The 72,089-nt window shown below is 45.3% G+C and overlaps 1 protein-coding gene across 1 annotated transcript; it reads left to right on the top strand.

Annotated features, from left to right (window-relative positions):
- Positions 1-19,551: 19,551 nt before the first annotated feature.
- Positions 19,552-42,977, top strand: LOC120850277. Its single transcript, XM_040222733.3, has 2 exons — positions 19,552-20,175; positions 42,834-42,977. The coding sequence occupies exons 1-2, from the start codon at positions 19,552-19,554 to the stop codon at positions 42,975-42,977; spliced, it is 768 nt and encodes a 255-aa protein (XP_040078667.3).
- The last annotated feature ends 29,112 nt before the right edge of the window (positions 42,978-72,089 follow it).

The raw sequence follows: 72,089 nt of genomic DNA, 5'->3' as shown, positions 1-72,089 counted from the left end.
GTACCCATTACGTGCTGGCGCTCGTATTTGCACCCCGCTTGCTTTCACTACGAATGTTCGAATTCCGGTTCGATTCTCTGCATTGATGATGTTGCTTGCGAAGAGTGAAAGAGTTCTTTCTTGACTAGGGCACGAACTTTTTATAAAAAATGCTGTATATGTTGCACTTATTTGCTAGCCCTCTGCCTGTAGTTTATGTGAAGGTTGTGGGAAAAAACGCGCATTCAGTAGTTACAATATATATATATATACAGGGTGAAAAAAGGAGACGCCAGGCTCCTTAAATCGACCGGAAAATTCGGTTTCTTAACCTATCGCGCCACGACTTTGTGCAGCGTTGCCCACAGATGGTGCATTTTTTTTTGTAAAATTTGCGAAGAGCAAACTTACCTGAGGAAAAAGTAAAGAAAGAAAAAGGCTTAGCTTCTATGGAAACGCAGCGACGCCACCGGTCTGCAAACAACACGGCGCCGTTTCGCACGGGAGACAAGAGATGGCACAAGCGGTCGCGACGCCAACTGCCGCCAAAGAACGAGCAGACGACGCCGAGAGCCGGCCCTTTTGCAGAGAAGGAACTGCAGTTCCTTGCTGTTACCGCGCCTGTCTTTTTTTGTTTCTGGGACTGTCGCCGCCTGCGGAACGCGCGCCACTTTTGAGTCGAAAAGATCGGCTGCTAAAAAGGCCTGCTCTCGGCGCCGTATGCTCGCTGGTTGGCGGCGTTTGTTGCGCCATCTCTTGTCTCCCGTGCGAAACGGCACCGTGTTGTCTGCAGACCGGTGGCGTCGCTGCGTTTCCATAGGAGGTAAGCCTTTTTCTTTCTTTACTTTTTCCTCATGTAAGCTCGCTCTTCGCAAATTTTACAAAAAAAAAAAAAAATTCAACATCTGGGGGCAACGCTGCACAAAGTCGTAACGCGATGGGTTAGGAAACCGAATTTTCCGGTCGATTTAAAGAGACTGGCGTCTCCTTGTTTCACCCTGTAATGTAGTGTCGAGTACCGTCCGACGGAATTCTTGCAGAACGTTGACGTGCCGTGCAATGGCACTCCACTCACGTCTTCAAGTGTCGTCCGAATGTCTCATGTAAAGCAAATTGTCAAAACGACTTTTGCGAAGTTGTAGCGTAGCTCAATGGAACTTGTGGCGTAGCTCGTCTCATAGGGAGCGGACCCGGGTTCGATCAACAACACCTAGACAGAAGGCCTCCGCATGGTTTCCTCTTCTTCTATGAAACGTCATCACAGTCGGATCGCGCTCGGTCGGCTATTGGACCCGAGCCCGACCTTCGACGCGCTGATTGGCCACGAGCCGCAGCCGAACACTGACGCAGCACTCGTGCCCAATCTCTCGCCTCGATCGATCTGACTATGATGACGCGTGTGGAGGCATTCTGTCTAGGTGGTGTTGGTTCGATCCACAGTCTGGGCTTACTTTTTTAAATCTTTTTCTCGCACATTTCGGTTCGTCGAGGCATTTGGCGATATTTACGACATTTCTTTTTTACCATTAACGCTGGAAAAAAGACTGATGTTTTCGACGAAACTTAGCTTAAATGGGCCCTGCAACAACTTTCTGACTGGTTTTTAATTTGCACCGAACTTGAGCGCACTGAACGTAGTAACTTAAAGAAACTTTTCTTTTCTCCAATTTTGCTTTATTTTAGAAGTTATAGGCAATTTAGAATTACAAAAACTAGCAAAAAACCAACCTCCTACATGACGTCGTAGGTCCTGGCTTGAGTGGTCGCGAACTAGAGGAGGAGTGGTGAGTTCATCGAGCGCTCACGGCTGCCGCACTCCGTGTCGACGGCTCGAGAGGGCGCCACTAAAGCACGTGTTGGATAGGCTGTATGAAGCGGGCGGCCAGGGCGGCTGGCATTACATTTGCTGCGAGATTAAGGACTAATTTGGCATAACACTTTATTGGCCGAAAAACTACAGCAAACACGGTGTAAAGATCAGTTCAGAACGGGAGCCACTTCGCGCTGCCATACCGCCAATATGCCAAATCGCCAGCCAAGCACGCGCCGAAAGCCTTCGGAACGCTCGGAACCGGTCGGATCCTCGAGTCGGTATACGACCGCAGCGCCGCCACGTACATCCGGGACCTTTCTACGCTCGCTGTTCGTCGGAGCCTCATCCCACTAGCCTTTTCTAGTTTGCGCAGTTTTTTCCGCCGCTTGGTGGCGGGTTTGTCGACGGGTCTTTTCTTGTTTCCGTACTTTATAAACTGCATTTGTTTCTTTTCTGGTCAAAATTACCGAATAAAAACTACTTTTATACATAATTGAAACGGTTCACGACACTTATATTTTGTATTTAGACAAAAAAAAACGCTTTTATCGGCTCTGACCAGTAGTAAGCCCAGGACCAAAGACGTCACATATTGCGCGCTTTCGGCAACGCGGGTCGCCCTCGTAGGTGGAGGAGCTTTCCGCGTCTTCTGGTTAAAATATGACACACCGATATTCAGTTCCTCTCTCCGTGCCCGCTGGCTTGCCTGAACCCTAAGAGACGTGGAAACAGCAAAAAAGGTAGGCGCTTAAATATGATTGCAGGGCCCCTTTAACAAAATAGTATGGGCGTCCCTTTCCGGGGGTACATGGGGGAGTGGGGCGTGAATGGGACAGAAGGGCTGGACGCTGCGAAGCGTCATGTGCAACGGGGCCAAGTAGGTTAATAGTTTTGTAATTAGCAGCCGCATACTGTCGCCGCGAGGCGGCATGAATGTATGCGGGGGGTTGGTTAACGAGCTCTCCAGGGATACACGTGCTGTTCGACTTTCTTTCGGACGGCACTAGTAGGCGCGGGTGAAGTGTCGTCAGACGGCACTGTAGACAGCCAAAAAACAACAGAAAACGAGGTGTTTTTGACAACTTTCTTGAAGAGATCCTGAACTGATTTTTCAACTACTTCCTCGTCAGCTTTCCTCCTCAGTACATAAGCAAAGTGAGAAACCATGTGATCGTATTTCACTGAAACCCAAAGTTCCGCCAGCAGTCTGAGAGCCGGCATGGACAAAGCCCTACATAAAATTCACACTTCACATTTTCGCAAGCGCCGACAACCATGAAGGGAGCGACGAGACAAGCGATGGCGACCCTTTTTGCTATCGCTCAGCCGCACGACAAGGCACACTGCATGAAAGCGACAGGAGCAAGCGACCAATGCGATGAGCAAAGTTTTCCAGTTATTCCAGAAACAAACAGCGTTACAAGCGATAGTGAGAAATCTCCGTCGCTGTTGCCGATGCTCGTCTCGTTGCTCACGACATTGCTTACAAGTGGTTCCGCCTTAAATGTCTGAAAGCGAGAGACACGTGCCACGAGTGAGTGCCGCGCTGCCGCTCATTTCCAAGTGCCTCTCATTTCAGGGCTACACTGCCATTTGCTTCCAAGTTCTGCACGGGCCTCCTGCTCAGGCGCTTTGATGAAAATTACGACACTAGCACAAACTCATCAAGGCGTTTTTGGCGGGGCTAGCCATCCGGTGTGTTTGACGCACCATTCTTTTCGGTGCCTCCATAGTCCACAGTCACTTCACAGTCACAAGTTGGGACGCCATAACGACAGGGGCACCTGTGCCTGCTTGTCTTATTCACCAGAGGTTTGAAGACCAACCGCAGACTTTCGATAGCATGACACTTTCGGTTTCGTCACATCATTTTTGCTTTCTTTGGACAACTCTTAATAAATGGAAGGAACAGGATGGCAATTGCACCTGTGGGGAATACGTCCAGGCACTATACCTGTACTAAAACTTGCTTGAGCACCTGTTTATTTATGATTAGGTTTACCCTTGCAGCGTTACCTCCGAGGCGGGATTTCCGTACCAGAAGAAAATTTGACTGAACCATAGGTAAGGCCAAGTTCGACTCGCGCTGCTTATCTTGTTGTCCCCGTGAATCTACAAGGGTGAGGACCTGGTCAATATGAGTGTGACAGGCCAACGTTCCAGGCGTGACAAAGTATGGCGCCGTGGGAAGGAAGCCCATTATACCTGCCAAAGTGGATGCAATTGCAGGTGCGCGCCTCGCTGCATGTATACCTTCCCGGCTCTAAAATATGTAGCAATTGGCAGGTCCAGCATCGTGCACTAGATAGGTTTTATAGACCATATGCGAAATAGCTCTTGGGTATCATCATCATGCCGTTCGGAGCCGACATGTGGTAGGTTTTGCTATCTTGAATGTGCAAATGCCACTTTACCTCGTCTCGCCTCAGCATGAACTAACTGCGAAAGCTGTGCAAGCGCAAGCGGGTAGCCTTGACTGGAGGATGGAACCGCAGTATTTGTGCGTCCACAGGTTTCCAAAGTCAACGGCAGAAGCTTTCAAGGGTGTCCCAAGCATGCACCAGCAACTTCGAGAGGATGCATGGGCACTGCTATCTTGGAAGCACTTTTCAAGATTAAAGAAAATGAACACAGTTGGCAAAAACTTGAGTCTTAAGCCCGGCCCGTTCACACTCTTGCAACCAAGTACGACCGAGAGAGACGAGATCTGTTAAAACTTCGTAAAAGTTCTTAGGACGAGGGTACAGACTGGCATTATGGCGCCATTTATGCGGTGACCTTGGAACTGCATTTTACAAGAGCGAAGGTTTCGTGGGATTTTCGAGGTCAAACGTGCATAATACGTATAAGAAAGGCGTATTTATTACGTTGACAAAAGTTTTTCGAGCCAAGAAAGAAAGGATAATGCGAAAGAGAAATAGTAAATATGCCGGACCGCTAAGTTTACACTGCTACCCAATAGATGGCGCCAGTGTGTCCTCTCGTTGTAAAAGGTTTTAAGGAACCCAGTTTTAGAGGTCGCAAGAGTGTGAACGGGCCTTTCGAGAACCACGCAGTGAACGGAAAACTTAACAGTTAATGCGTTCTTGGCAATCAATACACTTTTCATCAGATTGTCGGCAGGCCTCTTTACGATGTATAATTCGTGGATTACTTTGGTATTTGTTGATTTTTCTGGAAACAGGTGCCAGCAGGTACGGGAATAGACAATGGTAATTATATTAGTGCATCTGTACAACTTTTTTTGTTATTTTATTGTAAAGCTTGCAATTTAGTTTTCAAAGAACTTCATGGTTCCCAAGGCGAAGTTCCAAACATTATATCGGCGCGCTCAAAATCAGTCCAAGGTCAGAACTAAAGCCAAGGCATCTAAAAAATAATGTGATCAGAAACAATGTCATTTATTATGTTGTCAAGCTAGGCCTCGCAAATTTTAGCCGAATCAGGTCCACTAATACTCACCCATGTAGGAGGGTGTCTTTAGTGCCCATGCTTGTTGTTCAATTAGACCTTGAACATGATTCATTGCTACGGAGGACTTGCATTACAAATGAGTTTTCTAGCTAGCGGTGGTGTTCCTGTTAACTAACCATTGTATTAGGTGGGTAGAAAATAAGAGTGAAGAAGTGAATTTTGGTCTTTAATGGCAAGTAGGTTCATATGGAATTATTTTTGCTTCAGTGGTGGCTCAAGTATGAACGACACTGAAGGAACTTTCCTTTCAGTCGGCGGAGACATGGATACCACAAGAGCCAACGAGGGAAAGAGAACAGGACATCTTGGTGTCAACGCCTTGCCGCATGCGTGGCTGTGCCCCGAACCGTGCGGTTTTTTGGCGAGGTAGACAATTGGGACATTTGAAAGTTTTGCGGATACAAATACATGACTCACTTCCATGCCTTGCTGTAAACAATCCAATGCAGCATTGAAATTTACGAGTTGCAGATAATCTCACAGGTAGGATAGATAACCTCCACATTCTCAGCGTTCTGTGGACTAAGGGGCTGCCCAAATATTACACAGCAGGATGGCGCCCAGCTACAGAGCACCAGCATATGTCGAACCATAGCCTCCTTTATACTGACAAAACCTGGCAGATTGCCACGAGAAGCGGTTGCCGAAATGCAGAAGCTGGAGTGGCAAACAACGGAGGAGAGTCTCGCCACAGAGGACGCGAAACACGAAAAAAGTATGTTTTGGGTGCTCGCCACTGCAAAAGCTGTGTGCTGACCTCCAGGTTCCCCGAGGAATGGCTCTTTAATGCTCTGTACTACCAAATCTTCACGTTCGAAATCTGTGACCAGGCACTCTGACTCCGTCGTCGAAATGGCAGGCTTTGTGAGTATAGAGGTGCTATGGTCATACTCTAATTCACTTTACTCCTTTAATTTTCAGGGGGAGAGCATCTTTTTGTTTGCATTCTTAAAAAAAGAAGGTTAGACTGTTGTGATTAAATTGCTGCAGACCACCCCTAACAAGCTCCGTTTGCTGTCGTCAAGGCCTACGCTATTCTTATCAATTCCGATCTTCGCAAAAGAAAACAAGATAGGGGAAGGGACAAGAGCGGAGGAAAGCCGTGCCGTTTGCGTGGTCGATGTAACTACTCATGTTAAAGATAAATCACAAGTAACTATGGTTGTTTAAGATAAATCAGTTTGAAAGGGTGTCTTTAATACGCCAATCTGTAAACATATTTTTTTTAAGCTGGAGACCAAGTGAGATAAGTATGATCCGCGGTCTTCTGAACTGGTTGTTTCAATATTTTATTAGGAGTACTTGGCCATGACTTAAAACAAACCGAAGACCATATTCGGGCTTATGTTCGAAGGCGGTTATTTCCTGCCAAACTTCAGAAGCATTTATATAAGCAAAGATGATAAACAAATTACTATTAGTTTTAGTGTCCCGCCATTCTCCATGCAAAAAATGTCTACATCGGAACAGCACACGAAAAGTTATAGGATACTTTGTAATGCAGAAGTGCATTATTTTGTTACTCAGATGGAAAATTGTGATGATTACTACCTTGTAGTAGGCCTTGTACATGAACCGTTCCCTCACACGCACACAGATGTTAAAGCAAGCTTTTAAACCTCTCGAAATTCCATCGTGGCTTGCTTTCGTTGCAACTAAAAAGGGAGCACAATAATACGGGGACGAAAAAGGAAGAAACAAGCGCTCACTACCAACCAGTTTATTCAGAAAAAAAAAGTCTTCCCTTCCTTCCTTGTCCCTGTCATAATGTACTCTTTTTTCATTGCAGCCACGAAGCAGCTTGCCCAGAAAAGAATTTTATAATGCTTTCTTTGACTGTACTAGACAGTCTCAGTACAACAGCCCCAGTCTTGCCTAGCACCTAGCTTATGCAGGGTGCTGCAGAACAGGTACAGCTAGACTTAATACCCTCCCCTCTTTCTTCAGTAGGGACCGTGCCCCTTGTGCTTCAAGTGCTCTCAGTGCACTTACTGATTTATTACTTACGTTCCCTTTGAGCCTTATATTGATATTCTTAAAAAAAAGTAGACAATAGCAGCAGCAGCCTCTCCCCGCCCCTCCACTCTCTATACCTCTCCATGGGTATATTTTAGGTTCCTCCTGATGGCTAAAATAATTTTGAATGGAATGGTCTGCACTTTTTTGGTGTCGATCTGTAACCTGATACGTTATCAGGTTGTCTACCAACCTGAAATTCTCAGGGAAATCGTCAAAAAGTAGGCTTCATCAGGGGAAATGACCACTAAACGGGCGAATGGCAATACGGAACAAAGCTTGACGGTTCCGCATGGGCACGACTTTGCTGAAGAGCGTTTCCGAATTATGATCCTTAGACCCAGAAGTGGTTAGGAAGTTTTTATCAAAATATTCAAGGGAAATTCTAGAAAACTCAAGCAATTTGAAATCAGTAATTTGGTATACACCCTGATGCGCTGGTTCCATCGTATGAAACACTTCACAATCAAGTGAGAATTGGGGAAAGTGAAATATAGAAAGGTAGTAACGGGCGTCTGCCTCACTTGCCTTCGCTCTGCTGCATGGACTTTCCATCTATGACACTGTGGGCACTTAACATGTCCTCGACAATTTTACTTTGCTCACCTACAACTTCGTCTGACTTCCAGAACTTATTTCTGATTTCGGTAAGAGCTGTGAAAGTTGTGACAGCACTCGGAGCACATTTCTAGAACGGGGAAAAAGAATTACCAATAACGGTTACTGTTTTAATGTTTTCCATATGTTTGGTGAATATTATAGCTATAATACAAAGGTTTGTGTGTTCCATTGTGTATCCAAACTTCTGTTAGATTTCTTTCTTCTTTTTGTGCATCTGTTGATCTGAGGATCCAAACCATAAAAGAAGAAACTGCATGAAGAAAACCAAAGCTTTGAAGAAACAGCAAGTAGGCAAACAAGGCTTTTAGGAAACTTGTCATTTTTTATTCTAATTTAATCCTCAACACCAAGCAGGCAAAACAAGCCTTCACAAAACTCGTCATTCTAATTCATTTTCGTTCTTGTCTAATAGTTATACCAGTTTTGCGTATTAGTATTATTTCTTACGGTGTTATTTGTTTTGTTATTGTGATAAAACACCTGTGATAAGCCGAAGCGGGCTTTTGAGCCAACATGCATCACATTATTTTCTAATAGAGTAGTTGTTTTAAATACTTGTGGTTTGTTTTGTACACACTAAACATTTTCACGCCCTTATTGGTGTAAATGGCATGGGTCACAACTCACCCCCTTATTGGTGTACACAAACGCCCTAGAAAAATGGTGTTATTTCTCACACCCTCAAAAACCGGTGTGATCCCTTACACCCTACACAGAAAGGAGTGATTCTGCTCTACACCTATTTATTAGGGTGTGATGGCAGCAGTACACCCTACCAAAAACGTGTACTGCAGCTAGAAGAGCATGGTGGGTAAACCCCGAGACTAGTGACAAAAAAATTGGGAAAACACAATACTGCCTCAAAATGTCTTGAGACGTGTTGTGTTGTCCCGATTGTTTGTCCTAGTCTTGGGTTTTTTTCACCATGATCCTTCACCAGCTCGCCTGCGCAGTAACTCTCACTTCATTCAGCTACAAGAAGTTATACTAAATGTGCAACACAGCACTTCATCAAAAAGTATTTACGGAGAAATGATTGCTAACAAATTGAAACATGTGGAACACTTTATTTTTTGAATCCAGAAAAAACGTGCATGGACCTCATCTTCTTCTTTCGCGAATTCGCGAGAAACCCATGTCAAACCTCAAATGCTGGCATTTGTGACCTAGTGTTAAGTTTTTGTGACAAAGCTACAAAATTCTTAGAGGCTTAAAATAAATGCACTCAAACTTTAAATAAGGCTTTCCTTCGCCTAAACCTACTTTAAAGCTTTCTAGCTCTGCTGACGTAGGCAAAAGTCGACAGGCTGGCAGAGACGGAACGACCGGGAGTTGATTGAGGCGTAAGCAGTAGTTCATGCTTGTAAACAGTAAAATGGTCTATTGAGACGGAAGCAGGACTACTACCAGAAGCATGCTTGCAGAGTACTTACAAACAAAACACCGATCTCATGTAATCCGTGATAGTTGCATAATCCGGTTCGGGCACCACAGAAAAATTCGCAAACACAACGTCCAGGATGAAGGCGGTTGCTCACATTCAACGGAACTCTCGCCGTCGCCGATGAGCAGCTCTCTGTCGTGATAGATGCACAATCCGACTAGGGCAGCACAAAACTACGCAAACACAATGTCGAGGATGAAGGCGGTCGATCACAATCAGCGGAAGTCTCACGAGCGCCGACGAGCAGTTAGTTCTTTGTCGAAACGCGTCCAACAAACACAGCACAATAATTCTATGGACTCCGACGAAATTCACAAATATTACCAAAAAATTAGTATGAACGTATTCCGGCCGTTCAAGACGAAAAACCACGGCTGCGACTGCAACGCACGAAAAACAGAAGAACACTGACGCCTGACGGAAGCTTTTTAGAAACCGGACCTACGTGGCCCCTACACTCACCGTAATTTGGAATACGGCAGAGACTTCGGCCCCAGTGAGCCCATCAGCGCGTCGGAGCGAGTCACGTGACATATTATAGTCCAAGCGTCCCTGTCCCACGGGGAACGGTCACGTGTTACACACCACCCCTCTGATTTGCTAGAAGCGGCCTTCGCACTCGCTCACAGCCACACGAAGACACAAAAGAAGGTGTGGAAGCTTATCAGAAGACGAGGTCAAAGAGGGGTGGACAAAGCAGCTAATCTCCCTCTGCGGCTTTGTATAAGCCACCTGGGCTGCCCAAGGAGGGTCGCAAAATGGGACACGTCAGGACTTGCTTCACGCAGTGGCGTGCGTGCTCTGATGCCGACAGCGAAATCACGAAATAAATAACACAAAACAAATTCGAACGCATGAAACAAGAGATGCAATTTCACCCGTACGAAAAAAGAAAAAAAAAAGGAAAAAAAAGCGTCGGGAGGCTAGATATTTTGGTGTCAACTAAGGATCGCGTACTATAGCCGGGGTGTCATAAATTCGGCACTTTCGATTGTCTTGCGGAATTGTTTCGTTAGAACTACACACAAAAATAAAATCTCAGTGAAGGTGCTATAAGTAGTGCGAGGGCCAGTCAGGTGAGTTTGTAATACATGAAATGAGGGCGCCACGGCCCATAAATTGTTCAGTGGTTCAGCGCAGGAGGTCTTTCTCTGATTAAAAGTAAGCAGATTCCGTTTTGCTTCATCTTGTTTTTCTTTTCTTTTTTAACGTCGGATTTTAGGCGGTTAAGAAATAGACATACCTCGCCGGCATAGGCCATTCATGCGGGAATCTTGACGCTCAACCAAAAACGGCATCGCCTACGGTATGTCAGGATGGCGTCGCCGCGACCCATCCTTTTTTTCACAGATATTGGCTGGACCAAAATGGTAACGGCGCAATTTTTCATATTTGATCCTATATCGGCGCAATGCTGTGTGCTGTTTGGGTTGTATATTGACACGTCTTCGTTCATCTTTTGCGAGTGGAGATGTTTTGTTTTTAAGTCGAAGTTGAACTGATGAAACTGACGCACACGCGACAAGTAATTTTCGGCTCCTCTCGGACGAAGAGTTCGATCGGAGTTGCAAAAACTATACTCCATCACTTCCTAACCATACGCGACTTCGTGTAGCGATTAATTATACTGGATGTTTATACCGCCGTACATCAGCAACAGTTTCAGCAAAGCAATAAGCATTAACGGATATGAAATCATGGGTGTATTAGACTGGCATCACCATAACGCCCCTTTCACACCGTGTTAATACAGGGCGTATAATTCGCCCATACACCCTTTTTACACGATTTCAGACGCCATCGCAATAAGCGAGGTCGTAAAAAGGGTGTGGAAGGGATGAAAAACATCAGCACACCCTTTTTACACCCACCGATATTCAAATATCGTGTAAATGAAGTGTAAGAAGGGTGTTTTTCCTAACTTACACCCTTTTTACACGATTATGGGTGTTATAATGTTTAGTGTGTAGTACCTGCGTGGTAGGACTCATGAAGTTGCATTTGCACAAATGGCAGTGATATGAGCTGAGACAAAGCAGCTATCTTTATTGTTAAATTTGAAGACTCCTGCAATTTATTGCCACCCACCTGTCCACTCAACGCAGGCATGAAGCAACAGAACATGCTCGTTCACACCAGCACTTTCCAATAGTCAAGACATGTAATAAAAAAGTTATACAACCTATTGTAAATAATAAGTAAAATCAAACTAATAGAAAGTTAAGCTGCCGATTAAAAAAAACTTTTACTTTTTTTGTTTTGTGCAAATTCCAATGTAACAAATCAATGCTATCCTGAAAGCTTCTGTTGTGTTTCATAATAAATTTTAGAGCAGCATTCAGTTCAGCATCGTCAAGACCATCATCGTTCATTTTTCCATGTTCCACCTGAGGAAATAGTAAGATATCAGTTCTGCATTTCGACGTTTACACTTGCAGACAATTGATGTTACCGCTTCTTTTAGGTGGAATCGGAGTTTCCATTTCAACTTTTATGCTTTCACACAGTTGATGTTACTACCCTTTTTTTAGGGAAATTCAAGTTGAACCTCGCAGGCGGCAAGAAGTTTCCTAACGATCACAATGCCTCTCTTTGTTCAATAAGCTGATACTGAACTAGGGCTGCTATGCTCCAGACAAAGTGAGAGTCAGCAATAACTATCTTTCGGAGTGTCGCTCATACACTCCCATGACTGTTTTGCGATAGGAGTCGGGGGACTCTTCATAAAAGTAGGGTCCTCACAACTTTTGTAACAGAGTCACGGGGATTACCAGGAAGAAGTCGTGTGACTTTTTTTCTCCGTTGGATTAAAGTCGTTAAAGAGTCGCAGTTGACTACGTCACCTGGAGTCGCCCATACACTACCATGACTCCAGTGTGATGAGAGTCGCAGGACTCTTTTTTAAATAAGAGTCAAGTGACTCTACAAACTGGAGTGGTGGAGGAGTCAAATCTGCGGCGCGCCAATACCCCCCAAAGAGAGTCATAGCGACACTTTTTTTAAGAGTGTACTGCAAAACAAACCCACAAGTATTTAAAACAATTACTTTATTAGAAACTAATGTGATACGTATTGGCTCAAAAGCCTGCTTCGGCTTATCACAGGTGTGTTATCGCTATAACTAAACAAATAACACCATAAAAAGATACTAATACACAAAACTGGTTTAATTATTAGACAAAAACGCAAATAAATTACGATGACAAGTTTTGTGAAGGCTTGCTTTGCCTGCTTGGAGTTGCAGGATTAAATTAGAATAAAAATAAATTACAATAAGTTTCCTAAAGCCTTGGTTTGCCTACTTGCTGTTGTTTTCAAAGCTTTGTTTTACTTTCTGCAGTTTCTTATTTTATGGTTCGGATCCTCAGATCAACAGATGCAAAAAAAAAAAAAAAAAAGAAACCTAACAGAAGTTTGGATACACAATGGGACACACAAACCTTTGTACTATAGCTGGAATATTCACCAAATACTTAAAAAAAAACATTAAAAGCAGTAGCAGTTGTTGGTAATTCTTTTTCCCTGTTCAAGGAATGTGCTCCGAGTGCTGTCAAATTTTCACAGCTCTCACCGAAATCTTTGTATTTTTTTTACCCATGAGGGTGCTCAAGCACAAAAAGTGTGACTCGTCGCTTCTCTCCCCCCCCCCCCCCCCCCATACTGACCTTTCTACGCTCAGTACATCGCTAACACCAGAGAGAGTCCTGCTGAAAAGTCCAGGACGTCGATTCATAGGTCCCCGAAGACAACGCATATGCTGCCAGATATCCATGGGTGCTTTAAAGTGAAAAGTAATATCAGGTTCCCGAAAGTCTTTTCTGGGTCCTGGGAAAAAAAAAACCAATGATAAGTAATAAGTTCTGGAAGTCAGACGAAGTTGTAGGTGAGCAAAGAAAAATTGTTGAGGACATGTTAAGTGCCATAGATGGAAAGTCCATGCAGCAGAGTGAAGGCAAGTGAGGCAGACGCCCGTTGCTGCCTTTCTATATTTTGCTTCCCCCAATTCTCACTTGATTGTGAAGTGTTTCGTACGGTGGAACCAGTGAATCAGGGTGTCTACTAAATTACTGATTTCAAATTTCCTGACTTTTTCTAGAATTTTTCTTGACTATTTAAACTTCTTGACCGCTTCTGGGTCAAAGGATCATAATTCGGAAACGTTATTCAGCGTAGTCGTGCCAATGCGCAACCGTCAATCTTTGTTCCGTATCGCCATTCCACGTTCAGTGGTCATTTTCCCTGATGAAGCCAACGTTTTGACGATTTCTCTGAGAATTTCAGGTTGAATTTCAGGTTACAGATCGACACCACAAAAATGCAGACGATTGCATTCAAAATTATTTTAGCCACCTGGAGGAACCTAAAATATTCCCCGGAGAGAGATAGAGGGTGGAGGGGCGGGGGAGGCTGCTGCTGCTATTGTCTATTTTTTCTTTTAAAATAATATCAATTTAAGGCTCAAAGGAACGTAAGTAATACATCAGGAAGTGCACTGAGAGCACTTAAAGCACAAGGGGCATGGTGCTTACTGAGGAAAGAGGGGAAGGTACTAAGTCTAGCTGTACCTGTTCTGCAGGACCCTGCATAAGGTAGGTGCTAGGCAAGACTGGGGCTTATCTACTGAGAGTGTCTAGTACAGTAAAAAAAAACATTATAAAATTCTTTGCTGGGCAAGCTGATTCGTGGCTGCAATGAAAAAAAAGAGTACATTAAGACACGGACAAGGAAGGAAAGGAAGACTTTTTTTCTGAATAAACTATTTGGTAGTGAGCACTTGTTTCTTCTTTTCTTGTCCTCGTCTTATTGGGCTCCATTTTTAGTTGTAACGAAAGCAAGCCACGATGGAATTTAAAGAGGGCTAAAAGCTTGCTATAATTCATGTACAAGGCCTACTACAGGGTAGTAATCATCACAATTTCCCAACCGAGTAACAAAATAACGCATCTCTGCATTACAAAGCATCATATAACTTTTCGTGTGCTGTTCCGATATACGCATCTTTTGCTCACAGAAATGGCGGGACACTAAAACTAATAGTAATTTGTTTATTATCTTTGCTTAGATAAATGTTACTGAAGTTTTGCGGGGAAGAACCGCCTTTGGATATAAGCCCGAATCTGGTCTTTGGTTTGGTTTAAGTCATGGCCAAGTACTCCTAATAAGATATTGAAATAACCAGCTGAGAAGACAGCTGATGATACTTATCTCACTTGGCCTCCAGCCTTAGAAAATGTTTGCAGATTTGCCATAGCAAAGACACCCTTTCAAGCAGATTTATTTTAAACAAGCATAGTTACATGTGATTTATCTTTAACATGAGTAATTACATCGACCACGCAAACGGCACGGCTTTCCTCCGCTCTTGTCCCTTCCCCTATCTTGTTTTCTTTTGCGAAGATCGGCGTTGATAAGAACAGCGTAGGCCTCGACGACAGCAAACGGAGCTTTTTAGTGGTTGTCCGCACCAATTTAATCATAACAGTCTAACCCTCTTTTGTTAAGAATGCAAACAGAAGGATGCTCTCCTCCTGCAAAAAAAGGAAGAAAATGGATTAAAGTATGACCATAGCACCTCTATACTCACAAAGCCTGCCAGTTCGACGAAGGAGTCGTAGCGTGCCTGGTCACAGGTTTGGAGCGTAAGGATTTGGCAGCACAGAGCATTAAAGAGCCATTCCTCGGGGAGCCTGGACGTCAACACACAGCTTTTGCAGTGGCGAGGACCAGAAACATACTTCTGTCGTGTTTCGCGTCCGCCGCGGAGAGACTCTTCTGCGTTGTATGCCACTCCACCTTTTCCATTTCGGCGGCCGCTTCTCGTGACAATCTGCCAGGTTTCGTCAGTATAAAGGAGGCTATGGTACGACATATGTTGGTTCTCTGTAGCGGGGCACCATCCTGCTGTTAGTCTTTGTGCAGCCTCTTAGTCCACAGAGCTCTGAGAATGTAGAGCTTATTTATCCTACCTGTTACCATTATCTGCGACTCGCAAATTTCAGTGCTGCATTGGATTGTTTACAGGAAGACATGGAAGTGAGTCATGTTTTTTTTTATCCGCAAAATTTTCAAACGGCATAATTGTTTACCTCGGCAAAATCTGCACGGTTCGGGGCACAGCTACGCCGGCGGCAAGGTGTTGACACCAAGATGCCCCGTTCCCTTTCCTTCGCTGGCTCTTAAGGTACCCTTGTCTCCGTCGACTGAAAGAAGAATCCCTTCAGTGTCGTGCATACTGAAGCTTCCATTGAAGCAAAAATGATTCAATATGATCCTACTTGCCATTAAAGAACGAAGTTCACTTCTTCACTCTCATTATCTACCCACCTAATGCAATGGTTTGTTAACAGGAACACCACCGTTAACTAGAAGACTCATTCGTAATGCAAGTCCTCAAGTAATAAATCATGGCCTACCTCGACAAAGTAATAAATGACATTGTTTCTGGTCGCATTTTTTTGAGATGCCTCGGCATTAGTTCTGACCTTGGACTTGTTTTGGGCCCACCAATATAATGTTTGCAACTTCGCCATGGGAACCACGAAGTTCTTTGAAAACTTAATTGCGAGCTTTAATATAAAATAAAAAAAGTTGTACTGATGCACGAATATAATTACCATTGTCTATGCCCGTACCTGCTGTTAAGTGCAGCTGTGTCTGAATCATTCATGTGCTTATCATTCGTGGAAGTGCGCAATACAAATTTGGTTATTTTATCAATAACCCACTCCTGTAGCGGCCAATAAGCCAGCAGTATGAATAAATAAATAAATAAATAAATAAATAACGCCACTCCTAAAATAGACTGGTAGGTGTCCTCCTTCTGAGAGATTGTTCAATAAGGCAGCCTATTATCATGTTTTTCATCAATGCATTTGGTTCTCTCGCCAGAAAGATGGCGTAAATTGCTCAGCTCCATCCGATCATCAACTACTTGGGTTATATCTTGCTAGGTGTGTCACATCGGTCAAATAAGAGATATACCCAATAAAATCGAATAAAGCAAATCTCTCGCAATATCAAGAGAAGCACAGTAAAAGCGTCAGTGATTATGAAACTTTTTTTAGCTTTATAAAGTAACAATGTTATTTCTTTGCGTTCCAGAAAAATATCCGTTGCACTTTATAGTTCTATCTCGTTCTGTAATCAAAAAGGTTGCTTTAAGTATATGTAGTAGAGACTGTACCCTACGACAATTCAGATGCATCTATCCAACTCTAACTTAATGCGCCTATGCTAGAAGAAATGTGATTAATTAAATATTCAGTGCTCGCCCTGCTTTTGTTATTTTCCCGCAGAACATAAACGACTACAAGAAAGACAGCCTTACATTTTTTACAATTACATTTATGTACACGGTTTTTTGGCGAGTTTATTACCTTGCCATTCTGCTACATTCTCGATTTTGTAAACATTTTTCGGGCGCATAATTCCCCGAGGCGGAAAACACGGAAGACATTACAGCCTTTTGGCGTTTGGTCAACAGCCTAAATATTAACATTCAGAAAGTCGAAATGTGGATTAGCGTCATAATGCTCTGCCAAAGACGTCATTGGGTGCTCCTTAAAAGAAAGTAATTAACGGTATGTGAGAAGGGGGTCTTTTATAGCTAAGCGCATGTGATTTTAGGTCAACATTTTAACTACAACCCTTTCCCGCTTTCACCGTGATCAGAACAAAGAAAATAAAAATACAACTCAAGCAGCTCCGTCTCAAAGTGGCACGTTTAAAGGAATACTTCAACAAAATTTTAAATATAGCCGTCGTGTTCTAAAATAGGTTGAATATGGTCCACAATATTCATAAATGACAATCGCACGTTTGTATTCGGAGCCTGGTGGCTGTATTTTTTTATTATAAACGGCCCACTCTGGCAAGCGCTCGGAGAACAGCCAGCGGAGACCACGTGACATCCAACGTAATCGTGACGTGGTTCGTCTCGGGACGAGCAAAGCTATGGCGAGGCTGACGTCGAGAGGATGGCCTAGTCGCTCTAGCCACCGAAGCTGCTGCTTTTGTAGTAATTTTGAGTGACGGGTTAATCTTGTATAATCTAGTGGGGGGACAATAGCTACTTCTGGGACACACAAAATGGATTCTCGCGGAGAGAGGAGTTCCTCCTTCCCCTCTTTCCTCGTCGTGGTCGGAGGCGAGACAGTTATCGTCACTACCTGTCAAGGTTCTTAGACAGGCATTACAAACGAGGCGTTAGCGACATCCACCAAGTGCTCTTTGCTAATCGTTTAATTCGTTTTAAAATTCCTTTTCGTGACCTTTTTACTAAAATATTGTTGTGTTCGATATGATACTGCTCCTTTGAACACATATAGACCAACAAATAAGAGCCAAAATTTTATTGTAGTATCCCTTTAAGGTTTGCCTTAATGGCAGACCTTAAAGCGAATGGCTGAATGCAACCAACTTTTGTCCAGAACTGCTGGATATGTAGGATTACAAGAACAAAAAGGAACCGCAGGTGTGAGTTGCGAGGGCGAGTGAAAATATAATTGTAGTTTTTAGTGACTACGGAATCACAAAATCGTCCGCACTAATTACGCACCGACAACACTTTGAGCGTACTAATCATTGAAATTGAGCGTAGTTAGTCTGGTAAGCGTGTGCTGTGAATGATAACTTTCGTCTTTCGATGGATCAAGTGGTCACACAACCCCCTGTAGTTCTATTAATGCGTGTATTTTGAAATTAAGCCGATGTTGAGGGAATGGTTCAATTACAAAGAAAAGAGGTGGAAAGAGTGTGGAGAAGATAAGAGGCGGAAATAAAAAGTGGAGTAAGAAAATGGCGGCGTTTCAAAAAATACGGTACAATTCCTGGCGTGCGACATGGTGTGATATGAAAAGAGGCTGATTTAGCATTTTAGCAGATTGCCGCCCTAGGCAGCCTTTAACAATGCCGCCAATCACCCCAACCTCCGCTCCCCATGGTGAGATACAATGGGGAGCGGAACGTGGCTCTAGGGGGGAGGGGGGGGGGTTGCTGTTGCTAAGTTTGGGGTGATCAAATTTTAAAATAGCTACATTTAGAGCACACATTTCCAAACTAGATAAATTCGGAGCTAGATAAAAAAATAGACCCAATTAATTTGGAAGCGGGAACATATTGGCCGCCCTCAAACTTCTGGCACCTCTGGCAGATGCCTAGTCTGCCAAGGTAAGCAAGCCTCTGGAAGAAGCGCGTGTCTTCGTTTTCAGACAAAGAAGAAAGGAGGATATATAAAGGGAAAAGCAGGGGGCGCAGTGAAAAATCTGTGCGTACGATTCCAATTAATAACTACAACAATTGTAGGTTACATAGTGCACAATGTCACACATTCAACACTGATTGCTCATTGACGCGCTACACGAATCACCGAGGTCCTTTTATTAACGCGATAACAAGGGTACGCGACGTTATAACTTCAGTATTTTTAAACTATATATCAATGGACAATGAAGAAGAAGAAGTCACAGGCCAGACATACCGTTCCATCAGTCTGTGCATTTTACACTGAAATTCATTATCCACGGCCATAATTTGTCAGTTGGATGGTGGCTTCGACGAAAGATTTTCATCTACGCCAGCCTCAAAACAGCCGGGCTCAACAGAACGTTGGTCAGCGCTTGAAGAATCCTTCAAGCTGGGCAGCTGCAACGGAGCTCTAGAAGGCCTCTCAGCAACTACGGCTGCTCCAGTACCATGGTGAGCGGCGGCTTTCTTCTGCAGTTGCACGAATCAGCTCGACCTAGCCCTGCGTGTCTGACAGCGTAATCGCTGGAACCCAGTACTGCCGGCCAGTCGTTCAATTGTAGCGCAGTTACTCACCATCCTGACCAGTTACCTGCCCAAGTGGCTCGCGTCGATACTTAGAGGAGTGCCTCGACCTCCCGACTACGTTTCACACACTTCAGCGAATTCCCTTATGCATATGGATTCCCCAACGATCCACATGATAGAGTGCACGACATGTAACAAGTCTATAAGCAACGATGGTAGGCACATGTCGTGTTCGGATTGCAAGTCCAATTACCATCTGGGACAATCTTGCTCCGGGATTGCTGATAAGACCTTCATCACCATGGGACAAACGAAACGAGAAAAATGGAAGTGCCGTGCGTGTCGTGGGAAGGATGGTCAGGTGGGAGCATCTGAGCCGAAGTTGTCAAGCTCCTCTGAAGGAATAGGACTGCTCTCTTCACAACTAACAGCTATGAGTGAGAAACTGGAAGGATTACTGTCATTGAAGGGCAGCGTCGATTCCCTTATGACACTGTCGGCCAAACTAAACGAACTTTTAGCCCTCAAGCCCATTGTCGAGAGTCTTAGGGAGACTGTGAACGGCCTACAACACTCAATGGATTTCTTTTCGGCCGACTATGACCGCCTCCTCAAGTTGGCGACCACCAACGAACAGAATGGCAAAGCCCTGCAAACGGAGCTTTCTCATTTAAAGTCAACCGTGGAGGCGCAGGCATCCGAGATCCAAGAGATGCGGGTCGCCCTAAACGACAACGAGCAGCACAGCCGTCTGCCAAACCTGGAAGTGCACGGACTTCCTGTCTCACCTCACGAAGATCTTATGTCGTTTGCTGAGACTCTATCAAAAAAACTGAAGATCTCAAACTTTCAGAAATCCGACATTCTTGCTCTTCACCGCTTGCCAGCCAAATATGCAAAAAACCCACCGATTCTGATCAAATTCGCGTCTGTCCACATGAAGGAATCCTGGATGGCAGCGCGGGGTACGCTTCGTTCGCTGGGTCAGGATAGTTCTCTTCCCAGACTGTACTTAAATGACAACCTGACCCACGCGAACAAGGAGCTGTTTTGGCGGGCAAGACAGAAGGGCAAGGAACAGGGCTATAAGTTCGTCTGGGTAACCAGAGCTAAAATCTACGCAAAGAAGGCGGTGGGTTCTCCACCTGTGAGAATTAACAGTTCGCTAGACCTTGAAAAGATTCTTTAGATGTATGGCAGATTTCGCTCAGGTTTCAAACTTTTCATCTCTTCGAAATTTTTTTGGAAATTGTGAGGAAACGTTCTTTTCTGTAGTACACGTTAATATTCGGAGCATACGTAAACATTGGGCAGAATTCGAAGTTACCTCAAGAGCAATTGCTTCTTCAGTAGATGTATTTGTCTTAACAGAAATTAACATCCCCTCTTTTGCAACAGATCAGTTCTCTTTACCGGGTTATCGTGGTACTTTTTACACTCGAGATATGGGTCATGGTGGTGGTATCGCAGTTTTCGTGAGTGATAAATGGTCATTTTCAAATATTTCGTTGACGTTCGCTCAGGCCGAGTTCATTGCCCTTTCTGTGGAGAATTCGATCAATTCCATATGTTTGCTCGCAATGTATAGACCACCGTCCACAAATATAGGGTCTTTTCTCGTAGAACTCGAAGAAAACATTAGTGATCTGAGTTCGTATGGTCAATTATGCATTATAGGAGACTTTAATATTGATATCTTGAATGGGTCTAAATCTAATGTATGCAATTACCTCAACACTTTGGCAACTCACGGTATTGAGTCCGTTATTAATTGTCCAACACGTGAAGAGTTCCTTTTAGGGAGACTTGTCTCCTCATGCATTGACCACATTAACCTAAGAACATCTTCGACTATCGTGAAATCAGCAGTTATTAAGGAAAAACTTGCCGACCACTACTTTGTGGCCTGCCGCTGGTCGATCGGCGTTCTTAAATCGCGCGAAACATCAGGCCGCATTAATGTTACAGGTATCGACACCACGGCTTTTGATAAATTGGTCTCAGCTTTTGACTGGAACCACTTTTTGAGGACCGTTAACTACACCGTCGTATATCCAAAGTTTGTGCTGGTTTTCAAACAGTTCTATGAAAGATGCCGGAGAGAAATATTCGTAAAGAAACGCAACCCTGATCTTGTATGGCTGAATGCGAATATTTTAGATGCGATAAGGGAAAAAAATGCACTATGGGCTCGCTGCCGTCGTTCACCCAATGATGCACACCTACGAATACTCTTTAAATCCTGCCGTAACAAAGTAAACGCGATGATTCGATCAGCTAAGCGCATTTCTTATCACAGAAAATTCTCCCAATCTCATTCGGATTCCCGTAAAACTTGGTCTTTGATAAATGAACTCCGTGGACACCAAAGACACTCCATTGATGATACGCTGGAACGACAATTTGGAGATAATTTGCAATCGATTGTAGAGGATTTTAACGTTTTTTTTGCTACTTTTTCTGGTCAGGCGAGAGATAGCCTAGATGCATTTGATAACCTAGTCTCTTCTTCAGCGTTCCTTCCGCCTTTTCATGAAGCTGATCTATATTCCATTTTGTCTAGTTTCAAGAACAACAAGTCCCCTGTGATAGACGGAATTCGCTTATCTGACCTCCGCAGAAATATTGACATTCTGAAAGACGTACTTTTATTTATGCTAAATGGTTTTATTGAAACCAAGATACTTCCCGATGAACTTAAAACATCTATAGTACGTCCTTTGTATAAAGGTGGTACCAGAAACAATATTGCAAACTATCGCCCGATTTCTCTCTTGCCCATCATCGCTCAGATCCTCGAAAAGCATGTGTTTAATATAATGACATCTTTTTTAGAAAAATTTAATATCTTATCTCCAACTCAATTTGGTTTTGTGCAAGGAAAAGGCACTCAGCCTCTTCTAGAAGATTTCGCAGATACCCTATACTCAGCATTCGATCACAATCTTGTTACCTCCGCACTATTCTTAGATGTGTCCAAAGCTTTCGACACAGTGAGCCATACGATACTGTTGAAGAAACTGTACAGCATAGGTTTTCGTGGTTCTTTTTTTTCCCTTCTTAAAAACTATCTTTCTCATCGCTCTCAACTGGTGTGTGCATCTGGATTTCAGAGTTCTCGAACTGAACTAAAAGCCGGAGTACCACAGGGGTCTATTCTATCACCTCTTTTGTTTAACATCTTTGTCAATGACATCGCCACCATGGCACCGGGATGTAAGCTATATCAATACGCGGACGACACTGTAATTATGACCCAACACATCAACTATGCCAATTCCATCAGCCAGTTACAATCTCAAGCAATAGCAATTATGGACTGGTTCAAAAAAAACCTTCTTGATATTAATGTTAAAAAGACAAAACTAGTATGCTTCTATAATCCACACAAAACAGTCACTCTCAACATTCCATTAGTTCTGCACTCTTCTTTCTGCCATCAATGCAACTGCATTCCAGTTGAGTATACAGATAGCGTGAAGTATCTAGGCATATATTTGGACAGTGGTCTGAAATGGAATGTTCATTTTACATACATCTGTAAAAAACTGAGAAGCATTAGTTGCCTATTATATAATACAAAACATTTTTTTCCTGTATCTGTTCGAAGAATGATTGCCCATTCGCTTGCATATAGCGTCCTTCGCTACTCGATCACCGTTTTCGGCCATTCTTCTGACTATTGGAAAACCAAGGTGGACTGCATCCTGAAAGCTATCCTGAAAAGTATCTCTTATAAACTTAAAATACCTGACAACGCTAATCTTTTCGAATATTTGCAACTACCTAACTTCCAAACCCTTTATGTTCATTCAGTGGTATTGCGGCACTTTTGGAATTGCTGATTTCAAAATCTTAAGCCCACCCACACGTGATCTTCGACATACTCACCCTTTTCACATACCTTTTTCCCGCACTCGTTATGGCGAAAGTACGCGTGCGTTTTATGTGCCATATATTTTTTCTCACTTACCACCTGAACTTCTAAACCAAACATCCCTGGGCAAAGTTAAAAAGATGCTTAGAGGTATTTCGTTTTAATAGCGAACTATTGGTTTCGTTTTAGTAGCGAACTATCGCAGACTCATTTTGCTAAGTAATGTGTGCCAATATTAAGCGCCTGCCTTTCTGGAACATTAATGAATATTCTGCTGTTTGTAGGACATTTTAACAGAAGACCTTCCGTGATTTTTTTTGTGTGCGTATTTTCCAGTTTTGTGGTATTTCATTTTGCTCTGACATTGCTATTGATTTCCGTTTTAGTCTGTACATAATCTCTTTTCGCGTAAAATCTTCAAGTTATAACTAGAGTGACTAACTTCATGGAATTATGTTTACATTTTTTTTTGTCTGTTTTATATTATTGTATTTTGAGTAACTACCCATGCTACATATCGTTTTTTTTTTTTTTATTGGAGGATGGCGTCGCACAAGCCACGTGTTGGCTTTGATGCATCCGCAATACCAAACTTTTCTATGATGGTAGCAATAAACAATTATTAATATTAATAATAATTGCTGCCCATGTTATAGCGCTGGTCGTAAATAATTAGTAGATGAAACAGTGTGATCTACTCCTCATGGCTGCATTTGTTCTTATTTGTTGTTGTAATGTTCTTCTGATATACGCATTTACACGATTATATTTTTCTTGTTGAAATATTTACTAATTTGTTTATGTCTTAATGTATACTTTTAAATATTGTAATATACTGGCCTTAAAGTCGTGCTTAGTACATTTGTGTTGTTTCTGACCTTTCAGTCGCTTTGAGTGCATTTTGGAAGTCAAATTAATTAGACTCTGTATAATAATTTAAATGTCTCAACGTTTGAAACCACCGCCGGGGGCATCTGCGTTGGTAGGTGAATGTTTCTAACGTCAGATCGTGCAATGATAATCCGGGTATATATTTTGTATGTTTATGTAAAGAAGATATATGCTTAAGCCATGTTCTTGTAAGGAGCATTGAGGAATATGCGAACACCGTAGCTATTTGTCTTCAGGTGATATGAAATATCAAAGTATGAGACGTTGCGATTACCAAGGTTTCGGAAATGGCACTAAGCACAGCCATCAATTTCACATAGAATCATCCACGTAGTTATACTTGTTTCTGCTTATTTCTATATGTTTACGACATGGACGTAATATAATAAAAATTAAAATAATCTAGTTTAATGCTACCCCAGTATGCCAAGTATCGAAACTTTTCGTAATAGGGTAACAAAGCATAATCCAATAGGGTAGCAAAGTCCAAAGAAACGCCTAGTGCACTTTATTATATAGTTACGGTAATATTCCACACGCGGGGATGCCTTGTATGCCGACGGACCCTCCAAAGAGGAGGAGCGGGTACGTGCGCTGTTAAAGAAATCATGGGAAACTGATGATCACGAGAAGACGGAAACGAAGGGATCTGTGCATTTCGAATTCCGAGGTGTCGTTTCCCGAAGTGTCTGACTAAAAAGGCTCGCACGTCGGTAGCAGACGGTCTGTTCTGCGGAATAATGTTATTTTCGCTGGTTAAATTTTTGTAGGATATAGGAAGAGTTCCTGGTGATGACTATTGCCTTTTTAGCCGACGCCATCTTGGCTTTCACGACATGGTACTCTTAGTGTAGTGGCAGAAAACCTATCAAATGATCGGTTTTTCCGTGGCGACTTCGGCAACCAGCAGGTTCAAGAAAGCAGGGAGGTTTGATCGCAGTCGTCTTACGTGCTGTATCACTTTAGTTGAATGTCCGTCTTTCAAGGGGATTGGTCGGTATCTCAGTACTTCTGCCAAAATCTTTGCGCTTTTCTCTTGTATTACTTAGGATCCGCTCCATCACCCTTTTGTCTGCTAGGCGGTTTGACCTATTAAACTTTGGGCGTAATGCGATCTGTCTGAAGTCAAATTTCTATGAAAATAAGCCGAACTCTCGACTTGACAACTAAGGTGTGTTGAGCATGCAAACGTCTACTGTGATGCTGTATCTCGCATATATCATCCAACTCTCTTGTTGAATGTTGTCGACGACGTGGCATGCAACTCATCCACGTCAAGAAGATTTGAACGAGCGTCATACGCCAATAAATACGATCTTTTCCCTTACCAGAACAGAACGACGCCCACCCTTCAACAGAGAAAATACGGCCACGTTCTTAAGACTTGAGGTTCGCTGAAGTGATCTTAGGCGTAGCGTATGTGCACTTTGGACCGCTTAATCAACTCTCTAAAGCTTGAATTATTTAGTGTCCGAAATACGAATATTTCTGCTCCCGCTTTGCTCTTCTGCAGACTCAGATTACCTCAGGGAATTCGCATCAGAATACCGCATAGCGTGACCTAGGCACAAAAACATTTGCAGCCTATAAGCAAAATTCATTTCTCTACTAACTAATCGGATCAAAAGGGCTTAAACTCCCACTCAGTTTTCGTACCGGAGCGCATACTCTGGAGTACAGATATCAAATACAGGTCCTTATTAGTCTCTTTACCAGGCCTGGTTAATGTAACTCTGCTCATCAAAGCTCTCACAACACTTGGAGCGTGAACTTTGATGTTGTCGTCGTCTTCTGCATCATCTTCTGAGATGAAAGCTGTGACTCCTTGGAGCACGTCTGCAAGGTGACGGCGCCTTCCTAGAAAATGTTGAAGTCTTATGTTAGCACCCGGTAAAATAACCGTTGTGGTATCGTTGGAATGTCTCCTATTGCTTTCTAAGCAATTGCAACCAGTAATCAAGTATCTCTTTCCAATATTATTTTTTGCTCCATACTGAAGTACGGATATTTTTGGGAGCCAAAGTGGCTCTTTATCAATTTGCGTATAACAGTGCTCTGCCAAAATTAGTGTCCGCAGTTCGTATTTCACGTATCGCCAGTTGTAATTATGACGGTGCAGAAGTGCTGAAACGAAACATTCAATGATACATACCACGTCACATTAGTTTTATTGCGGGGTCCAAAGATAGCAAGATGGGGCTCTCTACTTAGGCATTCGAAGATTCCTTGCGAATTTTTTGCATAATTAGACGTCCACTGAAGGACTATCTTCTGCTAGATTATGCTGCGCAGTAGACTAGATTTGTTTGGCCAAACAAGGAAGACTACATGTTCAAGTACCTATACAATTTTGGGACGTATAATTGGACCTGCGACAGAGTGTACAACCGCTTTTTTACTGAAATTAAAGAAAATTGACTAATAACAAATTATGTAGGCATGCCCATTGTTGTCCATCAGAAGAACCAGTTTCGAGACATACTTGTCTCGCATTCACAGCCCGAACTCGGGAGAGAAAAACCGCTGCATATCCCTGCTGGAGAAATAGCGGTCTTCGAAATTACGAGTGACACCAACAGAATTTTGTTTGGATTTGTGGGTTGTAGGCACTTTTCGAAATGAAAGCGTCTCACCCCAGAGTGTGCATGTATGAAAAAATTTCGCGGCGGAAATATACCACACGGCACATTCCGGCTTAGGGTTTCGGACAACCTCCGAATGAGCCACCAGTAGATCGGGGTGACGCGCCTTCGCATTCGGAGCTTTTGTCGTTAATTAAGGCGCCTACCGCCATATATACCAAATCAACCATTCAAAAATATTTATTCTCGACGATCTTCAACATAATAGAATTTGCAATTGTTTACTTGGATGTTCTGACCCGTTGGACGTTCTGGCACAGATATCGCGTGGTCTGTTGGACGTTTTGAGTTGTTTGACGTTGTTATCACAAGCGTCGGTCGTGACCAAGCGGGTAACAACGGGAGCAGAACACGACAAATCCTGACCGCTGCTGTCATCGGTGCTTCCGAGAGAAAGAACGAGAAAGAAAGCGACAAAAGACCGGACGAAGAAAGCATACGAAAGATTAGGCGTGTTCGTTTCGCCGCGACGAGCAAGGCTCCTCGAGCGCTTGTTAACTTTAGTTAGTTTAATACAATCCGCCATTCCGGTGCTTTTCTAAACATTTTTTAAGAAGCAATAAGCAGGTTCAAAGCTTGCAGGGGATGTTTCTTTCTAGTCATTACTTTATATTAGGCAGTGGCCAGCGACATGGGCCGATTGGGAGTCGAGACCACCGAATGAGACCACCGACGTCCAGGTCTTTGACGCGCTGTTCCGACGCGGCCCGAACGCCTGCGTATCATAGAGTGGGGAAAACTTAAGAACAATAAAACCCGAACTCTATTTCACTAACAATAACTTCCTTTAAGAAAGGATACTAGATTCGCGCTGGCGATTAGCGATGAAGTCCAATCCAAGTTTATTAATCTAAACCTTCAATTTCTTAATAGACATATGCAAAGGAAAGAAAAACAAGCAGCCTGGATGAAAGACGAATGTCATAAAACAAATTTACGACGAAAATCAAATTTGTAGAGCTATATCTACGGCACGAGACGAAATTTTGTCAAGCGACGTGTGACGGTCCGCTTTCCACTTTTTTCTCTCGCTCCTGTCCGCTTTGTGGGAACGAGAAATAAGCCACAATCTAAGAAAAAAGGGTGTATACGGGTACTCCCCTCAGGGGAGTTAGACTGTGTCCCATATGTGACTCCCCTGGGGTGTTTCTGGTATCCTCTCAAGTTGGGGATTTCAAGTGCTCTCTAGATATACGGGATCACTTAGCACCCCCCCTCAAAGTCCACGGGCTTCAACCGACACCCCTTACTTCGGGTGCTGTTTGGCGCCCTCTGTTACATTCACGTGCTTACGTTACACCGCTAATTAGAGGAATCATTTGGAACCATTTTCAACTCTCAGGGAGTCAACGGATACCTTTTGAACAGGGTGCTTTTTGACGCCTTTTGTTACACCCAGGCACTCATATGACACCCGTAAAGTAAGGCATTATTTAGTACCGCTTATAACTCTCAGGAAATCACTTGATCCCCCCTAAACCGAGTGCTTTTTGGTGCCCTTTTTTACACCTCGAGACTCGCGTGATCCCCATAAATTCGAGTGCCGTCGGACACTATACAAAACCCCCGAGGTTTTCCGGGACTCCCCACTTTTGGGGTTGCTTTTGTACACCATGGGTCTCGCGGACCTCCCAATAGTGAGGGCACTTTTTCAGACCCCGAGACTCAGCTAAGTGGCTTGTTCAGGTGTGCTGGAGGGGCGATTCCTGAGGTCAGCTGTCATACGAGAGAGTTCTGAATTCTTTGCGTGTCAAGTTCCTTATGGAGGCACTTCGGGGAGGTTTCTTGGATAAGAGAATAATACTCACGGGCAACGTGCCGGCATCAAAATTTAACTGAAAACTTCTAGAAACACACAATCCAGATATTTAAAAAAGTCCTGCTAGTCATGTCAGCCAACAATATTGTCAACCATGTTTTTTATTTTAAAATAAAAACTTGAGACAGGTCAAAAGTTAAAAAAATAGTGATTAGTAGAAGCTTGTAGCCGACCAAGACGTTTCAGGGCAACCCTTTGCAGTGGTGTTTCTTCCAGCCCGATCGTGCGTTCAAAGAGAGCCAAGGCGTAATTGATCCTCGTTGCACACTGAATATCAAAAGTCCAATACATTATGAGTCTGAATCCATGAATGACGTCGCTAACATCCACCGACAAATCTTCCACTTGGACGTAGACAGCTGCAGAATAGAAGACATCCTCTGTAGAGAATAGGACCGTCGGATGAGTTTATCTTTCTCCTGGAACCTGCAATATAATAAAGTACCACAATTAAAAAAAAAAGTATGCAAACATGGGTCATGATTATACGTTCTATTATTTTTCATATTCAGATGTATTAATCAGAGCTTGCCTGCTTCCGTATGCTGTGTAAGTGCATAATTTTTCTTTTAATGTCACGTAATAGTTTCGGTGTTCGCTGCCTCTAACTTTGCATAGACTCTCGAGGCCTTTCACGAAATGGTCACATATCACAAGATGAAGTGAAGAGATGGTGTTTAAATTATTTTAACATAAATGTGACCTTCATGGCCCCAGTACGAAGCCGGCAAACGCTTAGGTGATGCATAGAATTGGAATATGAATTTAGCTCAATTTGACTCAATTAGTGCAACGCCAATACTCGAAACGCAGCACAAGGTTTAGTCATGTACTGAGCTAGAAAACTGGGCCAGTTTAACTTCGCAATTTCTGAGGGCTCATAAAGAACCCCGCCAGGCACGCGCAGGAAAAGGGAATATTGTCCTGCGCAGATAGCGTTTTTGATTTAAACAGTGTTAGGAGCTGCGTTATCCGCTCGGAGTGCTCTGTAGATCAAAGTGATTAACCAACCGCGCATTCAGTGAGGACGTCGACACAAGTTTCGCTGCATTGTTGTGAAGGGTAGGTTTTTTTGATCGGTTGCTTTAGCTACTCTGCTCCAGCTGCGCATGTTTGAGGAATAGCGAGGCGTCCTTCGTGAGCCCACCTTCTCCATGTCCAGTTCCAGGATCTGCTAGGACTTTGGCTCGAAAAATTCGGTGAGGATTTCATAGGGCATCTTATCACTGCGCTGCTCAAATTTGATGAGAATCTGTGGAAACAAAAATGATTGTCTGAAATTAATATTGTCCTTAGAAATACTTATTATAAATTTCAAGAAGCGTAAAAGGTTGAACATAGTAGATGATAAGCATAGAAAAAAAAAGCACCCTAGTGGATAAAACAACAACCTCTTCGCATTCTTTCAAAGTCCTGAAGAGATCAACAACGATAGATGCTTCTTTGCCGTAATGCAAGTGGAAGTTATACGTGTCCCAGTAACGTTCAGCGCCTGGCGAGAGTCCGTTTAGCACATAATCAAAGCAATTTGCTATTGCCGGAGAATATAAAGAAATCTCTATGCCTCCGCGGCTGGGGTAATAAATTCGAGGTGTGAATGCCTTTGGCTGATCTCAACTACACATCAAGGTTGATTTAAAATCCTGAGTTGTATATTGTGCCGTTTACAACAATATTCAGCGAAAGCAAAATATATAATTTTGACTTTTTAATCTAATATTCATGGTAATAAACGAAACCGATTAATCAATTAATTATTCGAATAAGAGAATATACTTATTGTGCTAACATTTTTTTTACCGACGTTTAGCCCTTCTAGTAACGAAGCGATTGAGATACTTTGAAAGACTAATACATGAATGGTTTTCAGAATTTCCCCTGAGAGGTCTTTAATTTTGTAGTCTTTTATTTAAGCAAGAATTTTCTAAACAAGACAGTATCAATGTTAATATTTCGGTATTTAACATTTGTCAAGTTAAATAAACATTGCGAGAATATTCCTGTTTGCAACATGAGCTCGCCAATTTTGGCAAGTCGTTTACTCTGCAATTTTTGTTTTAGAACACGACTTATTCGACTATAACACCAGTCGACTGCAGACTATTCTGATGGCCTTAAATATAATTTGACGGAAACAGTACACTTTGAGAAATTTTCACTAAGAGAAATATCTTACCTGAATCATCAGTCTCGTTGACGAGCTCCTTGAGGGCCAATTCTAAAAACGCTTGGCGTACTCCTTTCTCTGTTCGACTGCCACAAACAACAATAATTTTTGTAGATGTCTTGTAAGTCACGAACAAGTGACACTGGCGCACGCCGTTGAAGGTAGGACGGGAGGAGGAAGCAGACGGATTGCTGGAGAGGAGGAAACATCCCCACTCTCCACCATTCCGCCTGCTTCCCCCTCCCCAGCGTACTTTTGCCTCGCCCTGAACCTCTAGTTGTTTTTTTCTTTTTTTTCTTTTCTCATAACATATTGTTCTTTGTTTTGTTTTTCTTTTTTTACAACTCCCACGTCGCCGGTGACGCCCTACGGGTACGGGATGATACGGCTGCGAACCGGAATTTAGAGGAAAGTCAATGCCCATCGAAGGGCAGAAGGGAACAACAAACAAACCTGTCGAGTCCGTCCTTCCCCTAGCTTAGCGAAATCGGGTTGGAGGACGCAAGGGATTATAAAGGAGCGGCCGGGCGCTGGCGCAAACGCCTCCATTGTGAGCATACGCTAGAAAAGCTTCAGCGAAACTATTTTAGAGCCTCGGGAGAAATCACCTTGACCATAGTTTTCATAATTGCTTCGTCTTCTTTAGGCCGCTCTCTGTATTCTCCATCGTGATTTTATGGGAGAGCAGAACAATTAATAAAACATTACGCCAGACTTGTTCTGACGTCCTGTATATTGAACCACGTCTTGTGTATATATATATAAATATATATATATATATATATATATATATATATATATATATATATATACATATAAAACCTTTTGCCTCGAGAAACGAATATTTATGGAAGTTTTTAAAATTATTTTTAGCTTCTCACTTTGTCGTAATATTGCCTATATAATGGGAAAAAGGTTATTAATTTTTGTAGAATCACTGAGTTATATCCCGGCCACTGCCCAATTGGATTCGGATTATCATCGTACAAGAGGGCTATAAAAGGACAATAAAACTGTTTTTCTATCGTCAGATAGCTCCAGTTTATAACCCATCAAACACTTATTAGCGTTTCTGGCCACGCACGAGTAGTCGCAGAAAATGTTGAATAAAAACAACTTGCTCTTCCACTTTAAACAGAAAAAGCAGCCACGAGTTTGACAGCCGAATTCATAAACGGGCCTCGACTCGAACTTGACCCAAACTTGACTCGAAACTCCACTCGAGGCCGGTTTTGCACTTCATAAACAGAGCTCCACTTCAAACGCTCCTCAACTCGAGGAAATACTCGACTCTTTCCTCGAGAATCTCAAGGTAGCTCTGTCGCTTCCTCGAGCCGCTGCTCGACTTGAGTTAGGGGTGTCATGGCGGCCGGCGAGTCGTTCGCGGAGTTCGTGCACTTCGTTTTAAGCGCAGAAGAGATCCTCCACGACGACGCAGGCGACAGCGAATCGAGACGTGTGACGAGACGAAGTTTCAGAGAACGCCTGAACCCGCTGGAACACTTCAGTGGCCGCGGATTTCCTGTGCGGTCCCGCTTCACGAAGGCGACCGGCGAGCATTCTGCTGTCTCTGCTAGGAGCGCTATAACTCAGGGCCTGCCGCCCTCAAGGATGCTGCACTGCTCCCCGTTGCTTTAAGCTTTTATGGTGCCAGGACGTTCCAAGTTGTTATAGGAACCATGTGAACATGCCGCAGCCGACAGTGTGCCGGGTTGCGGAGCGAGTTTCGCGGCTCCTCGCGCGGACCATTTTCACCCGCTCGGTGAAGTTCGCGCAGAGCGCAGCGAACTTTATTGCGTTTGTGCGGAGCTGCTGCGAAATGAACTTTCCAGGGGCGACTGGGTGCATTGATAAGAGGACCCGGTGGTCCGGATGTGAAAGTGTTCTCGAAGCAGAAAAGGATACTTCTTCATCAACGTGCAGGTAAGTTCACCCCTGTTGTTTGCGTTAGTAGTGCCAAACTTAATTAATCAAACTGTACGCTGAGATGCGATATCGTAAGTCTAAACTCTGACGTAACGATATCAATGAAAACTTTAAAACAAGTCTGTATCCGGTGACCGTTTGCACGACCGAGCGTTAACGAACTCCCGTTCTAATGAAGAAAAAAAAAAGATGTCATTAAACGGTTGCCGACTCTTGTGAGAGCACAGAAATACGTTAAAATAAAACGAACTCCCGATCGGGTTACCGAGCACAATGATAGTAGCGGCCCGAGCGCATCCTCCTTGCAAGAATGATCCTGACCAAAGCACATTTCCAGTGAATATGGGATGAGACGATGTTGTGTTGCAACAAAGTCTCATCCCAGATGAACTTTTTTGATCGTCAGATTCTCAATTATGAAAACTTAAAATAAAATAAAATTAAAACTGAAAATGATGAGCGAGTGTTTACAATTGAAAACGAGCGTGTTGGTTAATAGATTCAAAACTTGAAAGTATAAAACAGAGAGGACGAGGACGGGAACAGGACATCTTTTACTTTCTACATACACATGTGTTTACTTTCTACATACACATGAAAGAATTCATTTGGTGGCATTCACTAAGTTGTCTGTGCAATTGGTAACTACAACAGTCCCATATGTAAACAGTGTTTGTGTCTGCATGTCCTAGTGTCGTGTAAATCAAACTGCACGGCGAACACCCACTGCTCAATAACATTTGTTGTACATTGAGCTTGGTTGTTTGTTGGTTCTTGGCATTTGTTGCTTAAATGAGACCGCGGCTTACGAGTCCACAGAAATATACAATAATGTAGGAAACATACGCCGATACCACACCATTCACAGATTGACATCCTTCGGCAACCAGCAGAGTGTACCGAAAATACAACTAGTACCAAAGTCCATATCGTACAGCATACCACCCTAACTTCAGCTTCAGAAAGAGACTTTCTGAAGCTTAAGATGTGCGAGAAGTGACATTATCCGCTCACGACAAAAAGCTGTGTGTGCACATCTGAAGAAGAGTGTTATTGTACACAGAAGTTTCTATCGAAAACAGTTGTCTGAGTATTAATTGGACATACACTACTCCACAAACTAGTCCCACATTTTCTATTCAAACAATAATTGGGCTGTATTGTTCTTCATCCCAAAAAAGGATGTGTAATGGTTCCTCATTATTTTCTTATGTAGGTACCAAAAGGCCCACTTCTGGACTAGAAACTCAGTGCAGCAGACCTAGGCACTTTCCGTGCCTCGACATGTGGTATCATGTCGAGGCAAGGAAAGCGATACTGTCAGCAGCAGCAGGGAAGACTCCAAATGGTGATACCGTCAAAAGAGACAGCACTGTGATCTCGGACCTTGCTGGCCCTCGGGAAAATGTGTGGCGTATTCGTCATTAAACATGTCATTATCCACACCCAAGGAATTTACTGTGTTCCTTCATGGCACCCCTAACAAATCGCATTCATAAAAATGTGGCTCACTGTCATAGTTTAAGCGTTCCTACGAGACAGTATGCCATAATCGAAATAATAAACAGAAGAGCATAGACAGATTTTTTTTATAAATATACATTGGAAGCTGTGTGATCACGCAGCAACTAACCTTCATGGGTACGTAGCAAATGCAATCGAAAGCATTTACCAGGCATCATGCCAGTCGTCATGCTCGTTCACTGTGGCTTCGGGAATGGTGGCTGGCAGCATCGAGAGCACCGGCCAACCCGCGCGGGCGCTGCCACTGTTGTACGGGCTTGGCAGCCGCATTGCCATCTGGGACACCAGTGCCCCCACAAGATGGAGGGACGGGCTCATTGTTCAGCAGGTGTGACACCAGTGCCCCCTCCCGCAACGCAAGGCCGAAGAATAACCTGTGACAGCATCCATGAGTTGAGATGTACAGAGCACAATGCAGAAAGAAGAACAAATCATACTACAACTTATGCGGTACAATTTTTTGTTCGACACTAAACTGCAAGAATGAAATGCGAAACAAGTGATGTCATACCTGTGCTGTTTCGTGATATGCATGGAAAATACTAGAATTTGATCATTGAAAACAGTCATATTGTAGACACACAACTTTTCAAATCAATAATGTATACTTCTACCCATATTAAATTTGTGCCAGCCTTAGCATGCCAATACAATGCGCTGGTTAACCTCGCAAATAAATGACAATGGTTGCACACTAACATGGACACCTCAAAAAAGACATCTGTCAACAACTGGACTCCAGCACGTCTCACGTTCACATAATGGCATTTCTTAGCAGGTTACAATTAAGGAATGAGAGCTGGTAGTCAATTAAACCAGCAGATTTTTTTTCTTCAAAAGATTACCACACAAGGAGATAAGGTACTAGGTCTAATCATCTTAATTACAAAAGCGCAAAGGACAAGGACAGGACAAAGAATGAACAGGACAAGCGCTTGTCCTGTTCATTCTTTGTCCTGTCCTTGTCCTTTGCGCTTTTGTAATTAAGATGTTTAAACAACTAGCCGAACAGTTAATTTTAATGCTTGGTTTAATTGACATAGTGTAAACTCCTACTTAGCGTAACTTCTACGTGCACTAGTGTTTTTTTATACGTCCAGGGTGCCTCTAATCTCAAGAAAGGGGCCGGAGCTCAAGCTAAGGTAGTGTGGCGCAACCAGAATGTTCGCTGCATAATTTTTGCTTGAATATAGCACAACACGCAAACGTAAGTTGTCGATGTCGGCATGAGAATCACCAAAGATAGCGACAATTCACCGTCCCTGCCCACCTACGGCCTCGACAGTAACGTGCTTCACTAGCTGCAGGTGGCCACAGCAAAGTCCCTTGTAGAGTTATTTAGTGCACACGTCCTGTCATGTGATTTTGCGAACCCGTTGCGTTATTCTGCCAAATATAGAAAGTGCGTACACACCTGTTGCGTGGATGCCCTGATTCTTCTCGGAGTCTGTTTTCTTCCACTTGGGTTTACCGTTGTCCCAACACTCGTGGGCGGACATGCGGCTGGCGCTCATACTTGGTGGAGACTCTTCTACGCGTCAATTTTAGCTTCTATCGGGGAGTTGTTAGTAGAACGACGAAGAAGCTCCCCCCTTCGTGGAACCACTCGCCCCTTCTTGTCACCCTCGTTGAACGACATCGTTGTAGGGCAAGGCACTCAAGCAGTACTCTGAAGAAAGAGGAAGGGTGAAGATGCTCGTTCTAGGCGGTGACAGCGCACTCTCAACAAAAGGATAGTCGTAGGGTACTATACTTGGGGTAGTCAGAAGCCGTCACAGATATCGCTACCCCCCTTCGTTACACTAAAAACCCCATGGGCAGTCACACGGCACGCAATCAGCAGGTAGACACAGTGAGCACCCCCAAAAGCAACACGGCGGCTGGCAAGCGACAGTGGAGCAATACGAGTAAGGCCTAGCGAGCTGGACTGCTTTTTGCTAAAATACGATTCTCAAGTGCGTACGCCCGTTCGCTGCCTTCCGTGCGCACAAAGCTCTCCAAAGCGCGCCTCGAAGCACCGGCACCGCACCTAATACGAGTAGGGGCGACGATGTGACGTGAGGGGGGGGGGGGGGGGGGGGGGGGCGGCGCATTCGAGGGGGTTTGTCCGCGATTGCTTTCGCGAGGCCGGCTGCATTTACTTCGCGGCCAGAAAACATTCAGAGAAGGAAACAAAATAGCGACAAATGGAATGATGTCTTTCTTGAACAGAGCATCTGCTTGCTGTGCTTGCCGCCAGTGATCCGGCGTTTTCGGTTGACAGCGGCGAGGCGAAGCATCACCGATTTAAGCGGCGTCGGTTCCGATCGTTCAACGCTCCTGCTCACCTCTTAGCATTCGTTATGCACTTTCAAGTCCCTGGTAATCCTCACCGCGTCTTTGCACGCACTTGGCGCCATTCAAGCACGGAACACCCATTCAACTGGCTATGGGACTGATCCCATTTGGACGAGAGGCCGAGAACCGAACCATACCGAACACTTTGTGGCTGCGACGTGGAGCCATGAAACGCCTCCATGTTTTTCACTCAAATAAGTAGACACATAAACGCGCGACTCCTTGAATTGGGCGGCGACACGCGCCACCAAACGGACAGCGCTCAAACTAAAGAAAAAAAGAAACCAGCAATTCTTGCTCTGAGCGCCTCGCCAGACATGCCGTATGTACATATGCTACGCCACACTTCACTCATACGCGACATACAGACATCACAACATTTTACACATCAACGTATTCAGAGACAGCACAAGATACAAGATCAAATATTGACACTCTACATTCCTATATACATTTCTAGTCGACACCACCAGCTTATATACTGCTGTATTTTCTGTGACCGATTAGGATGGTGACCACTGTCATATTTTCATAAATGCGAAAAGACTGTGCAAGATATAGCCGTATATATTCTTTTCCTCTACTGCCCTTAAAAAAGCGCCCATATCTCTAATGTAGGGCCATTGCAAAAGTGAACTGCAGGCTATAAATAAATTTGAATAGTTGCTACACGTCACATTTTGATCAGTTTCGTTTTCTCGATAGCCTACACTTCAAGTATACAAAAGCCTGTTTAATTATTTCTATTATTTATCGAAACCAATTTCTGCAATCACAACATTCTGAACACACTGATGCATTTTCTTTTCTCTTTTTACATATTTAGACTGACTTTAGCGGCGGTTGGGTACACGTTGAGTACACTGAGCACGCGCAGGTTATTCTAGCGAAGCAAGTCCGCCGGTCCTCCCCGAAGCGTCATTTCAGTTTTCTTCTTTTCGCTAAATATGTGTTCTATGCGCTCGGGCTCGCGCCAAGAGGACAGTGCAGAATTGCTGCTTTTGGGCCCGTGCCTTCACCTGCAACGAACGCGAAATACGTATGCTAAATTATCTAAATCCTGGCTGAGACAGTAGCGTTTGTCTGCGTGCGTCTGACTGCGTTGCGGCAGCAAGAAATCAGGACATCCCTGCTGCTTATATTGCGTGCCAAGATGATTCCTTCAATTGGATTCCACGCTTGATACGAAGCACAGACGAGTCGGTGAGTGGCATTCGGTTCTCGACGCAACGCTGTCAAACGCTAGTGCCTGAACCGGCCTTGTTCGAAGCATTTTTTTATCGAGTATGCTCGATGAAATGTGCCAAATGAACCAGAGATGGCGAATCATGTACCTTGATACAGAGAGATAGTGAAATACACGGACATGATCCCAGATATATGTGTACGTTCGTCCTGTCCGGCCTCAGTCGTGGTGTTCAATGCTTCATACTTCACTGCACTTGAAAGCAAAAAAATTGGGTACGACAGGCGTGCAAGTTCGGCGGAACCGAGGAGGCCATTTGCAACTGATCTGCACGCAGAACTGACCGATCACATCTTTATTGAGAGCACGCTCTTTACTGAACCGCACAATAAAAGACGACGAGAGTATCTCGTCCGGCGAACATTCAAGTCAACTCATGCCTGTGCGTAGCTTCCTGTGCTTTTCTAGAGATTTGGTTAAATTCCTCGATCACGACTCCAGCTGCCAGCTGTTTACTGCTCTACATGGTAAAACCCGCGACGGAAAAAAAAAGGACCACCGCGATACTTTTTATCTGCCTCGGGGTTTAGCAGGTGACTACCAAGGTTGCCTGTACTTGTTTGTTTTCTGCCAGTTTAGGCGAACTGAGCCACACGCTTGTTTCGACCGGTTCAAATGTGAATAAATGATAACCAACGCACAGAGAAAACAAGTTTCAATTACTTTTTGAGATTTTTGAAGTGACTTTTACTATTGAACGACTGCATGCACTTGAATGTTCAATTCAAGAGTTTATAAAACGTGACTACCCCATCTTGTCACCTGCCAACAGGGTGCTAACTCTCAATGGCTCGAGCCGAGGGGGTAGTTACGTAAGCCTGTGGGGTAGTTACAGCCGTCAAAACGCACGATGACGAGGGGGGGTGCTCACTTTTTCTTAGAGTGCAGTACAGATAAGCGGTGAGACGATGTGAGACGGCGAAGAACGGGCGAGACGCAGAGACGAACGACGATAGCGGGCAACAGCCGCCTCTACGACGCAAAAGCTGGAGAGCGGCCGCCACCGTTGCCAGACTGGAAAACGCTTGTAGCTGTTTGTCCGAAAACCGACTACAACGTAACGAGGTAGAGGGGCTTAGAGTGATAAACCGGAAGTTCGGAAGTGGCACCTCCCCGGTTGCCGCCATGTTTTACGCAAATGTGACCACTCGTCACATGACCAACCCAAATACGTGACGTCAAAGAAAAGATGTCAGCGCCCTTGGCATGCGGGGGCCGTTAGAGACGTGGGCGACTTGATCCGAGCAGAGGAACGGGAATCATGGCATAGGACCGGTTTAATACCATTGCTACGTTTTTCTTGCTCTCTCACGCAGGTATAACATGAGAATTCCACGGCCCGCGTCTTTTCGCCGGGTTTTCGCTCGTAGTCGACGTGATTCTCGCAAAAGAGTAATACAAAATGAGCCGCACGTTGGTCGGTAATCGCCAAGCGTTGTTTGAACGTCAGTTGAACATCACAGGTTCGCTGTGTCATTGCAGTCGCCAAATCACCCTGCCGTCGCAGTCTTCCACCGGAACAGAGCAGCGTCTTTGGACTTCACGATGCGCGCCTTGTAGCGAGTTCGGTGAGTGGTTTCTGTCTGCCAGTGACCCATTGGTGCGAACTCTTCTTTCTTCGGCTGCTACAAAGCTCTGCGTTTCCCGGAATGGATGCGATGGTGCCGTGCAAAGTGTCTCGACTGCCGTTGTGTCGCCTCAGCAAGTCGCCAAATCGCCGAGTCTTCCACTGCAACGAAGCAGCATCTCTGCACTTCACAACGCGTTACTTGCAGCGAGTTAGGTGCGAAGTTTCTGTCTGCCCGTCTCCCATCAGTGGAACCTCTTCTTCCTTCGGCTGCCCCAAAGCTCTGTGTCTCCCGAAATGTCTGCAGTGGTGCCCTGCAGAGTGTCTCGACTGCCGCTGTGTCCGCCTCGGTCAGACGCCTAATCACCAAGTCTTCAACTGGAACGAAGCAGCTTCTCTGCACTTCACGACGCGTAACTTGCAGCGAGTTTGGTGCGAGGTTTCTGTCTGCCCGCGTCCCATCAGTGCAAACTCTTCTTCCTTCGGCTGCCCTAAAGATCTGTGTCTACCAAAATGGATGCATGGGTGCCCTGCAGAGTATCTCGACAGCCGTTGTGTCCGCCTCGGCCAGACGCCGAATCGCCAAGTCTTCCACTGGAACGAAGCAGCTTCTCTGCACGTCACGAGGCGTGACTTGCCGCGAGTTTGGTGCGAGGTTTCTGGCTGCCCGTGTCCTATCAGTGCAAACTCTTCTTCCTTCTGCTCCCCTAAAGCACTGTGTCTCCCAAAATGAATGCATTGGTGCCCTGCAGAGTATCTCGACAGCCGTTCTGTCCACCTCAGCCAGACGCCAAATCGCCATGTCTTCCACTGGAACGAAGCAGCTTCTCTGCACTTCACGAGGCGTGACTTGCAGCGAGTTTGGTGCGAGGTTTCTGTCTGCCCGTGTCCCATCAGTGCAAACTGTTCTTCCTTCTGCTGACCTAAAGCTCTGTGTCTCCCAAAATGAATGCATTGGTGCCCTGCAGAGTATCTCGACAGCCGTTGTGTCCGTCTCGGCCAGATGCCAAATCGCAGAGACTTCCACTGGAACGAAGCAGCTTCTCTGCACGTCACGAGGCGTGACTTGCAGCGAGTTTGGTGCGAGGTTTCTGTCTGCCCGTGTCCCATCAGTGCAAACTCTTCCTCCTTCAGCTGCCCTAAAGCACTGTGTCTCCCAAAATGGATGCAGTGGTGCCCTGCAGAGTATCTTGACTGCCGTTGTGTCTGCCTCGGTCAGACGCCAAATCACCAAGTCTTCAACTGGAACGAAGCAGCTTCCCTGCACTTCACGACGCGTGACTTGCAGCGAGTTTGATGCGAGGTTTCTGTCTGCCCGTGTCCCATCAGTGCAAACTCTTCTTCCTTCGGCTGCCCTAAAGCACTGTGTCTGCCAAAATGGATGCAGTGGTGCCCTGCAGAGTATCTTGACTGCCGTTGTGTCTGCCTCGGTCAGACGCCAAATCACCAAGTCTTCAACTGGAACGAAGCAGCTTCTCTGCACTTCACGACGCGTGACTTGCAGCGAGTTTGATGCGAGGTTTCTGTCTGCCCGTGTCCCACAGTGCAAACTCTTCCTCCTTCAGCTGCCCTAAAGCACTGTGTCTCCCAAAATGGATGCAGTGGTGCCCTGCAGAGTATCTCGACAGCCGTTGTGTCAGCCTCGGCCAGATGCCAAATCGCCAAGACTTCCACTGGAACGAAGCAGCTTCTCTGCACGTCACGAGGCGTGACTTGCAGCGAGTTTGGTGCGAGGTTTCTGTCTGCCCGTGTCCCATCAGGGCAAACTCTTCCTCCTTCAGCTGCCCTAAAGCACTGTGTCTCCCAAAATGGATGCAGTGGTGCCCTGCAGAGTATCTCGACAGCCGTTGTGTCTGCCTCGGCCAGACGCCAAATCGCCAAGTCTTCCACTGGAACGAAGCAGCTTCTCTGCACTTCACGACGCGTGACTTGCAGCGAGTTTGGTGCGAGGTTTCTGTCTGCCCGTGTCCCATCAGTGCAAACTCTTCTTCCTTCGGCTGCCCTAAAGCACTGTGGCTCCCAAAATGGATGCAGTGGTGCCCTGCAGAGTATCTTGACTGCCGTTGTGTCTGCCTCGGTCAGACGCCAAATCACCAAGTCTTCAACTGGAACGAAGCAGCTTCCCTGCACTTCACGACGCGTAACTTGCAGCGAGTTTGGTGCGAGGTTTCTGTCTGCCCGCGTCCCATCAGTGCAAACTGTTCTTCCTTCGGCTGCCCTAAAGCACTGTGTCTCCCAAAATGGATGCAGTGGTGCCCTGCAGAGTATCTCGAGAGCCGTTGTGTCTGCCTCGGCCAGACGCCAAATCGCCAAGTCTTCCACTGGAACAAAGCAGCTTCTCTGCACGACACGAGGCGTGACTTGCAGCGAGTTTGGTGCGAGGTTTCTGTCTGCCCGTGTCCCACCAGTGCAAACTCTTCTTCCTTCGGCTGCCCTAAAGCACTGTGTCTCCCAAAATGGATGCAGTGGTGCCCTGCAGACTATCTTGACAGCCGTTGTGTCTGCCTCGGCCAGACGCAAAATCGCCAAGTCTTCCACTGGAACGAAGCAGCTTCTCTGCACTTCACGAGGCGTGACTTGCAGCGAGTTTGGTGCGAGGTTTCTGTCTGCCCGTGACCCATCAGTGCAAACTCTTCTTCCTTCGGCTGCCCTAAAGCTCTGTGTCTCCCAAAAAGGATGCAGTAATGCCCTGCAGGGTGTCTTCACTGCCGTTGTGTCCGCCTCGGCCAGACGCCAAATCACCAAGGCTTCCACTGGAACGAAGCAGCTTCTCTGCACTTCACGACGCGTGACTTGCAGCGAGTTTGGTGCGAGGTTTCTGTCTGCCCGTGTCCCATCTGTGCAAACTCTTCTTCCTTCGGCTGCCCTAAAGCTCTGTGTCTCCCGAAATGGATGCAGTGGTGCCCTGCAGAGTGTCTCCACTGCCGTTGTGTCCGCCTGGGCCAGACGCCAAATCACCAAATTTTTCACTGGAACGAAGCAGCTTCTCTGAACTTCACGACGCGTGACTTGCAGCGAGTTTCGTGCGAGGTTTCTGTCTGCCCGTGTCCCATTCGCGTGAAGTTTCCTGAAGGCTTATCGTTGGCCGAGTGTGTTTGTGCACCACAGCGTGGAGTATGTGGAGTCAAAGCTCAAACCACAGAACCCAGATGTCTGGTGTTCAATCCCAACCTCTGACCATTTTGATGTCATTGAGCATTGCACCGGCGTCCAGTCGTATTTCCCTACTGCGTAATGCTTGTTAAAGACCCCTAGACTAGCAGTGGTGCTGCACTGGCTAAAGTTGTCATCTAAGCAGAGATGCTGACGTCCATTGGGGCTAAGTGATTTCCCTCTGTCTAAACATACAAAACACCACTCTTCTCCCCTTCCTTCGGGCGAATGCTGGTGGCCGTTGAGCTGTCACAATCTCTGGTCAGTCAAACTATAAAGGCCTCTTGGTCTCCCTGAACTTCGCAGCTTGCAGAGATTCAGAGGCGGTAAAAATGTTTCAGAAGTTGCTTTTTTCTGAAATCATGTTTTTTTTGGTGTGTCCCACCACGTCTTTATGTATGCATTCTGTTGAAGAGAGAAAGTCCTCAGTGCTTCTTCCTCGGTGCTTTAATACAGCCATGGCCTTGTTACTGCCCTCGAAAGATGACCAACTTCGTGAAAAGCTGTCGGAGAACCACCCCTCTTTCAGCGGCACTTTGCTGACGACACATGTGATGTATCCGCAGCTTGAAGTAGTACTCCAGCATTGTCTTCATCATGATAGTACAGTGGGAGTGATGGTCAATCGTTTGAGCGAGAAACAGATGATCAAACCTCCTAAAAAGTGGGGTCTTGGAGGTAATGCCGATTGTCTCCGCCTGCAGCTTTAGAAGCCAGTTTCGGCCCCTTTTGGCCACCTTGTCGAAGTTTCGCCGAAGCACCTTTTCTGCTATTGTTCACAAGTGCAGGACGTCCTGGGACGGGCTGTGGAGGCCACCAGCGTCTTTGGCAAGCACCAGACCACGTTTGTCGCTTGTGACCAGCGTAATTCTGGAGCATTCCGGACACTTGGTTACTTTGGCAAAGTTTACCGCCCCATTCCCTGCGATGTACTCGACAACGCACTCAGCGGACTGAGAAACTGGCTGGTAGGAGGTGGTCTCATGGGTTCCTTCGCTCGTGGCAGCTTCATCTCTTGTCTGGACTTGCTAGCGGTAACCTGACGAACTGACAAGGAGTGGTGCGGTGCCGTCGACCTGGCAGTTGCCTCGGGTTGAGGGCTGGACATCGGCGACCAGGCACTTCCTATAAGCAGAGCGGAACTCGAGTGCCGTTGGGTTGTCGTTGTTGCCCGTCCTGTTACGCACAGTCGCAAAGAACAGTTCCAGGTGGTCCTCGCTCAGCTTCCTCGTCAGCAGGCACCTGAGTGGTGGGCTTGGGCCCCAGACCAGGTCTTCAGCAAGGCCCTTAATGAACTCCATGACGAGCAGCAAGCCGAGGATTGGAGTCTTCCTTGCTCCTTGACTCAGTGGCTGGCCCGTGAAGTCCTTCAAGCCTCGGAGGTAGTGTGAAGCCTGGTCAATGCGTTTCAGCATGGCGTCCTTGTTGACGGCTCGAATGGGGGCCTTGCTTCCACATCCAAGGGGGTGACAGGAGTTGCTCAGGTCGAAGATGCTGTCGACTGCTGCTGCAAACTCTGCGGTGGCCTCCACACCCTCGAAGCATCGGATGCCCTTCTCCTTGCAAAACAACAAGGCACAGCTCACTGACCGACTCAGGGTTTGGGCCGCCAGGGAGACCTTCATTTTTTGGCGCTGGAAATCAATGTGCTTCTTGCGCAGCTTGTTGGCAGCATGAAGGCCCTCTTGTTGCTCCAGGCTGTCCAGGGCCTGGAGATATTTCCAAGCGACGACCCTAGCTGCCCCATTCCTGATGCATTGCTTCTCGGCGAGCAGGTTCCGCATTAGTTTGAGCATGGGGCAGGCAACCAAGAGTCCATACACCCTCCTGGAGGGGTCAGAAGGGTTGGGAAACCAGCTTCTCAGTGGCGGGCCAAAGCACACTCCAAGTGCTGTCAACATGGAAATGTTGCAGTTGGTGCCGTCGCACGTCACGCTGATGCACTCTGCTCCGGCCTCCTCCAGCTTGGTGATATACAGGCGCACAAAGTTGGCCCGAATGTTGCCGTCCAGGCCGTTGATGAGGGCATAACCCAATGGGATTTTCGAGCTTTTGTTGACTGCGACCGCCAGAAACACACGTGCATGCTTGGCATAGGCGACGCAGTCTTTGTTGAGGATGCCGTGGCCCAGGTCACAGTACCCGATGACCTCTTTGCCATCCCAATCGACTTGTTTCTTGATGCTCATCTCGTCAGCCATCAAGCTGACTAGAAGTCGTCCCTTCTGGACTTCTTGTGTTACTCTGTTGAATGACTCCCTGGTGAAGCCTGGGTTTCCATCGATCACCGCTGCCCATTTGCGAAGAGCACTCGGGTGTGGCAGCCTGACGTGCTTCCGCAGAAACTTGTATACTTTTGCCGAGTAAAAGTGCACCGTGAGGGCAAACTTGCGCACATCCTCTGCGTACATGTTGTTTGGTTTCCTGGATCTCCTCAGGACAAGCTTGCGCATCGTGCCTGTGAAGATGTTGTCAACAATGTTGACTGCTGAGCCAGGAAGCCTCCTTCTCAGTTCTCGGAGACGGACGTTCAACTTCTTTATCCTGGCCGTCTTTCTGTTGACCTTCTTTTTTGCGTGCTTAAGCAATTTTCTCGCTCTCTGCAGCTTCCGCCTAGTGCTACGCAGAAGATCCCTGTGCTGTCGTGGCGATACAGCTGAATAGTTGTGATCACCGGAACAAGCGTGGCGGCGCACACACACATCTTGGAGCGTGGCATCAGGTGTTGACTCCGCACTGTTTCCAGGTCCAGTTGTAGTGCTGGCTTCGTGACACCGCACAGACAGATGTTCGGGCATGGTCTCGAGTGTCGACTTAGCACTGCTTCCCGGTCCAAAGGCGGCGCTGGCTTCTGGAGCCTCCCTGGGGCTTGGTTGATTGGTAGACGAGCCAGGCTGCCTCCCCGGAGGAGGAGACCTGCCAGCAGAAAAAAAAACGGAATCACTACAGTTCACCTAATCTTAAAAAGGGCAGCTCTCTTGTGCATAATTTTTGTCTTGGCAATGCGGAGCGCGGGTTCATCGGCTCCTTTTGCAGGGGTCGTGGTGACGTCGGAACGCCAAGCTCTGATTGGTTGTAATTAAAGGATAGTCGGCAGACTACAAGGCACCTTGCTTTGAGGGCTACCCACTACTCTTCGATTAGAGCCAATCAGAACTTGGCGTGTTGACGCCACCGCAACCCGTGCGAAAGAAACAGACATACTTGCACTCCGCATATCAGATCTGCCGAAAAATTAGAACTGGTGTTCCTGCAACAAACCAGAAAGTTAGCTTCACATATTTCTTTTATTAACCCAGCTGAAGCGACTCCCTAAAAATATATACATGTCACACCAGATAAGAAGTTCGCCAATACGGCCATTTTTATTGGATATCGACATGTTTTTTGGGGTTTTTTTTGCCTTTGACAATGTGCGCTAGGATTGAAATTGCATTACCTAGTTGCCTAAAATATCATATTTTCCTCTCCGTCTGTATGTTCTGCTGCTGTTCTAGGTATTTTTAATGTTGCCAAGGTAAAATCTGAGCGTGATAGTATGTGTATGGAGCAACCACCCATCGTAGTAATCAGTATGTCTTTCTCAGGCAAATAAAAGTGATCTGCAGCAATGTACCTGTGCCTTTGCTTGCATTGCTGGCGCTGAAGAGTGTCCACATGAGACTGTGCTCGTTGTCGTTTCCGAGGTCACCGTTCGGACGTGCGTGCCGGAGGGTCGAACTTCGTTGGCACACTTCCTTTTCGGAGGTACCTCTTGCTGCCCAGCTGGTGAAAGCAGTCATCCTCAAAGTGCGCTGAGCACAACTTGGAGTACCTGGTGGGTGTCCAGTCTTCACAAGGCATTTCCTCCATCCACGCCCTCAAAAGTTCTGGATCTCCCAATGGGAACCTGTGACAGTATAGGAAAGTGTGGGTGGTGGAGTATCAGGAAAAGAATTTCGAAAACTATAAAAGTTTTTTTTTCTTTTCAGAATACGTAAAAAAAGTACTAATACCTCTGGTCAAGACGTGAACCCTCTTCATAAATGTACAAAAACTTGTTCTTCTATAGGGTTATTTGAGCTGCTCACTTTTAGGAAACTACTATAGCATAATGAATACGTGTTGGTTTTACTACTGATATCACCCTCCTCTGGAGAGTTGCCATTAGATAAGAATGCCATACTTTCCAAGACAATCAATTCCCCCTTCTGGATGCACGAAAGTAAGTGAAGAAATCAAACATGCTTCCAGCATAATGCAGGTTTTATTAAGGTGCTTTCCCCACAGAGCACGCTTGCAGCCGTTGCAACTCAAGAAGTAAGGGCGACGTGAAGATGGCCGTGAAGGAGGAAGCAGACGGAACGCTAAAGAGAGGAGGAGGATTCCTCCTCCCTTCTCCAGCGTTCCGTCTGCTTCCTCCCCCTGGCCATGTCTTACCTTCGCCCTACCTAAGGTGCTCAAAAAATACGCGCGAAACAAAACATGCTCTGAATTTTGCATAGCCATCAGAGCATTGTGTAACCATAATGTATAGTCAGTTGCAACTCAAGAAAGTAGGGCGAGGGAAAGGAAGAAGAAGCAGACGGATCGCTGGAGAAATGAGGGGGAAGCCACTTTCTCTCTCCAGCGTTCCGTCTGCTTCCTTCTCCCAGGCCTTCCTTTCCATCGCCCTACCTTCTTGAGTTGCGACGAACTATTGTAAAATTTAACTTACCCGTGAAACGTGACCGCCGAGTTCTGCCTACCCCTGTTGGTGCAGGTCATAGCAGCACGCGTGTTCGGCACGTTTGTTTGCCTTTGCGTCTACTGGTTAGTTCACCAAATTGGCAATTCGAAGTAAACCAAAAAACACATGAGTGAAAAAAACGAGCGCCGCGCGGTAGTTTCCATGGCAACTTCCGCGGACGCTGTGACGTGGCGGCTTGGCATAGGTCCACGTCACAGCGTCCTGGGCTGTTTCTATGGGAATCGCTGCGCGGTGCCGGTTTTTGTCGTCGCTCATGTGTCCCCTGCTTGATGTGTGAAATCACATGTAAGCAATTTGGCAAGCGGCGAGATAAGCGATGGCGACCGGCTTCGCTATTGCTCGGTCAGTCGTGCGTCGAGGCAAACTGCAAGAAAGCGACGGGAGCAAGCGATCAACGCGATGAGCGACATTTTCTTGATATTCAAAAAACCGAGCGACGCGACAAGCGACAGTGAGAAATCTTCGTCGCTGACTCTCGTCGCTGTCGCCGTCGCTCGTCTCGTTGCTCGCCAAATCACTTACATGCGGTTCAGCCTTAAGAGAGCAAGACGAGGCGACCATCGAGGTATGAAATGAAAAAAAAAAAAACGCACCAAAAGTCGTCTGCTTTGTTGAGAGACAGTATCTGTATCAAAAGGTTGAGGTGGTGTGCTCAGTCAGAATTATTTCCTGAAATACATTTTTACCACAACAAGATAATGTAATGGGGCCATTTAAAGTTGTAACAAAAAAAACATTTTGCGCTTTGAGATTTTTGCGCGCGCAAAAAATTCGTCTGCTTCATCGGCCCGCTTTGTGTTTCATCCATAATTCAGTAAACACTCTCTGTACCCGTGTTATGGGGTATTGTCACTTTTTAGAATAACTTATTCCCGCTTCAAAACCGCGTAACGCAGATACAGGGAAGTGTTCAATGAATTCGGGATGAAACCCAATGCCGGCCGATGAAGCAGACGAATTTATTGCGCGCGCAAAAGTTCTCAAAGCGCACAACGTTTTTTTATTATCTGTGTGAACATTTTTCTAATGCCTGCATTACATGGTTTTGTAGCGGTAAAAATTTATTTTAAGAAATTATTTTGTCTGAGCACACCACCTACCTTCCGATACATACATTGTCCCTGAATATAGCAGACGACTTTTGTTGTTTGTTTTTCGGTTCAAACATCGATCGATCGATCTCTCTTACTTCGTTAATTCAGTAAAATAACCGGTACACGCAAAATGAAACAAACAAACTCGTGTGCTGCTTTTACCTGCACCAACAGGGGTAGGCAGAACTCGGAGGTAACGTTTCACGGGTAAGTTAAATTTTACTACATTATGGCTACATAATGCTCTGCTGGCTATGCAAATATTCTAAACATGTTTCGTTTCGCGCGTATTTTTTTAACAAGTTCTACCGTGCTAAACTATCTGTAGTCTTTTGCAGCTCGAGACGGTAGGGCAAGGGTAAGACATGCCGGGGAGGAGGAAACAGGCGGAACGCTGAAGAAGAGAGTAGGAAGCAGACGGAACGCTGGAGAAGAGAGAAGAAAACCTCCGTCTCTCTTTACCGTTTTGTCTGCTTCCTGCTCCCCGGCCATTCTCACCCTCGCCCTACCTCCTTGAGTTGCAGCGGACTAGACAGCAAGCATTCATGAGGAGCTGCAAGTGTGCTCTGTGGGGAAAGCATCTTAATACAACTTGCACTATGCTGAAAACATGTTTGATTTCTTCACTTACTTTCATGCATCCAGAGAAGGGAATTGATTGTCTTCGAAAGTACGGCGTTCTTATCTAATGGCAACTACCCAGAGGAAGGTGATATTAGTAGTAAAACCAACACATAACCATTATCCTATAGTAGTTTCCTAAAAGTGAGCAGCTCAAATAACCCTATAAAAGAATAAGTTTTTTGTACGGTTATCAAGAGGGTTCACGTCTTCACCAGAGGTATTAGTACTTTTTTATGTATTCTGCAAAGCAAAAAAAAAACTTATATAGTTTTGGAAATTGCATTCTTCATACTTCACCACCCACACTTTCCTATACTGTCACAGGTTCCCGTTGGGAGATCCAGAACTTTTGAGGGCGTGGATGGAGGAAATGCCTTGCGAAAACTGGACACCCACCAAGTACTCCAAGTTGTACTCAGCACACTTTCAAGATGACTGCTTTCACCAGCTGGGCAGCAAGAGATACATGAGATACCTCCGAAAAGGAGGTGTGCCGACAAAGTTCGACTTTCCAGCACGCACGTCCGAACGATCACCTCGGAAACGACAACGAGCACAGTCTCATGTGGGCACTCTTCAGCGCCAGCAACGCAAGCAAAGGCACAGGTACATTGCTGCAAATCACTTTTATTTGCCTGTAAAAGACATACTGATTACAACGATAGGTGGCGGCTTCGTAAACATACTATCACGCTCAGATTTTACCTTGGCAACACTATAAAAATACTTAAAACAGCAGCTGAACATAGAGACGGAGAGGAAAATATGATATTTTAGGCAACTAGGTAATGCAATTTTAATCCTGGACGCACATTGTCAAAGGCAAAAAGAAAACTCATGTCAATATCCAATAAAAATGGCTGTATTGGCAAACTTCCTATCTGGTGTGACATGTATATATTTCTAGGGAGTCGTTGCAGCGGGGTTAATAAAAGAAATATGTGAAGCTAACTTTCTGGCTTGTGGCAAGGAACACCAGTTCTAATTTTTCGGCAGATCTGATATGCGGAGTGCAAGTATGTCTGCTTCTTTTGCACGGGTTGTGGTGACGTCAAAACGCCAAGTTCTGATTGGCTCTAATTGAAGACTAGTGGGTAGCCCTCAAAGCAAGGTGCCTTGTAGTCTGCCGACTATCCTTTAATTACAACCAATCAAAGCTTGGCGGTCCGACGCCACCACGACCCCTGCAAAAGAAGTCGATGAACCTGCGCTCCGCATTGCCAAGACAAAAATTATGCACCAAGAGAGCTGGCCAAGATTAGGTAAACTGTAGTGATTCCGTTTTTGTTTTTGTTTTTTTTCTGCAGGCAGGTCTTCTCCTCCGGAGAGGCAGCCTGGCTCGTCGACCACTCAACCAAGCTCCGGGGAGGCTCCAGAAGCCAGCGCCGCCACTGAACCGGGAAGCAGTGCTAAGTCGACACTCGAGACCATGCCCGAATATCTGTCTGTGGGGAGTCACGAAGCCAGCGCTGCGGCTGGACCTGGAAGCAGTGCGGAGTCAACACCTGATGCCACGCTCGAAGATATGTGTGGGGCGCCACGCTTGTTCCGGTGATCACGACTATTCAGTTGTATCGCCACGACAGCACAGGGATCTTCTGCGTAGCACTAGGCGGAAGCTGCAGAGAGCGAGAAAATTGCTTAAACAGGCAAAGAAGAAGGTCAACAGAAAGACGACCAGGATAAAAAAGCTGAACGTCCTTCTCCGAGAACTGAGAAGGAGGCTTCCTGGGTCAGCAGTCAACATCGTTGACATCTTCACAGACACGATGCGCAACCGTGTCCTGAGGAGATCCAGGAAACCAAAGAACATGTACGCAGAGGATGTGCGCAAGTTTGCCCTCACGGAACACTTTTATTTGGCAAAAACATACAAGTTTCTGCGGAAGCACGTCAGGCTGCCACACGCAAGTGCTCTTCGCAAATGGGCCGTGGTGATCGATGGAAACCCAGGCTTCTCCAGGGAGTCATTCAACAGAGTAACACAAGAAGTTCAGAAGGGACGACTTCTAGTCAGCTTGATGGTTGACGAGATGAGCATCAAGAAACAAGTCGATTGGGATGGCGAAGACGTCATCGGGTACTGTGACCTGGGCCACGGCATCCTCAACAACGACTGCGTCGCCTATGCCAAGCATGCACTTGTGTTTCTGGCCGTCGCAGTCAACAAAAGCTGGAAAATCCCATTGGGCTATAACCTCATTGACGGCCTGCACGGCAACATTCGGGCCAACCTTGTGCGCCAGTATATCACCAAGCTGGAGGAGGCCGGAGCAGAGTGCATCAGCGTGACGTGCGACGGCACCAACTGCAACATTTCCATGTTGACAGCACTTGGAGTGTGCTTTGCTCCGCCGCTGAGAAGGTGGTTTTCCAACCCTTCTGACCCCTACAGGAGGGTGTATGGACTCTTGGATGCGTGTCACATGCTGAAACTAATACGCAACCTGCTCGCCGAGAAGCAATGCATCAGGCATGGGGCAGGTAGGGTCGTCGCATGAAAATATCTCGAGGCCCTGGACAGCCTGCAGCAACAAGAGGGCCTTCATGCTGCCAACAAGCTAAGCAAGAAACACATTGATTTCCAGCGCAAAAAATGAAGGTCTCCCTGGCGGCCCATACCCAGAGTCGGTCAGTGAGCTGTGCCTTGCTGTATTGTAAGGAGAAGGGCATTCGAGGCTGCGAGGAAGTGGATGCCACCGCAGAGTTTGCAGCAGCAGTCGACAACATCTTTGACCTGAGCAACTCCTGTCACCCCCTTGGTCATGGATGCAAGGCCCCCATTCGAGCCGTCAACAAGAACGCCATGCTGACACGCATTGACCAGGCTTCACACTACCTCCGAGGCTTGAAGGACTTCACGGGCCAGCCACTGAGTCAAGGAGCAAGGAAGACTACAATCCTCGGCTTCCTGCTCGTCCTGGAGTCCAATTAAGGGCCTCGCTGAAGACCTGGTCTGGGGCCCAAGTCCACCACTCAGGTGCCTGCTGACGAGGAAGCTCAGCCAGGACCACCTGGAGCTGTTGTTTGCGACTGTGCATAACAAGACGGCAACAACGACAACCTAACAATACTCGAGTTCCGCTCTGCCTATAGGAAGTGCCTGGTCGCCAATGTCCAGACCTCAACCCGAGGCAACTGCCAGGTCGACGGCACCGCAACACTCCTTGTCAGCTCGTCAGGTTGCCACCAGCAAGTCCAATCAAGAGATTGAAGCTGCCACAGGTGAAGGCACCCACGAGACAAATTCCTACACGCCAGTTTCTCAGTTCGCTGAGTGTGTTGTTGAGTTTATCGCAGGGAAGGTGGCCGTAAACTTTTCCAAAGTAACCAAGTGTCCAGAATGCTCCAGGATTGCGCTGGTCACAAGCGGCAAACGTGGTCTGGTGCTTGCCGAAGATGCTGGTGGCCTCCACAGCCTCACCCAGAATATCCTGCACTTGTGCACAATAGAAAAAAAAAAGGTGCTTCGGCGAAACTTCGACAAGGTGGCCAAAAGAGGCCGAAACTGGCTCCCAAAGCTGCAGACTGAGACAATCGGCATCGCCCCCAAGACCCCACTTTTCAGGAGGTTTGATCATCCATTTCTCGCTCAGACAACTGATCATACTCCCACTGTGCTATCATGAAGACAATGCTGGGGTACTACTTCAAGCTGGAAATACACCACATGTGCCATCAGCAAAGTGCTGCTGAAAGAGGGTGGTTTTCCAACAGCTTTTCACGAAGTTGGTCATCTCTCGAAGGCAGTAACAAGGTCATGGCTGCATTACAGCACCGAGGAAGAAGCACTAAGAACTTTTTCTCTTCAACAGAATGCAAACATAAAGACGTGGTGGGACACACCAAAAGAAACATGATTTCAGAAAAAAGCAACTTCTGAAACATTTTTACCGCCTCTGAATCTTTGCAAGCTACGATGTTCAGAGAGACCAAGAGGCCTTCATAGTTTGACTGACCAGAGATTGTGACAGCTCAACGGCCACCAGCATTCGCCCGAAGAAAGGGGAGAAGAGTGGTGTTTTGTATGTTTAGACAGAGGGAAGTCACTTAGCCCCAATGGACGTCAGCATCTCTGCTTAGATGACAAGTTTACCTAGTGCAGCACCACTGCTAGTCTAGGGGTCTTTAACAAGCATTACGCAGTAGGGAAATACGACTGGACGCCGGTGCAATGCTCATTGACATCAAAATGGGCAGAGGTTGGGATTGAACACCAGACATCTGGGTTCTGTGGTGTGAGCTTTGGCTCCACATACTCCAAGCTGTAGTGCACAAACACACTCGGCCAACGGTCAGCCTTCAGGAGACTTCACACTAATGGTAGACGGGCAGACAAAAACCTTGCACCAATCTCGCTGCAAGTCACGCGTCGTGAATTGCAGAGAAGCTGCTTCGTTCCAGTGGAAGACTTGGCGATTTGGCATCTGGCCGAGGCGGACACAACAGCAGTCGAGACACTCTGTACGGCACCATCGCGTCCATTCCGGGAAACACAGAGCTTTGTAGCAGCTGAAGAAAGAAGAGTTCGCACCAAAGGGACACTGGCAGACAGAAACCTCTCACCGAACTCGCTATAAGGCATGCATCGTGAAGTGCAGAGAAGCTGCTTCGTTCCAGTGGAAGACTTGGCGATTTGGCGCCTGGCTGAAGCGGACACGTCAGTCGAGACACTCTGCAGGGCACCACTGCATCCATTTTGGGAGACACAGAGCGTTAGGGCAGCCGAAATAAGAAGAGTTCGCACTGATGGGACACGGGCAGACAGAAACCTCGCACCAAACTCGCTGCAAGTCACGCGTCGTAAAGTGCGGAGAAGCTGCTTCGTTCCAGTGGAAGACTTGGCGATTTGGTGTCTGGCCGAGGCGGACACAACGGCAGTCGAGACACTGTGCACGGCACCACTGCATACATTTTAGGAGACATAGAGCTTTGGGGCAGCCGAAGGAAGAAGAGGTTGCACTGATGGGAGACGGGCAGACAGAAACTTCGCACCAAACTCGCTGCAAGTCACGCGTTGTGAAGTTCAGAGATGCTGCTTCGTTGCAGTGGAAGACTTGGCGATTTGGCGTCTGGCCGAGGCGGACACAACAGCAGTCGAGGCACTCTGCACGGCACCATCGCGTTTATTCCGGGAAACAAAGAGTTTTGGGGCAGCCGAAGGAAGAAGAGTTTGCACTAAAGGGACACGAGAGAGCAAAAAAAAACGTAGAAATGGTATTAAACCGGTCCTATGCCGCGATTCCCGTTCCTCTGCTCGGATCAAGTCGCCCACGTTTCTAACGGCCCCCGCATTCCATGGGCGCTGCCATCTTTTCTTTGACGTCACGTATTTGGGTTGGTCATGTGACGAGTGGTCAAATTTGCATACAATGGCAGCCTCCTTATGGGGGTCACTTTCGAGTGCAGACCGGAACCCCGGTTTATCGCTCTAAGCCCCTCTACCTCGTTGCTACAACGCATAAAACATGCGCGCTGCGAAGCAGAAATCTTGTAGACTCCCTATTCAATGTTAGTAAAATGTGTCCCTTCAAATAAAATTAACTAAAATGTTCCTAATTCACACCACAATATTCTTTTCAACTTCGTTTTTTACTACACCCTCGTAACCAGACGCCTATCACGTCTCCTCGAGTTTCCTCGAGTGGAGGAAGTGTTTTCGATGAACTCCTTAGCCGAGGAAACGCCGAGGCGCGTCTCTGAAGCCCGATGGCTCCTCGAGTGGAGGCGAGCTGCTTTCCTCCACTCCAGTGAGTCGAGGTGTAGTGTCGAGTCGAGGCCCGTTTATGAATACGGCCGTGGGACTATGAGCTGTGTTGTCTGTCTTTTTTTCTATTCTCTCCGTCCCAGGGTTTACAAATACAGCATGTTCTTTTCCAACCAGCTCGCCTGCCCTATGTATTTCTTGCAGGTGATTTGCCGCGAATGATCATTACAGCAATGCGCAGCGGTTGTCAATGAACGGTGCACGCGCCGCACTCCGCACTCCGTACACACTCCCCACTCCGTACATTTGGCATGTTCCGGCCGTCACTGCAGTGATTGAGCTCGTCCCAAAATTTGAATGTCCTTCAAGGCATCAACTGACGCTAAGCCCAAGTGCAGTGCCAACCCAGTGCTCGGGTCCAACACATGAACCCCATTCTAATATCAGTCACGACAGTTCAGAAGGTATACCTGTCGTATATCAACATCGTGGTTTCCCGAAACTGCGTCAGCAAGCTTTGCGTAGGAGCGACTGCAAGAGAAGTTCGCTTGTACTTTTAAAACTACATGAAAAAAAATGAAAAAAAACGCACAGTTCAGAGGCATTGTATGTGAGCATACAGTTCACATACTTCTGTCAGCATTCTTTATTGAAGTGCTTAATCTCTAAATTCAGTATCGTTTTATGGCAAAATTTATTATTATTGCATGATGAACGTTAAGATCCCACGCTAGCTTCCGCACTGCGGTGGCGACACTATCCGTGTACAGTAGGGACAGTTTCAATCCAGAACAATTTTTCACTGACTAGACCTCCTCACAGAAAATATGTCCCTTTGAGTTTGTGACATGTCAAATAGAGTGCATTGCTGCAAACACCCGAAAACATAAACTGAATTTTTTAAACTTGATCACAGTGTTGTTTTTGTTTTGTTTTTGGAGCATGTGTTTCGAACTTTCGATGAATGCGTGGGATTCCTAGATTGCTGTAAAACAAGCATCTGAATAGCCGGTCATCGCACTAAAGCGAAATGTTCTGAAAATAATGGCGTAAAGCACGCCAAAAACATTACGTCATTCAAATTGCCGCCTTTCAGCGAAGACATAAAAAGCCTTGTTTCTTAAAATGAACGCCGTGTAAATATTGTGATATTTCCCATCGTTTTTGACAGCTTGTACCACCAGAAATAATAGCCGAAGCTAATGTAGTAGAGACAGTGTATGAAACTCACAAGTAGCAGAAAATTAGGTGATTTTATTTGTATTTTAACATGGTTGTTTATGTGGTCCTTTGAGTAGAAAAAGAAAGCATGGGACGGCCCGGTACCACAAATGAAATAACAATCAATATATTGCCCACAAGCAGGACGGAGTGACGTTGATCGGCCGCTACAGGCTGCATCTCTCCCGAAAGCAGTTGTCAAAAAATGTGAGCTTCACCCTCTTCGGCCTTTATGCTGAGCAGGTGCTGGACAGATTCACAGTGCATGTTGCATTGTTCATACAGGCTGGAGAGCCCCTCGCGTGTTCCCCCCAGGCGACGGGAGAATACAAGTCCGAGCCGAACGCTCACTCAGCGGTCGGGTATGTCAGCCGAGCGCTGCGTCATTTTTGTTGTCCCCATCGGTGTAATTCTAAAGTAAGCCACTTGGGAAAATACCCGCATTATTATTTGCCCAGACGGTCAAAATGTCGTGGTTGTAAACAGATATAACCTAGAAATACATTATCTGAGCCAAGAGGTGTCCTCACTGAACAAGACCGTTTTCAACTTTCGTCAGGATTTTTTTTTTTTTTTTGCTCTCCGCTGGTGCGTACGCAAAACGAAACGGCGTCCAGGAAGCACATTTGCATGTGCTCCCATGAGGCTTGAAGTCTTTTACGGCAAGAGTCAGAATAAACTGTATTCTGTGTCGATATTTTTTTACGCGAGACACCAAATCCCAGTGAATACGAGATGTAAAACAGTTTCTTTTTTTGCTTCGGGAAGATGCCATCGCTTGAGTAGTTGTAGTAGATTGGGGTTTTAGGGCGCCAAAGCAACATCGCTTGAGAGTTTGAGCAATTCAGACAAATGTTATATATGCACAAATCATCCATTCTAGAAATAACTGGAGAAACCTGACCGAAAACGAGGTTCGGGGATTTTTAGGTCAAAACAATACTCTCATTAGGAAGGGGAAGAAAGAAGCGTCTTAGAACTACATCGGGGGCCAAAGATAGCCAACAATAAGCACAAAATAATGTTGGGGGTCACTGCAGCTCAATGGAGCCAATGGGATCTAGCTTTCATAATTGAGGGAGTGCCCGCGCTCGCTTGAGCACGTACTTGAACAACCGGTTCAAGAGATATTTATCTCTTGAACCGGCGATTTCATAAAATGGTCCACTGTGGAATACGTCCAGAACTGTTGAAACCATTGCAATTTTTAATAATTTAAAATAATCATATTTCTTATCTTGGTTGCAACACCACAGCAAAAAGGTTGCCCATTGTCGAGGTCAAACTTAGTGATGGGTTCCTAGTTAATGTGATTGGCGATTATTCATGAGCAGCGTGCTCCCCGACTCGATGAGGAAGGGCATTCTGTTAACATTATAGTATTGAACGGGACGCAGAAAAGACGGTTGGGGGACATGAACGCCAGAGAAGCGGAGAAAAGTGAACTTGCGTTGCTCAGGCCCTTTGTTACTCTTGGGGACTGTCCACCTGCAGGCCACCTTCTATCGTTGAGGAGAGCCCTCCCTGTGCCGCATTCCGCGCCCCTTTCCGATAACTTGCGTCATTAAACCTTAAGCCTAGTACAACACGTTGTAAGCCTATTTCCTAGCCGTGACATATCGAAAACTTAGAGAGACAAGCCCTAACAAACCCCGGAATCGTGAAGCAAAAAATAAAAACACAACTCTGCAGAAAAAAAAAAGAAGTAATGTTTTGCATTTTGGACACTTTATTCTCTAAAAAGGGCCCCAAACCACAACTTCAGAGTTGCTCGTAAACACGTGTAGCTATTTCAGAGGTCGTTGTATTGGTCTTGACATTCCTTTTATGCTCATTTTATCTGTCGTTAATGCGTCTTTATGTTTGACCTACACACGTTCCTGCAACAAGCTGAGTTTTCAAGATGAGCCTTTTGCACTCATTCGTATACCCGCGTGGAATGGCGTCATCCTGTTCTACTTGAAAACCGAAATAGACACAGGTATCTACACCAAAGTCATTCGCATAAAAACAGGAGCACAGGTTCAACCTGTGTGTCTGGGTTCTGTAAAAAGTCTCTTTAAGGTCCAGCCCCCTTTCATCTTCCCTTTTGTGTCTGAACGTGTGTGTGTTCGGATTCTTTCTCCACAGCATCATAGGGAATGGTTTTGTACGCCTCAAGGAGATGGCGTCACGAAAACTCACCCAGATGTACCCAAATATCCGTCACACCGGGCGCCGCGCGTTGTTTAAAGACCCGAGATATTACCGTTTTTTGCTATGCATTTTACGAAACGGAATCGCGATGTTCATAAAAATATAACGTGACCTTTATATTTTTTTAAAGATAAACGATAGAAAAATTAAAAGTTGCAAATTCCTTCGGCATTAAAATCATTGCATCGCTCCTTTAAATATTCTTGTTTTCGATCCACCACCCGGCCCGTCTCACGTTGTATTGTTACCTCTATTCGGTCGGATCTCTCGTGTAACAGGGACATAATAAACGAAAACGACCTAAACTCCGCTCACAGTTTACGGCAGAGCCGTAAGCTTGTCGAAGCTGGAACACACAAGATGTAATTTACGGAATGGTGTCTCGGCCCATTAGGCAGTGCGCTAGCGCCGTACATGAAGCAGTCAAGAAACTTCTCAAACTGACAAAATGAAAAAAAAAGATGGCTCCCAGAAGTTTTTACCCTAAAATATCCTAACGCAAACAGAGAGGGTCATCATACCAAGTGAAAAATTCCGACGATGTCCTGACTCCTCAGCACTAGTAACTTCGGTTGAGCGAGTTAGGGCGCTGTGTAACAAAAACTTTGTGAAATGTTGTGCCCTGAATGAGTATGTTCACGGGCATTTTATTTCGCAATTTATTTGTACGATATATAAAACGCGGCATAAATTTAATATTGAAAAGCTTTGAGAGTTCGCAAAAACGTCGTGCCCGCGGAACTTCAAATCTAGAATAAATGGCGTCTTCACGCTTTCTCCTCGATTTTATCTTTTTGTTATATATTTCCTAAGTTGAAAGTTTTTCGGTCGCCAGTGCGTGCAGCTGACTAAATTGGTTTTTCACCGGGCTGCACCTTTCAGTGTCTCCCACCGCTAAACAAATTAATGGCGAGATATTTTTATTTTTGCTTTAGCTACCCAGATTGCCTCACATTGGTTTGTGTCCTCTATTTTACCGGATCAGTACTTCGACAAAGACATTTGTATCAGAAGCGTAAACAAGACCGATCTAAACCTCCTTTGAAGGTTACATGCTCAACAGTAAGCATGTAAAAACTCGATATCGCAAAATGTAAGTCACGGCATGGTGTGTCGGTCTGTCGACCTGCCCGCCAGCGCCCTTCATGAAACAGTCAAGTACCTTCTCGAACTTGGAAGTAAATAAGAAAACATAAAGAAGAAAACGAAGGAAAAGGGAACGTCAGCAGTTTCAAAGAATGTCTGAAGTAAAAAAGTAAAAAAAAAAAATAGAAGCATAAGCTCCAAGATCGGATTTAACTTCCATAAAGCTAGTCATCCACTTTCCCCCTTCGCAAGGGAAGCCTGGCCCGAGGGAAGGCTTCCCGTTCCCATTAACTTTTCCAATCCTCAGGGGACTCTTGTAGCACAACATTCTCTTTCCCCTTGCTCGCTCCTTCTATTTAAGACAGGATATTCCTTCCGAAGGGGTGCTAGCCAACGCTGTGGGTGTTGTCACGCCGTCTAACTCCCTCGAACTCCTCTCATTTCTTAAAATGCACTTGCATTAGCTTGGCTGCTCGGCTGAAAAACGTACGCACGTTTCGTGCAAAGCTTCCTTTCAACTTCGGCGCGCGCTGTGTTACTGGGTTCCAGGCGCTGGTGGTGGTAGAATTGGTGGTGGGCGTCATTTGCGATGGATCCGGATTTCGAGCGTATGCTTCTCGACCGCACCAAGCTGCTAAGGCTTAGCCCCTACGAGGACACGCCTCGGGTACCAGCGAACCTCCCCGCGGAAATATCCGAGGCCAGAGATCAGCCTACGGACAGCGGGGCCGGCGAGTCGTAGATCCCGCTCGAAGCGTAAAAGTATAAGAAAATTGGCACTTCGGTTTTGTCTTATAGGATATAAGTCAAAACCGAAGTGCCAATTTTCTTATACTTGTTTCTCAAACATCAAACGATATCATTTAAAAAATAAGTGCAACAAAAATAACGAAGATCAATAAGTAAATTTTGGAGCACATCGGAAGCTCTCGAAAGAGCACAGAAACCACGTGAATATATATATATATAGTAGCGAGTCGCGTGACTGCTTGCTGCCACTTCTCCGAGGGCTTCCGCGGGCGACAACTACGAAATCGTTTCGCGCCTTGATGTATTTTCTCTAGAATGTATTTTTTGTTGCAAATTCATTTCAATCCCGGCTACTTTTTTTCTTTATTTTGCATATGTATTTTAAGAGCAGTCATGACGCCATCGGTTGAGGTGAGCATGCAGGGGTAGGTACGGTCATCATTGTAATGATTTTGTTTTGAGTTTTCTCAGAGCCAACACGCCTGGACTGGGGTTGTAATCACTGGTTTCGAATACGGATCCTCGCCAAAACACTTTAAAAGAAAAAAAAAAAAGAAAACTGGTTTTCTAATGTTTTTTTTTTTTATTATTGAGAAAGTAATCATACATTGTCAAGCGCAATGATTCCAATCTTTTTAACACGCAGGCAGCTCTTCTCGTTGTGGTCATCGTACTGTGTTTTCTTTTCGCGTCAATAGAGACAATGTCAAATGCTTCTGCTTGGTCTCGGGTCAATCACGCATATGAAATATCACACAGTTTCTAGACAGTGCTGGGGCGCCCGCCAAGACTCTTGGATAACTGAATGCAGTTGGATTCTAATGTCCAATAAAGAAACAACACAATATATTATACACTAAACTGAAATGTGCACTGCGTTTGCGTTCATCCTTCAAAAAGGATGAACACGCCGGAACGGATTGTAATTGTAATAAATACCTCAATGACACTAAAATACCCAAACATTTTGAGTGGCTTAGTAGGGCAAGCATCTAACTTCCGTGGATAGTCGACGCTCGTCATTTGCTCTAGTCTCGTTGTCCTCGTCTTCTTGCGCGCTGTTCCTAAGTTCTTAAATTTAAAAAAAGAAACAATACCCACAAAAAAAGAAAAATCAAAATCAAGTTAGCACTTTATTTACCTTGAGAGATATATTTTCGATATCCCGATGTCATCCGATTACAAGTCGGCGTGAGAGAAGATAAACACGGGTAGCAGTTGCTCAGTGTTTGTCTCTGGAAATACACGTTGCAAAAACAAAAACATTTGTTTTATGGAAAGTTATTTTTCGACGTAAGTGTGCGACGCAGACAATTTAAAATCTTTTTTGGAGTCAATGTCCCTAAACGCAATTATGAGGCCTGCGTATATTTCGCCACGTCGACCCCAAATCAAAGAATGTTTTGGTATAACAACTGGGGACATCGAACTCCCAAAATGTATTATGAAGTTGAACTTCCTTAAAATATTGCAAATAAAAATACACAGGGTGTTTAAGAGAACGCAGGCCAAATCGCTCCTGCGAAAACTACTCATCGCAACGAAAAAAGCCTTGTGGCATTTTGGTCCTGGGCCAGGGGCCCATTTAGGAAAATATTAAAGTCCCGGATAATTAAGGTGTCAATTATTTTTGCGTAATTAACTTTTTTAGTGTTGTGTTTAAGGGCATGGTTAAAATTAGAAAATTGCTCAGCATCATCGAAAAACACTAAATCAACAAATTTCAAAACGATCGAAGGCACGCGAAGCATTTTACGGCTTTCTGAAAAACCGCACAAAATCGACGGGTTTTTAAGCTTCGGTTTGCCATCGGAGCGCATCTCGGCCCCCGCAGCACCGCGCCCCGTGGAGAGGTAGTGCAACCAGCCTCTGCTGCGTCGCGCAATGACAGCGCAGCACAGGCTCGACACGTTCTCATGTCCCCAAACAACATGGCCATCGTTAAACGTATTCATTGCATAGTAATACGCACACTCAAGGTAGGCACTTTGCACGAAATTCTTTGGACAGACTGGCAGTCACCGGTTTCTTACGTTTCCACGTCATAGTTTTAGTGGGTGTTATAATAACTCTAGTTGCAGTCAGGTTAAATAACCCAGGGCGTCTTGGGACTTGAACATCTTATTACAGCTTCGCAGCCAATGGGATGGCGGCACCAGCCGTTAAAAACGCCGGACAACGAATAAAAAAGCAACGAGCATGAACATATTAAACCACGCCTTGCGTCTCTTAAGCTTTCAGTGACAATAGTCAGAGATGAAAGAGCTCCTGTAGGGAAATAAGTTAACTGGTACAATAGGGAGCTTTAGAATGGTGCACGCTAAAACTTCGCTTACGCAAAGAATTGTGTCGTCGACACTGCCCTTGCGCCGAACGCTAACCACAATATGGCATTCCGTGCGCAATTTTTCGGAAATTGCGTGCGTACGCAAAGATACTTTGCGCTCCTACAAGGCGGGTTCGCAACAGGGTGTAAGATAGACAGGTTGGGAAACGAGAGCCAAATGAGTGACCGGATTGAGTCCCCCTCTGTTTTCTCTTTTTCTGTGCCGCCATCCATGTGGAGCACCGCGAACTCTCACTCCGGGTGGGCGACCAGTGGCGACCGGCTAAACTGATGGAGAAGGTTTCTCGTGGATTTTTAATGGAGGACTGTTGTGCTCTCGGTTTATTTTGCGCACTCTCCCATTGAGTTCCACGCAAATCCAATTCCGATTTTTTTCCACCCGCCGCAGCGCCATCTGTCGCAAATTGGGGGTACCCGTAAGCAGACGAGTACACAATCCGGTCACGGCACTGCGGTAGACTTCTATGGGCCGTTTCCCCACCTGTCTATCTTACACCCTGGTTCGCAATGAAAATTTGGCTAAAGCCAAGACGAGCAGAGTTAAAAGATTCCGGCTCCCAGGACCATGGCTGCCGCCGCTGTCGTGAGCACGACGCCGGCGGCATCTTCGCGACTGCGATTTACAATGCGCGATGACATTGCACTCGGTTCGGAAAACCCAGTGAGGTGGGCAACGATCACGGGCAACTTGATGCTTGAGACGCGCGAACATTTCTCGGCGAAGGTAAGGTGTGTGAAGGTCAGTACACGAGACCTCTCTTGCCGAGGCAACGCAGCCGGACACGAGCGGTCGACCGCTCGCGTCGCATTCTCTTGTTTAGACAAATCTAAAATATTGCTCTGGACCAGAAAAACGTGTTTTTTTCTGAAGTTAGTGCATTATGTGGGTGAATTAAAAATTGTGACTATCTTGGTGGCGTTGCAAGCGCGAGATGCTTGTGTTTTTGCGTCGCAGCGGAGAAACGCTATTATAAAACACTTACATAGCATGCGCTAACGCAAGCGCTAATTTTTGCGCTAGCGTGCGCTAAAAATGCGTACGTTAATTTAAAACTCCCTAATAAGGTGCCCGCCCGCTACCTTGCAAAATTAAATTAAAAAAAGCGGTGACGCTATGCTGGAGTTGAAAATGTCGCTCAGGATAGGACAGTAAGCAATTCAATAGCAGATAATTTATCGATTTTTCTTGGCTCTTTTTTCCTAGAAGGGTGTGGAACAGAAGATAGAAACTAAAATCGGTTGCGCGGAAGACATGTTGGGTGAGCGTAATCAATACCCCCCCCCCCCCCCAACCAGATTTGTACGTAAACCGTTAGAAGTATTGTAATTACTTTTAATCTCTTGCATTTATCCGCGGCTTTGTAAGGTAGCAATAACATATTTTACAAAGTAATCGTAAATATATTTTTGTACATTTTACGTAAGGGAATGGTTGTAATCAGTTACATTTTAATTTTCATTCAATAAAACAAAGGAATGTAATACGCGAAACAAAATGAAATTGTTTCTAAAAATTAAGGTTTGTTATGGTAAGCTTTACGGGTAAGGGCCTTTTCATTAGTTTACCCGGCGCATTACCAGAAGCAGAAGTGGAGGCTTCGTTTTGAGCTGAATAACGTTCAACACAGAAATCGAGTGTAAATGATGTGGTATTATCTAGCACGCTGCTCAACTGACATTAGAACACTTATCACCCTTGAAGATACAAATTTTATTTTATTTGCGCTGCTTTTCACCTCATCTTATACACGCTGCAGGTTGCCGGCATCCCTCTCACCCTTTCCTTGCGTCATGTGTTTTTTTTTTTGTGAAAGATGAGGGCACATTGATGGTAATATTTCACAACTTTCAATGGTGGTGGTACCGCCGTGTGAGAATCGTGCTCACTAGCTCCTGAACGATCAATTCCGGAATTAAGGTGCTTGCTTACACTGTCAAGGCTTGGAAGTATGAGGTAAGACACTTATGTAGCTCGTTTTTCACAAAATTATAAATACTACTGTCGATGTGGGAGGGGGACGTTGCTGTTACTAAACTAACGTTCAGCTGAAGGACACTGAGCTGTGGTACGGGCGACCCGTGCTACACGCGTTTTCCACAACATCAAAAAATGGTAGGTACAGGATACATGCGACAGCATTTCCGTTTAATCGACAAGATATATGTATTTCTTTCTGAGGGATCCTTTCAAGTTTTTGCTGGGTATATATTCAAGATGCTCCATCCTCTTATTCACTAACTGCTCGACGAAGGCACATGTGTTCAGAGCTAATGGAAAATATATGTAGAAACGTAGTCTATAATATATTTTTTTTTGCAATTACAGTCTTGGTATTTTTACACCCCTGTTTCGCGTTACCTTCCAGCTAAAATATTTTTTATCATATTACTCGTTACAAAAATAATATTTATTAGCGGGGCCGCGGCACCGCAGTTTATATAATATATTCATATGCATTGACTTTATTCCAGGTTTAATCTCTCTATTACAATCGTCATAGCTCTGCGATTCTAACAGCGTCAAACTCCGTCTGTAAGGGCAACGCTATATGCGCTTTCATCAGGGCAGAAAGCTATTCCATTTGCTCAAGAAGCACGCAGTGTTTCACGTCAGGAAGTCTTGAGTGCCTCAATCGAAAGATTGTTTAGCGCGGCGGACGCCATCTTCAATGGAAGCGAGTTAAGTGTTCTGCCGTGACATTCGAGAGCCACCTGCAGCTCAAAGTCCCAAAAATGTGACTGGTGGCAACAATAAACTCTTGTATAACACAACTGTGTCTCGTGTCTTGCCTTAGAACAGTAAAGTAGAAAATAGCGCCGCGAAAGCAGTGGATTACTTTTTGTGGCAAGGGTCACTTCAGTTTATGGAAGGGTAATTTTCACTGTAATTAGATACAATTTAGACTTGTGTAATTATAAACCTAATTCCATACTTTTTTAGTAACGCATACAAGTCTGCCCCTGATCCCCTTGTCCAACTGTTCAACCATGCAACAACATCAAGAAACCGCTGCCCTGTTCCCCTTTGCCTACAAAGAACACAGCTGCTGCGCCCATTCCATGTCACCGAGGTTGTTATTACAATAAAACTCGCAAAATTTAATATTAACATTGCAGGATAATTGTTAGTCTTTTTTAAGTGCGCCGATAAGGTAAATAAAGCAGTGATTTCTTAGTTTCTAACTGGCATACGTCAATAACGTTTTTGCATAAACTGCAAACGAACTACAATTTTCTTCAATGCGAACTGCCATTTTATCTGGTGCGTATGACATCACATTCTAACAAAATAAACTGAGACTAGGCATGTGTGTTCAATGGCGGAAATCGCGATAGTATATTAAAAGACTGATAGTAGAAGCATAGGAAGTGTAACAGAATAGCCATTGGCTAGCACCCATATATGGGTTTTTGTTTTCTTTCATAGAAGCGACAAAGCAGGAATATGTTAGTTTATATGTATGTATTATGACCATGAGTCTGGCTGTCTTGCTGCATTTGTAACCTTGCTATATACAGTGAAGTAATTAACAAAATTGGTAACTAAATTGGTAACAGCTTCGCGTCTCTAGATTTCAGGACCAAACGCTACATAAATACACAAGGTGTTCCGGCGAAGACTTTAAGAGGCCATTCAAAATAGAATGTTTGATGAAAAATATTTTGTTGGATTACATTGCCAGCCACAGGAGACACCAGGGATTACAGAAAACATGCCAAAAGACTAAATCTTACGAAGTAACTTTGTAATTCGTGAAAATAAGCATAGCGCTTTAATTAAAAACTTGCGGAGGGTCAACATAAATAACAAAATTAACTAATTTGTCACAATGGACAACGAGGTGCTAATGAAGATGAAAGAAAGAATAAACCTGTAGGACAAAGACGGCACAACCAAGGCTTTCAGCTAGCAACGGACATATAAAGAATTGCAAAAGCCAGCAACCGATTAAAGACGGAAAAATCGAGGAAAGGGGAAAAAAACAAAGAAGAGACAAGGGAATGAAGAGACGATGACATTTTTGAAATCTCCAATGGAGGCACACATCTGACGAGAAAAACACAAATTACGTCAGCAATAGAAAAAAAAAAAACATGTCAGCACAGTATTTACTTTGAAAGATTTTTTTGAGCCTCGCGATGCGTCTCCATTAAGGGTCCACGAAAAAAAAAAACACGTTTGGCAATCGCTCATGGCTCAGAGTGTGTCTCACGAAAAATGCGTTGAGAAAAAGAAAATATTATTTTTTATCGAAAGTTTATTTTGTCTCGTAACTGTGTGACGCAAGAAGTTTAAAACGTTTTTGTGGAGTTCAATGTCCCTAGGAACGATTATGGGGCATGCGGATCTTTCGCCACGTCGACCGCCACTAGAAGCATGCTTTGGCAGCGCTCCCGGGGAGATTGAACTCCTGCAATAAATTTCGGGAGCTGAACGTCCCCAATTCACTCTTGCATTATAAACAAATCTGTATCAGGGCGTAAACACTTCGTCTTCTCTTTTTTTTCCCTTCGGGAGCTTTATTAGTAGCATAGGTGTTCCAACCATATATTCTCCTCTTCCAATTTACAATACAAATATGTTAGTGAGTTAGTGCCCTCTTAAAGAAGACTCCTCCAAAGTCGTCGTTCTATATTCATACGTTTTGTGTATGTTGACGATGTATTCAACGATGTCTCACATGTAAGTCAAATTTCATGCTGAGCTGCTTATATTTGACCCACTTCCTTTGTATGACTTGCAATGCTATACGAGACAAAAAAAAAACTTCGTAAAAATGGTTTTATTTTTGTTGTCTATTACTACATGTTTATTCTTTCTCCTAACTTGACCCGCACCGACACGCTCTTCGTCCCTTACTACAAATGAGTTAATCTTGAGATTTTCGGCTATTCTCATCAAGATTGTATTTCAATCCTTATGCTTCATTTCACAATTAAAATTCACTTAATAAATTTTAAGTCTTTTTAAAGGTAATTAGCATGTTTTCTGCAATCCTGATGTCCCCCATTGCTGGCAATTTGTTCCCGTAAGGCAGTTTTGTTATCAATAGCCTTATTTTGAGGATCTTCTGAAAGTCTTTGAAGGCCACCCAAGCAGCACCAGAAAGTGAATTTCGATCGGCCGACGGTTGGCCAGTGTCTGGACAGCTTGGCCACTTTAAGTGCTTGGCCACCGGAGGCATAAACAAGGCCGGCAAGGGTCCGGCCACAAACTAGCTGTTTTTAGCTTGTCCGCCGGAGACATAAACACTGCCGGCAAGCGCCTGGCCAGAAGTGCTCATTTTCAGCTTGGACGCCGGAGACATAAACACGGCCGGCAAGTGTTCGGCCAGCAGTGGTGATTTTCAGCTTGGCCGCCGGGGACATAAACACGGTCGGCAAGTGTTTGGCCAGCAGTGGTGATTTTGAGCTTGGCCGCCGGAAACATAAACACGGCCGGCGAGTGTTTCGCCAGCAGTGCTGACTTTCAGCTTGGCCGCCGGAGACATAAACACGGCCGGCAAGTGTTTGGCCACCTGTGCTGATTTCCACCTTGGCCGCCGGAAACATAAACACGGCCGGCGAGTGTTTGGCCAGAAGTGCTGATTCTCAGCTTGGCCGCCGTGGACATAAACATGGCCGACAAGTGTTCTGCCAAAAGTGCTGATTTTCAGTTTCGCCGCAGGGACACCCATAATCTAAACTTTCATCGCGTTGACGAAACTTTGTTATAACGACGGGCAGCGAGAGAAGCATCACGAGCGAGTGGTTGGCAGAATATTAGTGCGTGCATCGCGCGAACACTGTTAGCGCAAGCAAACGATCACCGTTTTATTCAGTTTTTTTTTCGTTAGACTTGAAAAACTATTGTCTTAACTAGCACTGCCGTGTGATATGTTCATTTGGAACATTATACTAGAAGTGGGAAAATATTGTGCCCGTCGTTGTTCTATGAAAATAAAATACGAAAGCAGCGCCGACGTCATCTTCGCGTTAACTATACCGCTCTGTCGCCGCGCGGCACTCTTAGTGCGAATGCCACATCCGCGATTTTTCGGTTACCGCTCCACATATTTACTTCCTAACTGCACTCGAAGAAAAAAAAGTTGTAGTCGGGTGCATCGGGCGCAGATGCTCCCCTTTCCTGGAAGACGCACCCACCGTTACCCAGCCAGTGTACCTGTATGCCGACCATAAGCCCCCTTTTCTACCTTAAAAACCTATAGGTGTATCAATGCACTCAGCTTAGTAAACCGCCACGCTAGCCATGCACCCCGATCAGCTTGTGCTTGAATCGGATAAGATTGGATATTTCAGACTTTGTGTTTTGGAAGAGCCTAAACAAGACGTCTCTCATATATTGATTAAACATAAGCTGGTCTCAGTAATGTTTCATATAGGTGCTAGGATACTGATTTCCTGAGCCAAGGAAAGCTAAAAGCTTCGGCTAAAACCGCAACGGAAATGTTATAAATCGAGCCACACGTAAAAGAAAAAGAAAATGAACATCTCGACCTAGATGTGCAGAACGCTGGTTTTGTTGTTAACAACGTGATTGTTGGCGGGTGGTGGGCAACGCCGTGACGCTATTGACGCTATCGTGGTGATTGACGCCAGTGATGCTCGGCCGTACTACACAGTAAAAGTTTTTACCCCTTTAAGGGTGTAAAATGGGTGTTGTAGCAACTTACACCCTCGGCTACACCTTTTTAACAACCTAAAACTAGGAATACAACCTCATAATTTTACCGAAAAAGGTGCTGTTTCGTGTTACACCCTACATTTAATGAAGAATGTGAGAAGGGTGTAGAAGAGGGTGCTAAATAAATAATGTGAAATGGTTTTGGAAAGCTTATATATGGCTCTGTACATAATGTACAGGTAAGATTTCTGCTTGAAAAGCAACAGTTGTTAGCAGTCTAGTTTCTTATAATGTCAGTTGTAATTCATGCAAATAGCTGATAATTAGGTGCCTCTTTTGCATACAATTTTTATGTTTGAAAACAAAGTTTTATATATGAGTTCATATTTAATTTTCTTACAAATCACTCCATGCTCAGAAATCGGAAAGTAGGGTGAAATGCTCTATACTAGCATTTTCTACAAATATTGATTGATGGAAGTGTACAGTAAGAAAATCAGTTAGTCTCGAGTTTATATCTGGCAACATGAAATCAAAATATTGTGAAAATGTTTGACAAATATTCATGACATGCTGCTAGAACCTGTCTCATGACCATGTCAACCCGAGTAAAATATTCATTTGAGAATATGGTGACATGCACAAAAACTCACACACATAAAGAGGCAAATCCCATAATAAACCAGGCCGAGACATCCCATAAAAAATGGCCTATGGTCGTCTATGGGAAATTCAATGGGAGGCTATCACCCCCTGTAGCTTCGCATGGTCGGCCTTAAAAATTTATAGATACAGCTACAGCCAGCTATAGAAACGTTTAGGGCCCTGTGTCTAAAGTCTCAGGGCTATGTTTCAATAACAACAACAACAACAATAATAATAATAATAATCAACAAGTTAGTGTTTTAACAGTGTCCAGGGACATCCAATTGTTCTTGCGGGCGCAGTGCAATAGAACGAACAAACAGACGCTTGCGCGCTCGCAGTCGCACACATACACGCGCGCTCGCAGTCGCACACATACACGCGCGCACGCACGTACACACGCATGCACACGCGCAAACCCACGCCCGCGCGCAGACGCACACGCACGCACAACCGGAAACGCACACGCGCATGCACGTGGACGCATCCACACGCGTGCGCACAAACACACGCACGGGCCTGCACACACGCACACGCAAACAATTACGACGAAGGAAGCGTTGCTTGAGTTAGTTTCGGTTTCGGTTTACACAAAAAAGAAAAAACCTAAAGTTTAAATAAAACCTAAGATTTACTCACTTTTTGTAATGTTTTACATTATTATTTTAGTGAAATTCTTATTGTTACTAATATAATTTATTTTGCTTAGTATAATTCTAAAAAAAAATAGCAATAAATAAAAAGGAAAAGAGACTCTTGAAGACTGCGCAAGACCATCGCTATATCAATCAGCTTCCGTATGGCTCGTTTGAATGGTCGTTGAAATTCCAGAAGCTTCGGAAATCTCCTTTTTTTACGTTTTAGCCGTTTTAGTGGATATTTTAAATATCTTCCTTACGAATACTGTGTTCAAGAATGACAATCGATGACTGAGAGCTGGGAGACGCTGCGTCTTGGCAACGCCCATAAGTTCAGAACCGCCCATGCACGACTCGTGCAAACGCCGGTTAGCAATTTTCTTTTGTTTGTACGAAGTGGGCTGCTGTTTCAAACTTTGTCGTGTACCGTGTGCTTGCTAAGCTATGCTTGATTCTAACTATGCTTCTGCCCTGTGTTATTTCGTTATTTGAAAAGGGCGTATTTTCTTCAAAACCTGTGGCTCGCTCCGCAGTGTGAGAAAGATTCCCGCGCGGCAGAACCTTGAGCATGTTCTTTGCGCCGTTGTGCGGCGCTCGTCCGACGACGCTTGTGCGGAGCGTTCAAGTGCCGTCTGACGGCAGTTCAAGCATTCAGTCGCCGTCCCAAAGTGTTAATCACAGGTCATGCTAATTCTGACATCTTGTCCTAACAGCCGCTCGCCACCGATTTGTTTCATAAAGCGGGAGCGAGAAAAACGTTAGAAGAGCGAGCATGCAGCATGATTCCGTGCGTAGAGACGCGCGGTCGCTTCGTCATTATTCCGAGGGTAAAAGCGCTAAAAACAACGGACAAACAACGCCCTGTGTTGTTTGTTTCTTTTACTTGTCCGTTGTTTTTAGAGGTTTCACCCTCGGAAATTGGGTCTCTTCGCGTTTACCGAACCGGCACACTTTTTAAGTTTACGATTGTGTGATGCAAAAAATAAAAGGAGTTTAGATGTCACGTTTTTTAGTAGTGGCGAAAGCCCTTACAAAAATCAGAGCAGCTAGAAAAAACAAAAACATGAAAAAAGGCGGAAAAAATTAAAGGGGCTCTCCGGAGCTTTCTGTGATCGTCTGTTTATGTTGTTATATTGCATAGTAGGTGCAAGTTAATATGTATACAAAGTTTTAGATTACAAAACCGTTTATTAAGCAGGTGGCAGAAGAAATATATCGGGACTATTTTCTCTTGGAAGACGATCCCCCATTCCCTGCCCATCGCTAAAACTTGACCAATGGAAATGCTGCATCTCGCGGTGAATGCGAACGTTATTATTGCAACACTTTTTAAGCTTGCTGTAAATTAGAGTTTGAGAAAAACGTAAACTGATTGTGGTGCGGGAAACATAGTCCGCAATTATCGCTCCAATACCAGCGAACTATGTTTTCTCCCCGCAAGCTTGTTGCTAGTGGGCGATGCGTCGGCGCGTCGGCTCGTCTGCTTCCCGGGGCGTCTGCAGGCGTGCGTCTGCGGGACACATGTTCCTCCTTTCCGTGGATCCCGACTCCGAAGCCAGCTTTGCGATCCTTCCACGTCAACGAGTCAAACTTTTCCTTGTCATCTGTGGAATGCGACTGCGTATTGCAGTAGCAGCGCGACGGTGCGGGGCGACGAACGACGGCTGCCGAGCACAAAGTCCGGGCCCCTTGACGACGGTCCGCGCGTGTTCAAGAGATTCCTCCGCGGGTCGGCGGTCGGCCGCGTTGGTGACGCGCAGTGACGCCGGAATCCTTCGCTTGCTATTGGCTGACGCGTAAAGAGATGTCCCTCCCGTTTTCCGGGCTCATCTCAGAAAGGGGGGTGTGCCGTGGACTTTGATAGCAATTTTAGTAGAGAAATCCGCCGCGCATGACCGTAATTTTATGATTTTTAGGATCCTTAGGCCTGTAGATTGAGTTACCGCCATAAATAGATCATCGCATAACGATCCGGAGGGCCCCTTTAACTAATGTCAAACCTGAATATTTGATGGAGTTCAAAGACTACCACCGTACCAACTCGCCCGGTTATTCTTTCTGTCAAAGAATAATAGCCAATAGTAATAAACAAATAAATGCCAACTATTAATTGGTTACAAAGACGTAATTGGTGCAGTGCAGCCCTACGCTACTCTACTC

Source organism: Ixodes scapularis, unplaced genomic scaffold, assembly GCF_016920785.2.
Source record: "Ixodes scapularis isolate PalLabHiFi unplaced genomic scaffold, ASM1692078v2 PGA_scaffold2__306_contigs__length_199485367, whole genome shotgun sequence".
Classification (NCBI taxonomy): Eukaryota; Metazoa; Arthropoda; class Arachnida; order Ixodida; family Ixodidae; genus Ixodes; species Ixodes scapularis.
Note: the sequence above shows the minus strand (reverse complement) of the source record. Positions and strands in the feature narration are given on the sequence as shown.

Bases quoted from the DNA above. Each gene is read 5' to 3' on its own strand.
- LOC120850277 (XM_040222733.3), top strand. From the start codon at position 19,552: ATGAGTGAGAAACTGGAAGGATTACTGTCATTGAAGGGCAGCGTCGAT. The intron at 20,176-42,833 runs GCAAGACAGAAG...ATGTATCCGCAG, and splicing joins ACAAGGAGCTGTTTTGGCGG to CTTGAAGTAGTACTCCAGCA.